The sequence below is a fragment of the Oncorhynchus mykiss genome, chromosome 21 (assembly GCF_013265735.2).
Source record: "Oncorhynchus mykiss isolate Arlee chromosome 21, USDA_OmykA_1.1, whole genome shotgun sequence".
NCBI lineage: Eukaryota > Metazoa > Chordata > Actinopteri > Salmoniformes > Salmonidae > Oncorhynchus > Oncorhynchus mykiss.
The window spans coordinates 5,605,451-5,665,617 of record NC_048585.1 but is presented as its reverse complement, the minus strand read 5'-3'; the positions used below and the strand labels follow the sequence as shown (position 1 = coordinate 5,665,617).

General features: G+C 47.3%; 1 protein-coding gene across 5 annotated transcripts; it reads right to left on the bottom strand.

Moving 5' to 3' along the window:
- Positions 1-9,030: 9,030 nt before the first annotated feature.
- Positions 9,031-53,732, bottom strand: LOC110519381 (methionine-R-sulfoxide reductase B3, mitochondrial). Of its 5 annotated transcripts, XR_005038478.1 has the most exons (8): positions 53,356-53,496; positions 37,717-37,857; positions 28,047-28,155; positions 24,876-24,953; positions 23,756-23,784; positions 9,922-10,019; positions 9,268-9,655; positions 9,031-9,233 (listed from the first exon to the last, which is right to left on the bottom strand). XR_005038478.1 is itself a non-coding variant. In XM_036956682.1 (7 exons), the coding sequence occupies exons 2-7, from the start codon at positions 36,834-36,836 to the stop codon at positions 9,407-9,409; spliced, it is 639 nt and encodes a 212-aa protein (XP_036812577.1). In that variant the 5' UTR covers positions 36,837-36,962; positions 53,356-53,731; the 3' UTR covers positions 9,031-9,406. The 5 variants fall into 5 exon arrangements, 4 of the variants coding, with proteins under 4 accessions (XP_036812577.1, XP_036812575.1, XP_036812578.1 ...); XM_036956682.1 differs by lacking the exon at positions 37,717-37,857 and adding an exon at positions 36,761-36,962 and having other exon boundaries at positions 9,031-9,655; positions 53,356-53,731; XM_036956680.1 differs by having other exon boundaries at positions 9,031-9,655.
- Positions 53,733-60,167: the final 6,435 nt, after the last annotated feature.

Here is a 60,167-nt window from a genome sequence, read left to right as displayed (position 1 = left end):
GGGAGAGAGATGGGGAGAGGGAGAGGGGGAGGAGGGGAGGGAGAGGGGGAGGAGGGGAGAGGGATGGGGAGAGGGAAAGTTGGAGAGAGGGAGGAAGGGAGGGAGATGGGGAGAGAGGGGGAAGAGGGGAGAGGGAGAGGGGGAGAGAGGGGGAGGAAGGGAGCGAGATGGGGAGAGGGAGAGGGGGAGAGAGGGGGAGAAAGGGAGCGAGATGGGGAGAGGGGAGAGAGATAGGGAGAGGGGAGAGAGATGGGGAGAGGGGAGAGAGGGGGAGGAGGAGAGAGATGGGGAGAGGGGGAGGAGGGGAGAGAGATGGGGAGGAGGAGAGAGAGATGAGGAGAGGGAGAGAGGGGAGGAGGGGAGAGATGGGGAGAGGGAAAAGGGAGAGAGATAGGGAGAGGGAGAAGGGGGAGAGGGGGAGGAGCAGAGAGAGATGGGGAGAGGGAGAGATGGGGAGAGATGGGGAGAGAGAGAGGGGGAGAGGGGGGGAGGAGGGGAGAGAGATGGGGAGAGGGAGAGGTGGAGAGAGGGAGAAGAGGGGAGAGGGAGAGGTGGAGAGAGGGGGAAGAGGGGAGAGGGAGAGGGGGAGAGAGAGATGGGGAGAGGGGAGAGAGGGGGAGGAGGGGATAGAGGGAGAGAGATGGGGAGAGAGAGAGGGGAGAGGGAGGGAGGAGGGGAGAGAGGGGGAGGAGGGGATAGAGGGAGAGAGAAGGATATAAAGAGAGGTTTGTTTGGTCGATGGGCCCGGGATTAAAGGCCGTATCCGACAGGCATCCCACACTCACTCACAGAACCAGATACAGGGCCGTCAGAAAGTATTCATACCCCTTGACTAATTACACATTTTGTTACAACCTGAATTTAAAATGGATAAAATTGATTTTTGTTTGTTCCTCACTTATCTACACACAATCCCCCATAATTAAAGATTAAATATATCTTTAGTACATGTCTTTAGAAGTACAGAAATATATAATTGACATAAGTATTCACATTCCTCAGTCCATACTTTGCAGAAGCACCTTTGGCTTTAATTACATCTGTGAGTCTTTCTGGGTGAATCTCTAAGAGCTTTACACACCTGGATTGTGCAACATTTGACTTTGATTCAAATTGCTTGTGGATTGTTGGGCGGCAGGGTAGCTTAGTAGTTAGAGCGTTGGACTAGTAACTGAAAGGTTGCTGGATCGACTCCCCGAGCTGACAAGGTAAAAATCTGTCGTTCTGCCCCTGAACAAGGTAGTTAACCCACTGTTCCTAGACATCATTGAAAATAAGAATTTGTTCTTAACTGACTTGCCTGCCACTCAGGCACATTCACTAATGTTTACTGACTTCTTGGTAAGCAACTCTGGTGTAGATTTGTCCTTGTGTTTTAGGTTATTGTCCTGCTGAAAATGTGACTTCATCTCCCAGTGTCTGGTGGAAAGCAGACTGAAGCAGGTTGTCCTCCAGGTACAGGCTTCCTTCTTTTCACTCTGTCATTTAGGTTAGTATTGAGATAATAACTACAATGTTGTTGATCCATCCTCAGTTTTTTTCCTATCACAGCCATTAAACTCTGTAACTGTTTTAAAGTCATGGTGAAATCCCTGAGCAGTTTCCTTCCTCTTCGGCAACTGAGTTAAGAAGGAGGCCTGTATCTTTGTAGTAACTGGATGTATTGATACACCATCCAACGTGTAATTAATAACTTCACCATGCTCAAAGGGATATTCAATGTCTACTTTAAAAAAATTCAAAATAAAAACATCTACCAATAGGTGCCCTTCTTTGTGAGGCATTGGGAAACCTCCCTGGTCTTCGTGGTTGAATCTGTTTGAAATTCACTGCTCGGCTGAGGGACCTTACAGATAATTGTATGTGTGGGGTACAGAGGTGAGGTAGTCAATTATAATTCATGTTGAAACACTATTATTGCACACAGAGTGATGAGGCCATGCAACTTATTAGGTGACATATAATTACCATTTTTGTTCCTAAACTTATCTATTCTTGCCCCAACAAAGGGGTTGAATACATTTCAGCTTTTCAATTTTTATAAATGTATACATTTTTTGAAAAACATAATTCCACTTTGACAATATGGGGTATTGTGTGTAGGCTATTGACAAAAAGGTTCTCTAGACAGTCCACACCATCCCCAACCCTATCTAGACAGTCCACACCAACCCCAACCATCTCTAGACAGTCCACACCAACCCCAACCATCTCTAGACAATCCACACTAATGCCAAACCTCTCTAGACAGTCCACACCAACCCCAAACCTCTCTAGACAGTCCACACCAACCCCAACCCTCTCTAGACAGTCCACACCATCCCCAACCCTCTCTAGACAGTCCACACCAATGCCAAACCTCTCTAGACAGTCCACACCAACCCCAACCCTCTCTAGACAGTCCACACCAACCCCAACCCTCTCTAGACAGTCCACACCAACCCCAACCATCTCTAGACAATCCACACCAATGCCAAACCTCTCTAGACAGTCCACACCATCCCCAACCCTCTCTAGACAGTCCACACCAACCCCAACCCACTCTAGACAGTCCACACCATCCCCAACCCTCTCTAGACAGTCCACACCAATGCCAACCCTCTCTAGACAGTCCACACCATCCCCAACCCTCTCTAGACAGTCCACACCAATGCCAAACCTCTCTAGACAGTCCACACCATCCCCAACCCTCTCTAGACAGTCCACACCAATGCCAAACCTCTCTAGACAGTCCACACCATCCCCAACCCTCTCTAGACAGTCCACACCAATGCCAAACATCTCTAGACAGTCCACACCAATGCCAAACCTCTCTAGGCAGTCCACACCAACCCCAAACCTCTCTAGACAGTCCACACCAACCCCAACCCTCTCTAGACAGTCCACACCAACCCCAACCCTCTCTAGACAGTCCACACCAATGCCAAACCTCTCTAGGCAGTCCACACCAACCCCAACTCTCTCCAGACAGTCCACACCAATGCCAAACCTCTCTAGACAGTCCACACCATCCCCAACCCTCTCTAGACAGTCCACACCAATGCCAAACCTCTCTAGACAGTCCACACCGAAACCCAACCTCTCTTAGATTCCGACCCCAAACCTCTCTAGACAGTCCACACCAACCCCAACCCTCTCTAGACAGTCCACACCAACCCCAACCCTCTCTAGACAGTCCACACCGACCCCAAACCTCTCTAGACAGTCCACACCAATGCCAAACCTCTCTAGACAGTCCACACCAACCCCTACCCTCTCTAGACAGTCCACACCAATGCCAAACCTCTCTAGACAATCCACACCAATGTCAAACCTCTCTAGACAGTCTACACCGACCCCAAACCTCTCTTAGACAGTCCACTCCGACCCCAAACCTTCTAGACAGTCCACACCGACCCCAAACCTCTCTAGACAGTCCACACCAACCCCAATCCTCTCTAGACAGTCCACACCAGCCCCACTAACTCCACATCCTCCTATACCCCCCCCCCCCCCGACCATCCCACCAGTCTAAACACACCTGACTTGTAAATATTCTTTATTGCGTTCGTAACGTAAACTCTCTCAGCGCTGAGTCCGGCCCAGGACTTTCCCACACTCCTCTCTGTCGAGACCAGACCCTAACACTGAGCCCTGTCGCCCCAGTCACTAGCACTGTAAACAACTAAACTGGGACTGGGGGAGAGAGAGGGTAGGTGGGAGGGAGAGAGGGAGGGAGGGAGGGACTGGAGAGAGGGGGATATAAAGAGAGGTTTGTTTGGGAGATGGGCTCTGGATTAGAGGCCGTATCCGACTGCACCCACAGACCCAGATACAGGAGGGGAAGGGGGAGAAAGAGGGAGGGAGAGAGGGAGGGGAGAGAAGAGAGAGGGAGGGAGGGAAGAGAGAGGGAGGGAGGGACTGGAGAGAGGGAGAGAGAGGGATATAAAGAGAGGTTTGTTTGGTAGATGGGCTCTGGATTAGAGGCCGTATCCGACTGGCATCCCACAGAACCAGATACAGGAGGGGAAGGGGGAGAGAGGGCCGCCAAGAGAGGGCCGCCCACCACAACAAACCTGCCAAGAGAGGGCCGCCCACCACAACAAACCTGCCAAGAGAGGGCCCGCCCACCACAACAAACCTGCCAAGAGAGGGCCGCCCACCACAACAAACCTGCCAAGAGAGGGCCCGCCCACCACAACAAACCTACCAAGAGAGGGCCGCCCACCACAACAAACCTCCCAGGAGAGGGCCGCCCACCACAACAAACCTGCCAAGAGAGGGCCGCCCACCACAACAAACCTACCAAGAGAGGGCCCGCCCACCACAACAAACCTGCCAAGAGAGGGCCGCCCACCACAACAAACCTGCCAAGAGAGGGCCCGCCCACCACAACAAACCTACCAAGAGAGGGCCGCCCACCACAACAAACCTACCAAGAGAGGGCCGCCCACCACAACAAACCTCCCAAGAGAGGGCCCGCCCACCAAAACTCACGGACCAGACAAGGAGGCAACAAATCAGCGAGGCAACAAAGAGACCAAAGCTCCACAGATTGGAGTATCTGTCCATAGGACCACTTTACGCCGTACACTCCACAGAGCTGGGCTTTACGGAAGAGTGGCCAGAAAATAACGTTTGGTGTTCGCCAAAAGGCATGTGGGAGACTCCCCAAACATATGGAAGAAGGTACTCTGGTCAGACGAGACTAAAATTGGCCATCAAGGCGAACTCTATGTCTGGCGCAAACCCAAACACCTTTCATAACCCCGAGAACACCATCCCCACAGTGAAGCATGGTGGTGGCAGCATCATGCTGCGGGGATGTGTTCCCATCGGCAGGGAAACCGGCTTCACAGCAGAGACGGCAGCAAGATCCCTGTAGATCCAGACTGGTGTTTTGTTGTTACCTTATTTTACCAGGTAAATTGACTGAGAAAACACACTGTCATTTACAGCAATGACCTGGGAAATAGTTACAGGGGGAAGAGGAGAGGGGGGGGGGGGGGGGGGGGGGGGATGAATGAACCAATTGGAAGCTGGGGATGATTAGGTTGCCATGGTGCATCTAGCTTCAACACAGACAGACAAGGGGTTCCCAGGTACACACACACTCCCAGGTGTGTGATACTCTGACGGTAACTATTAATGACCTTATTTTAGCCATTTCCTCCTATGTAAAGACAAGAAACCCCTATACCAACAGCAGGTCTATGAATAGGACAAGCTCCGTTTATCATGGCAGACATGACAGATTTGCTGACCTGAAGATGACCTGTTATTTAACTGGGCCTCCTGACTTTTACAACGGGCTAGTTCGTGCTTCTACACCTGCATTGCTTGCTGTTTTGGGGGGTTTTAGGCTGGGGGGGTTTCTGTACAGCACTTTGAGATATCAGCTGATGTACGAAGGGCTTTATAAATACATTTGATTTGATTTCTACTCCCAAGTCGTAACACAGGAGATATGTTCCTTACAACAGGCAGGTTCTGTCCACTCCCCAGGTTACCTCCTTACAACAGGCAGGTTCTGTCCACCCCCCAGGTTACCTCCTTACAACAGGCAGGTTCTGTCCACTCCCCAGGTTACCTCCTCACAACAGGCAGGTTCTGTCCACTCCCAGGTTACCTCCTTACAACAGGCAGGTTCTGTCCACTCCCCAGGTTACCTCCTTACAACAGGCAGGTTCTGTCCACTCCCAGGTTACCTCCTTACAACAGGCAGGTTCTGTCCACTCCCCAGGTTACCTCCTTACAACAGGCAGGTTCTGTCCACTCCCCAGGTTACCTCATTACAACAGGCAGGTTCTGTCCACTCCCCAGGTTAATGTTCCTTACAGTGTACAGAGGTCCTCTGTTGGTGTGGCACCTCATTACAACAGGCAGGTTCTGTCCACTCCCCAGGTTAATGTTCCTTACAGTGTACATAGGTCCTCTGTTGGTGTGGCACCTCATTACAACAGGCAGGTTCTGTCCACTCCCCAGGTTAATGTTCCTTACAGTGTACAGAGGTCCTCTGTTGGTGTGGCACCTCATTACAACAGGCAGGTTCTGTCCACTCCCCAGGTTAATGTTCCTTACAGTGTACAGAGGTCCTCTGTTGGTGTGACACCTCATTACAACAGGCAGGTTCTGTCCACTCCCCAGGTTAATGTTCCTTACAGTGTACAGAGGTCCTCTGTTGGTGTGGCACCTCATTACAACAGGCAGGTTCTGCCCACTCCCCAGGTTAATGTTCCTTACAGTGTACAGAGGTCCTCTGTTGGTGTGACACCTCATTACAACAGGCAGGTTCTGTCCACTCCCCAGGTTAATGTTCCTTACAGTGTACAGAGGTCCTCTGTTGGTGTGGCACCTCATTACAACAGGCAGGTTCTGTCCACTCCCCAGGTTAATGTTCCTTACAGTGTACAGAGGTCCTCTGTTGGTGTGGCACCTCATTACAACAGGCAGGTTCTGTCCACTCCCCAGGTTAATGTTCCTTACAGTGTACAGAGGTCCTCTGTTGGTGTGACACCTCATTACAACAGGCAGGTTCTGTCCACTCCCCAGGTTAATGTTCCTTACAGTGTACAGAGGTCCTCTGTTGGTGTGGCACCTCATTACAACAGGCAGGTTCTGTCCACTCCCCAGGTTAATGTTCCTTACAGTGTACAGAGGTCCTCTGTTGGTGTGGCACCTCATTACAACAGGCAGGTTCTGTCCACTCCCCAGGTTAATGTTCCTTACAGTGTACAGAGGTCCTCTGTTGGTGTGGCACCTCATTACAACAGGCAGGTTCTGTCCACTCCCCAGGTTAATGTTCCTTACAGTGTACAGAGGTCCTCTGTTGGTGTGGCACCTCATTACAACAGGCAGGTTCTGTCCACTCCCCAGGTTAATGTTCCTTACAGTGTACAGAGGTCCTCTGTTGGTGTGGCACCTCATTACAACAGGCAGGTTCTGTCCACTCCCCAGGTTAATGTTCCTTACAGTGTACAGAGGTCCTCTGTTGGTGTGGCACCTCATTACAACAGGCAGGTTCTGTCCACTCCCCAGGTTAATGTTCCTTACAGTGTACAGAGGTCCTCTGTTGGTGTGGCACCTCATTACAACAGGCAGGTTCTGTCCACTCCCCAGGTTAATGTTCCTTACAGTGTACAGAGGTCCTCTGTTGGTGTGGCACCTCATTACAACAGGCAGGTTCTGTCCACTCCCCAGGTTAATGTTCCTTACAGTGTACAGAGGTCCTCTGTTGGTGTGGCACCTCATTACAACAGGCAGGTTCTGTCCACTCCCCAGGTTAATGTTCCTTACAGTGTACAGAGGTCCTCTGTTGGTGTGGCACCTCATTACAACAGGCAGGTTATGTCCACTCCCCAGGTTAATGTTCCTTACAGTGTACAGAGGTCCTCTGTTGGTGTGGCACCTCATTACAACAGGCAGGTTCTGTCCACTCCCCAGGTTAATGTTCCTTACAGTGTACAGAGGTCCTCTGTTGGTGTGGCACCTCATTACAACAGGCAGGTTCTGTCCACTCCCCAGGTTAATGTTCCTTACAGTGTACAGAGGTCCTCTGTTGGTGTGGCACCTCATTACAACAGGCAGGTTCTGTCCACTCCCCAGGTTAATGTTCCTTACAGTGTACAGAGGTCCTCTGTTGGTGTGGCATCTCATTCATTGTCTCCTTTTTTAATGTTCAAATATTTTGATCTGTTTGCTACAAATGTAAAAACTTAAGTCTTCAACTCTTCTCTCAAACAAATATGGCATTTTAAAACGAACATGGTCAACAACAAAAAACAACATCCAAATAACTCAAGTAAAAACGTCAACATTACTGTGTCAAGGTTTATTTTAATATAACTTTCTGTCAATACAAGTCTGGGATTCAAAAACGCAAGGAAAAACAAACATATTCAACTGGAGACGAGAATAGAAGGACCAACAGCAGGGAGTGGAAGGACAGCAGGAGGAGAAACATTTAGAAAGACAGGCTAGTGTTGTATTCACACTGAACACAATCTGGTCTGTCTTATTGGTGTGTGTGTGTGTGTGTGTCTGTCTTATTGTGGTGTGTGTGTGTGTGTGTGTAGTGTGTGTGTCTGTCTTATTGGTGTGTGGTGTGTGTGTGTGTAGTGTGTGTGTGTGTGTGTGTGTGTAGTGTGTGTGTGTGTCTTTCTTATTGGTGTGTATGTGTAGTGTGTGTGTGTTGTGTAGTGTGTGTGTGTGTGTGGTGTGGTGTGTAGTGTGTGTGGTGTGGTGTGGTGTGTGGTGTGTAGTGTGTGTGGTGTGTAGTGTGTGTGGTGTGTAGTGTGTGTAGTGTGTGTATGTGTGTGTGTGTGTGTGTGTGTGTGTGTGTAGTGTGTGTGTGTAGTGTGTGTGTGTAGTGTGTAGTGTGTGTGTAGTGTGTGTAGTGTGTGTAGTGTGTGTATGTGTGTGTGTGTAGTGTGTGTGTGTGTGTGTGTGTGTGTAGTGTGTGTATGTGTGTGTGTGTAGTGTGTGGGTGTAGTGTGTGTGTGTGTGTGTAGTGTGTGTAGTGTGTGTATGGTGTGTGTGTAGTGTGTGTGTGTGTGTGTGTAGTGTGTGGTGTGTAGTGTGTTTGTGTGTGTAGTGTGTGTGTAGTGTGTGTATGTGTGTGTGTAGTGTGTGTGTGTGTGTGTGTCTCTCCATATTGGACAGAATGCTTATTTATCCTCTTAGTGTTTATTTTACAGCTCATAGGAGCGTCGTCCTTAAACTATCAACCCCTCTGTATCAAATATCACTTTTTATTTATTTATTAAACAACACACATTGTTCTTCAAAGTCAAGTCCACACAATCATAATAATATATAATTCATTCACTTTTTCCCCCCAAAAAAATCATAAAGTTTTAAATATACTAGAAATAAAAATATATAACAGTTGATATATATACTTTAAAATATAATCTAAACTTGTAAACGGTATGAAAGCAATGATAGCAACGTGAAACTGCATCCAATATGTGCCTCCTCAGACAGTTGAATAGTACAGTAGAGACCTGGGACTTTATTAAGGCTGGTAGCCAGAGGTGGGCCAGCTTGGTACATGGCCACTGGGGTCATTTGACGGACTGTGTTTGACCGACTGTGTTTGGGTGTGTGTAACCTACATGAGCACAGAAGAGGCATCATGTTCCACATGTTTTCTAAGGGGTGACGATGGCCCCTTATTGAGCTGACTGTAGTTGTCTGACTGTTTTCGGGTTCTGTGTAACCTAGTTGTCTGACCGTTTTCGGATCTGTGTAACCTAGTTGGCTGAATGTTTCCGGGTTCTGTGTAACCTATATTCTCCAGCTGTTCTCTGTTCTGTTCGTAACATTTCGACCAGGACCTAGGCCACCAGTTTGGATAAGGAGTGAGTGACCGTGCCTGTACTTCCTGTATTCCTGAAATCTGTCCAAGACCAAGGAGACCTTTTACTCAGAGCTCAGTCTTGCCCCCAACCGCACCACCAGCCCCATCCCTAGCCCCTGTCCCAGCCCCAGCCCCTGTCCCAGCCCCAGCCCCTGTCCCAGCCCCAGCTCCTGTCCCAGCCCCAGCCCCATCTCCGTTGCTGGGTGGCCTAGAGGCTGAGGCGGACTGGAAGCCCAGAGAGGCAGAGTTGATGCAGTATCGTTTCCCTGTGGGTCTGGGGCCGTCATCAAACAGGTGTCCGAGGTGAGAACCACACTGAAACACACAGACTGATTACTCAGCAATATCCAATACAACATTTTGCTGTAATTGTAAATATGAAAACTAAAATCTGTGACTCCCCCACCCTCCAAGGAGAACCGATAATCTAGTCTCTACTTCCGCTTCACCAAAACAGATCTCCTATCTCTGCTAGTCTTTAACCTCTAGGTAGACCTCATATCTAACCAGGTCTTTGTTGTAACAGAGAATTGGTTATCAATGTCTTCAAATAAACGGTGACATAATGTGAACCAGTTTACCTGACTACAGCTGGTCTCAACTCTGTGCATCCCGTAGGCGAAATCGTCTGTTACAGTGACTGACTCCTCCTTTACCAGGTCATAGAAGGAAGGCCAACCTGGAACACAGAAACAACACATCCTCTTACTGGAACACAGAAACAACACATCCTACTACTAGAACACAGAAACAACACATCCTATTACTGGAACACAGAAACAACACACCCTACTACTGGAACACAGAAACAACACATCCTACTACTGGAACACAGAAACAACACATCCTACAACTGGAACACAGAAACAACACATCCTAATTCTGGAACACAGAAACAACACACCCTACTACTGGAACACAGAAACAACACATCCTACTACTGGAACACAGAAACAACACATCCTACTACTGGAACTGGAACACAGAAACAACACATCCTATTACTGGAACTGGAACACAGAAACAACACATCCTATTACTGGAACACAGAAACAACACATCCTATTACTGGAACACAGAAACAACACATCCTATTACTGGAACACAGAAACAACACATCCTACTACTGGAACACAGAAACAACACATCCTATTACTGGAACACAGAAACAACACACCCTACTATTGGAACACAGAAACAACACACCCTACTACTGGAACACAGAAACAACACACCCTACTACTGGAACACAGAAACAACACATCCTACTACTGGAACACAGAAACAACACATCCTACTACTGGAACACAGAAACAACACACCCTACTACTGGAACACAGAAACAACACATCCTACTACTGGAACTGGAACACAGAAACAACACATCCTACTACTGGAACTGGAACACAGAAACAACACACCCTATTACTGGAACACAGCAACAACACACCCTACTACTGGAACACAGCAACAACACATCCTACTACTGGAACACAGAAACAACACATCCTATTACTGGAACACAGAAACAACACATCCTATTACTGGAACACAGAAACAACACATCCTACTACTGGAACACAGAAACAACACATCCTACTACTGGAACACAGAAACAACACATCCTACTACTGGAACACAGAAACAACACATCCTACTACTGGAACTGGAACACAGAAACAACACATCCTACTACTGGAACTGGAACACAGAAACAACACATCCTACTACTGGAACACAGAAACAACACATCTTACTACTGGAACACAGAAACAACACATCCTACTACTGGAACACAGCAACAACACATCCTACTACTGGAACACAGCAACAACACATCCTACTACTGGAACACACAAACAACACACCCTACTACTGGAACACAGAAACAACACATCCTACTACTGGAACACAGAAACAACACATCCTACTACTGGAACTGGAACACAGAAACAACACATCCTACTACTGGAACACAGAAACAACACACCTGCTTACTGGAACACAGAAGAAACAACACATCCTACTACTGGAACACAGAAACAACACATCCTACTACTGGAACACAGAAACAACACATCCTACTACTGGAACTGGAACACAGAAACAACACATCCTACTACTGGAAGACAGAAACAACACACCCTCTTACTGGAACACAGAAACAACACACCCTCTTACTGGAAGACAGAAACAACACATCCTACTACTGGAACTGGAACACAGAAACAACACATCCTACTACTGGAACACAGAAACAACACATCCTATTACTGGAACACAGCAACAACACACCCTACTACTGGAACACAGAAACAACACATCCTACTACTGGAACACAGAAACAACACATCCTACTACTGGAAGTGTATCTACACTGCTGCCTTCGCTACAGGGCAGATATCCAATAGGAGGAAGGTCACCTTCCTAATATTGAGTTGCTTAGAAAATAAACAGCATGGAGGAACGGTGGGCCACAGGAGGTAGTCTGACATGTTAGAGCAGCGTAGAGAAGAGCAGAGTAGAGAAGAGCAGAGTAGAGAAGAGCAGAGTAGAGAAGAGCAGAGTAGAGAAGAGCAGAGTAGAGAAGAGCAGAGTAGAGAAGAGCAGAGAAGAGTAGAGAAGAGCAGAGTAGAGAAGAGCAGAGTAGAGAAGAGCAGCGTAGAGAAGAGCAGCGTAGAGAAGAGCAGAGTAGAGAAGAGCAGAGTAGAGAAGAGCAGAGTAGAGAAGCGCAGAGTAGAGAAGAGCAGCGTAGAGAAGAGCAGAGTAGAGAAGCGCAGAGTAGCGTAGAGAAGAGCAGAGTAGAGAAGAGCAGAGTAGAGAAGAGCAGAGTAGAGAAGAGCAGCGTAGAGAAGAGCAGAGTAGAGAAGCGCAGAGTAGAGAAGCGCAGAGTAGAGAAGAGCAGCGTAGAGAAGAGCAGAGTAGAGAAGCGCAGAGTAGCGTAGAGAAGAGCAGAGTAGAGAAGAGCAGAGTAGAGAAGAGCAGAGAAGAGCAGAGAAGAGCAGAGTAGAGAAGAGCAGAGTAGAGAAGAGCAGAGTAGAGAAGAGCAGTGTAGAGAAGAGCAGCGTAGAGAAGAGCAGCGTAGAGAAGAGCAGCGTAGAGAAGAGCAGAGTAGAGCAGAGTAGAGAAGAGCAGAGAAGAGTAGAGAAGAGCAGAGTAGAGAAAAGCAGAGTAGAGAAGAGCAGAGTAGAGAAGAGCAGCGTAGAGAAGAGCAGCGTAGAGAAGAGCAGCGTAGAGAAGAGCAGAGTAGAGAAGAGCAGAGTAGAGAAGAGCAGCGTAGAGAAGAGCAGCGTAGAGAAGAGCAGCGTAGAGAAGAGCAGTGTAGAGAAGAGCAGAGTAGAGAAGAGCAGCGTAGAGAAGAGCAGAGTAGAGCAGAGTAGAGAAGAGCAGAGAAGAGCAGCGTAGAGAAGAGCAGAGAAGAGAAGAGCAGAGAAGAGTAGAGAAGAGCAGTGTAGAGAAGAGCAGCGTAGAGAAGAGCAGCGTAGAGAAGAGCAGAGTAGAGTAGAGAAGAGTAGAGAAGAGCAGAGTAGAGATTAAATATTGTTACACAATGAATTTTTATAGTGTTTTCACACGGGTGCTCCCAAAATAAAAGTGCAGGTCGTACACAGCTGTGTGTATGTGTGGGCCTGCCAGCGTGCCTCCCTGCTTGCACTCGTGCAGGCCTGTGTGTATCTTCCCAGTCAACCAGAGGATTCCCCTTGGCTGGGCTCCCCTCTCCCTCCCGTTTCCCTCCTCCCTCCCTCCCATTCCCCATACTACCCCCTTGGCTGGGCTCCCCTCTTCCTCCTCCCTCCCATTCCCCATACTACCCCTTGGTTGGGCTTCCCTCTCCCTCCCCTCTCCCTCCTCCCTCCCTCCCATTCCCCATACTACCCCTTGGCTGGGCATCCCTCTCCCTCCCTCCCATTCCCCATACTACCCCTTGGCTGGGCTTCCCTCTCCCTCCTCTCTCCCTCCCATTCCCCATACTACCCCTTGGCTGGGCTCCCCTCTCCCTCCCCTCTCCCTCCCTCCCTCCCTCCCATTCCCCATACTACCCCTTGGCTGGACTCCCCTCTCCCTCCTCCCTCCCTCCCATTCCCCATACTACCCCTTGGCTGGGCTCCCCTCTCCCTCCTCCCTCCCATTCCCCATACTACCCCTTGGCTGGGCTCCCCTCTCCCTCCTCCCTCCCTCCCTCCCATTCCCCATACTACCCCTTGGCTGGGCTTCCCTCTCCCTCCTCCCTCCCTCCCCCCCATTCCCCATACTACCCCTTGGCTGGGCTCCCCTCTCCCTCCTCCCTCCCTCCCATTCCCCATACTACCCCTTGGTTGGGCTTCCCTCTCCCTCCTCCCTCCCTCCCATTCCCCATACTACCCCTTGGTTGGGCTTCCCTCTCCCTCCCCTCTCCCTCCTCCCTCCCTCCCATTCCCCATACTACCCCTTGGCTGGGCTCCCCTCTCCCTCCCCTCTCCCTCCCTCCCTCCCATTCCCCATACTACCCCTTGGCTGGACTCCCCTCTCCCTCCTCCCTCCCTCCCATTCCCCATACTACCCCTTGGCTGGACTCCCCTCTCCCTCCTCCCTCCCTCCCATTCCCCATACTACCCCTTGGCTGGGCATCCCTCTCCCTCCCTCCCATTCCCCATACTACCCCTTGGCTGGGCATCCCTCTCCCTCCCTCCCATTCCCCATACTACCCCTTGGCTGGGCTTCCCTCTCCCTCCTCTCTCCCTCCCATTCCCCATACTACCCCTTGGCTGGGCTCCCCTCTCCCTCCCCTCTCCCTCCCTCCCTCCCATTCCCCATACTACCCCTTGGCTGGACTCCCCTCTCCCTCCTCCCTCCCTCCCATTCCCCATACTACCCCTTGGCTGGGCTCCCCTCTCCCTACTCCCTCCCATTCCCCATACTACCCCTTGGCTGGGCTCCCCTCTCCCTCCTCCCTCCCTCCCTCCCATTCCCCATACTACCCCTTGGCTGGGCTTCCCTCTCCCTCCTCCCTCCCTCCCCCCCATTCCCCATACTACCCCTTGGCTGGGCTCCCCTCTCCCTCCTCCCTCCCTCCCATTCCCCATACTACCCCTTGGTTGGGCTTCCCTCTCCCTCCTCCCTCCCTCCCATTCCCCATACTACCCCTTGGCTGGGCATCCCTCTCCCTCCCTCCCATTCCCCATACTACCCCTTGGCTGTGCTTCCCTCTCCCTCCTCTCTCCCTCCCATTCCCCATACTACCCCTTGGCTGGGCTCCCCTCTCCCTCCCCTCTCCCTCCCTCCCTCCCATTCCCCATACTACCCCTTGGCTGGACTCCCCTCTCCCTCCTCCCTCCCTCCCATTCCCCATACTACCCCTTGGCTGGGCTCCCCTCTCCCTCCTCCCTCCCATTCCCCATACTACCCCTTGGCTGGGCTTCCCTCTCCCTCCTATTCCCCATACTACCCCTTGGCTGGGCTCCCCTCTTCCTCCTCCCTCCCATTCCCCATACTACCCCTTGGTTGGGCTTCCCTCTCCCTCCCCTCTCCCTCCTCCCTCCCTCCCATTCCCCATACTACCCCTTGGCTGGGCATCCCTCTCCCTCCCTCCCATTCCCCATACTACCCCTTGGCTGGGCTTCCCTCTCCCTCCTCTCTCCCTCCTCCCTCCCATTCCCCATACTACCCCTTGGTTGGGCTTCCCTCTCCCTCCCCTCTCCCTCCTCCCTCCCTCCCATTCCCCATACTACCCCTTGGCTGGGCTCCCCTCTCCCTCCCCTCTCCCTCCCTCCCTCCCTCCCATTCCCCATACTACCCCTTGGCTGGACTCCCCTCTCCCTCCTCCCTCCCTCCCATTCCCCATACTACCCCTTGGCTGGACTCCCCTCTCCCTCCTCCCTCCCTCCCATTCCCCATACTACCCCTTGGCTGGGCTCCCCTCTCCCTCCTCCCTCCCATTCCCCATACTACCCCTTGGCTGGGCTCCCCTCTCCCTCCTCCCTCCCTCCCTCCCATTCCCCATACTACCCCTTGGCTGGGCTTCCCTCTCCCTCCTCCCTCCCTCCCCCCCATTCCCCATACTACCCCTTGGCTGGGCTCCCCTCTCCCTCCTCCCTCCCTCCCATTCCCCATACTACCCCTTGGTTGGGCTTCCCTCTCCCTCCCCTCTCCCTCCTCCCTCCCTCCCATTCCCCATACTACCCCTTGGCTGGGCATCCCTCTCCCTCCCTCCCATTCCCCATACTACCCCTTGGCTGGGCTTCCCTCTCCCTCCTCTCTCCCTCCCATTCCCCATACTACCCCTTGGCTGGGCTCCCCTCTCCCTCCCCTCTCCCTCCCTCCCTCCCATTCCCCATACTACCCCTTGGCTGGACTCCCCTCTCCCTCCTCCCTCCCTCCCATTCCCCATACTACCCCTTGGCTGGGCTCCCCTCTCCCTCCTCCCTCCCATTCCCCATACTACCCCTTGGCTGGGCTCCCCTCTCCCTCCTCCCTCCCTCCCTCCCATTCCCCATACTACCCCTTGGCTGGGCTTCCCTCTCCCTCCTATTCCCCATACTACCCCTTGGCTGGGCTCCCCTCTTCCTCCTCCCTCCCATTCCCCATACTACCCCTTGGTTGGGCTTCCCTCTCCCTCCCCTCTCCCTCCTCCCTCCCTCCCATTCCCCATACTACCCCTTGGCTGGGCATCCCTCTCCCTCCCTCCCATTCCCCATACTACCCCTTGGCTGGGCTTCCCTCTCCCTCCTCTCTCCCTCCCATTCCCCATACTACCCCTTGGCTGGGCTCCCCTCTCCCTCCCCTCTCCCTCCCTCCCTCCCATTCCCCATACTACCCCTTGGCTGGACTCCCCTCTCCCTCCTCCCTCCCTCCCATTCCCCATACTACCCCTTGGCTGGGCTCCCCTCTCCCTCCTCCCTCCCATTCCCCATACTACCCCTTGGCTGGGCTCCCCTCTCCCTCCTCCCTCCCTCCCTCCCATTCCCCATACTACCCCTTGGCTGGGCTTCCCTCTCCCTCCTATTCCCCATACTACCCCTTGGCTGGGCTCCCCTCTTCCTCCTCCCTCCCATTCCCCATACTACCCCTTGGTTGGGCTTCCCTCTCCCTCCCCTCTCCCTCCTCCCTCCCTCCCATTCCCCATACTACCCCTTGGCTGGGCATCCCTCTCCCTCCCTCCCATTCCCCATACTACCCCTTGGCTGGGCTTCCCTCTCCCTCCTCTCTCCCTCCCATTCCCCATACTACCCCTTGGCTGGGCTCCCCTCTCCCTCCCCTCTCCCTCCCTCCCTCCCATTCCCCATACTACCCCTTGGCTGGACTCCCCTCTCCCTCCTCCCTCCCTCCCATTCCCCATACTACCCCTTGGCTGGACTCCCCTCTCCCTCCTCCCTCCCTCCCATTCCCCATACTACCCCTTGGCTGGACTCCCCTCTCCCTCCTCCCTCCCTCCCTCCCATTCCCCATACTACCCCTTGGCTGGACTCCCCTCTCCCTCCTCCCTCCCTCCCATTCCCCATACTACCCCTTGGCTGGGCTTCCCTCTCCCTCCTCCCTCCCTCCCCCCCATTCCCCATACTACCCCTTGGCTGGGCTCCCCTCTCCCTCCTCCCTCCCTCCCATTCCCCATACTACCCCTTGGTTGGGCTTCCCTCTCCCTTCTCCCTCCCTCCCATTCCCCATACTACCCCTTGGCTGGGCATCCCTCTCCCTCCCTCCCATTCCCCATACTACCCCTTGGCTGGGCTTCCCTCTCCCTCCTCTCTCCCTCCCATTCCCCATACTACCCCTTGGCTGGGCTCCCCTCTCCCTCCCTCCCTCCCATTCCCCATACTACCCCTTGGCTGGACTCCCCTCTCCCTCCTCCCTCCCTCCCATTCCCCATACTACCCCTTGGCTGGGCTCCCCTCTCCCTCCTCCCTCCCATTCCCCATACTACCCCTTGGCTGGGCTCCCCTCTCCCTCCTCCCTCCCTCCCTCCCATTCCCCATACTACCCCTTGGCTGGGCTTCCCTCTCCCTCCTCCCTCCCTCCCCCCCATTCCCCATACTACCCCTTGGCTGGGCTCCCCTCTCCCTCCTCCCTCCCTCCCATTCCCCATACTACCCCTTGGCTGGGCTTCCCTCTCCCTCCTCCCTCCCTCCCTCCCATTCCCCATACTACCCCTTGGTTGGGCTTCCCTGTCCCTCCCGTTTCCCTCCTCCCTCCCTCCCATTCCCCATACTACCCCTTGGTTGGGCTTCCCTGTCCCTCCCGTTTCCCTCCTCCCTCCCTCCCATTCCCCATACTACCCCTTTGGTTGGGCTTCCTTCTCCCTCCCGTTTCCCTCCCTCATACTACCCACCTTTCCCTTTCCCTCCTCCTCCTCTCTTCATCCCTCTCCTTTCCCTCCTCCTCCCTCCCTAAATAGGTTTGTTTCAGGTTGTTATGAGGAACAGAGGACGGTGTCCTCTAATGGAAGTGTTGATGACATCAGTCTGAAATTAGAACCTTTTTCCATCCACTTCCTAAATGTAGGGGATTAGATCACAATAGAACAGCGCTGAATTACCTTCCTAATCAAAATGTTCAGACAGACAGACAGACAGACAGAGACAGACAGACAGACAGACAGAGACAGAGACAGACAGAGACAGACAGAGACAGACAGACATAAATATTCTGTAGAAAGTAGAAATATTCTGAATCACCCTTTCTAAGACTGAGCAGTAGGCTTGATGCAGTTTCTGAACATCACGCTAATTAAAGGAAATGTCAAAGCATCTCTCTCTGCTTTTCCATGAGCAGTTGGTTTGTTCTGGAGGCTTGAGACGCTGCAGTGCTACAGGGCCATCCTGGGCTCCCTGGGTACCGTCTCAGTCTGTGACAGGAAGGGAGCTTTCACTCTGCCTGCCTGTTTCTCAGATCCAAGCCCAGTCCTGTTTATTGAGTTATCGGTTGAGTATTAGAGGGAGAGAGGAGGAGAGAGAGGGCAGGAAGGAGAAGGAGAGGGAGGGCAGGAGGGAGGAGGAGAGGGAGGGCAGGAAGGAGAAGGAGAGGGAGGGCAGGAAGGAGAAGGAGAAGGAGGGCAAGAGGGAGGAGGAGAGGAAGGGCAGGAGGGAGAAGGGGAGGGATGGCAGGAGGGATAAGAGGAGGGAGGGCAGGAGGGAGAAGGAGAGGGAGGGCAGGAGGGCGAAGGGAGGGGGAGGGAGGGCAGGAGGGAGAAGAGGAGGGAGGGCAGGAGAGAGAAGGGGAGGGAGGGCAGGAGGGAGAAGGGGAGGGAGGACGGAAGGGAGAAGGAGAGGGAGGGCAGAAGGGAGAAGGAGAGGGAGGGCAGAAGGGAGAAGGAGAGGGAGGGCAGAAGGGAGAAGGAGAGGGAGGGCAGAAGGGAGAAGGAGAGGGGGGGCAGGAGGGAGAAGGAGAGGGAGGGCAGGAGGGAGAAGGAGAGGGAGGGCCCTTCCTCTCCTCCTCCCTCCTGCCCTCCCTCTCCTTCTCGCCCTCCCTCTCCTCCTCCCTCCTCCCTGCAGCCGTCCACCACCCCGCTCCACCCTGGACCCCACAGAGCTCTCTGTAGTACAACAACCAGACTCTAAACACCCCCCCATCCATCCTCCACCGTGCTCCTCAAGCCCCTAACCATCTACCTCCTGGACCCACCAGCTCCCTTCCTACGACTCTCCCTCCTTCCTACGACTCTCCCTCCTTCCTACGACTCTCCCTCCTTCCTACGACTCTCCCTCCTTCCTACGACTCTCCCTCCTTCCTACAACTCTCCCTCATTCCATCTCCCTGTGGTAGGTCATCAACAACCAAACTCTCCTCCCCCATCCCTCCCTCCCTCTCCTTCCTACGACTCTCCCTCCTTCCTACGACTCTCCCTCATTCCATCTCCCTGTGGTAGGTCATCAACAACCAAACTCTCCTCCCCCATCCCTCCCTCCCTCCCTCTCTCTCCTTCCTACGACTCTCCCTCCTTCCTACGACTCTCCCTCATTCCATCTCCCTGTGGTAGGTCATCAACAACCAAACTCTCCTCCCCCATCCCTCCCTCTCCTTCCTACAACTCTCCCTCCATCTCCCTGTGGTAGGTCATCAACAACCAAACTCTCCTCCCCCATCCCTCCCTCCCTCCCTCTCCTTCCTACGACTCTCTCTCCTTCCTACAACTCTCCCTCCTTCCATCTCCCTGTGGCAGGTCATCAACAACCAGACTCTCCTCCATGTTTTTCCTCTTCAGGTCTTATCAGTCTACCCCTGGAGCCTCCAGCTCCCTGAAACAAGCACCATGCCCTGTCCATCACCCTGGAGCCTCCAGCTCCCTGAAACAAGCACCACCCCCCTGTCCATCACCCTGGAGCCTCCAGCTCCCTGAAACAAGCACCACCCCCCTGTCCATCACCCTGGACCACCAGCTACAGCTCCAACACCATGGTCTCCCTGCGGTAGGTCATCAACAACCACACTCCCCATCCCCCTCAAGCTGTAAACCGTCTACCCCTGAGGAGTTAGGGGAGGGGACGGCTTTGGCCAACGACTACAAAGCCATGAAATTCCACAGCAACACAGGAAACACACTGGGGAATAGAGGAATCTATGAGTCAGAAGAGGAGAATCCCTAACTCCAACTTCACACACTGGAGTGAGTGTGTGTGTGTGTGTGTGTGTGTGTGTGTGTGTGTGTGTGTGTGTGTGTGTGTGTGTGTGTGCTTTATTACCACTGGTTAGAGACTCAGTGAATAGAGCAGTGTAGCCTATTAAGGAAATAGGGTAGCATTTAGTACACAAGCCCTGGTTTGGACAACAGTGGTCCACTGTTAAGGGAATAGGGTAGCATTTAGTACACAAGCCCTGGTTTGGACAACAGCAGTCTAGGGGAACAGGGTAGCATTTAGTACACCGCCCTGGTTTGGACAACAGTGGTCCACTGTTAAGGGAATAGGGTAGCATTTAGTACACTATTAAGGGAATAGGGTAAAATTTAGTCCACTATTAAGGGACTAGGGTAGAATTTAGTCCACTATTAAGGGACTAGGGTAGCATTTAGTCCACTATTAAGGGAATAGGGTAGCATTTAGTACACTATTAAGGGAATAGGGTAGCATTTAGTACACTATTAAGGGAATAGGGTAGAATTTAGTCCACTATTAAGGGACTAGGGTAGCATTTAGTCCACTATTAAGGGAATAGGGTAGCATTTAGTCCACTATTAAGGGAATAGGGTAGCATTTAGTCCACTATTAAGGGAATAGGGTAGCATTTAGTCCACTATTAAGGGAATATGGTACCATTTAGTCCACTATTAAGGGAATAGGGTAGTATTTAGTCCACTATTAAGGGAATAGGGTAGCATTTAGTACACTATTAAGGGAATAGGGTAGAATTTAGTCCACTATTAAGGGACTAGGGTAGCATTTAGTCCACTATTAAGGGAATAGGGTAGCATTTAGTCCACTATTAAGGGAATAGGGTAGTATTTAGTCCACTATTAAGGGAATAGGGTAGCGAGCTGAGCAGCCTTTCTGTATTTCACCATCTGTTCAGTTGTTGAAGGAAACGTTGATTTGAGGGACTTAAACATTCTGTAGAAAATACGGCACATTGTTTTGGTGCTTGTGGACACACAACATGTCTCTCCATCTCCCAACCCCCACACACACCTCTCTGTCTCCCCCTATTGTTCATCTCAACTTCACCACTAGGCCACTGCTCCTCGGGACCTTGGTTAGCTGAAACAGGTGTCTTCTAGTAGGGCTGGAGCAAAAGCCTGCCCCACATAGCTTTCCAGAAGGAGGGTTGTTTCTGAGAATGTACATCATTCACTCATCCTCATTCAAAATTATTTCCCTGAAACCCTTCAGTTAAAGAATCGTAACATTCCCCACAGTTCCTCCCCGGTCTCCAGTGACACCGCGGCCGATCTCCCCTCTCAGGTATTTCCTAATTACAGCCTAAGACAAATCGCTGGTCAGAGAGAGACTGCAATTAAACCCAACAGGAATTCCTAAAGGATTAGCTATGACAGACTCCCAGATAGCTTTCATTTAAAAACACCTCTCTGGAAGTGTCTTAGAGGATACCATTTAGGATACAGCCTATGTAATGCACTGCTCTTACTTCTTGCCGGCAGTGAGATGCTCAGTGTTGTAGCTAGAGAATGAAGCTCCTCCCACTGTGATAACGACCTATCGGCAGTGAGATTCTAAGTGTTCTAGCTAGAGAATGAAGCTCCTCCCACTGTGATAACGACCTATCGGCAGTGAGATTCTCAGTGTTGTAGCTAGAGAATGAAGGTCCTCCCACTGTGATAACGACCTATCGGCAGTGAGATTCTCAGTGTTGTAGCTAGAGAATGAAGCTCCTCCCACTGTGATAACGACCTATCGGCAGTGAGATTCTAAGTGTTCTAGCTAGAGAATGAAGCTCCTCCCACTGTGATAACGACCTATCGGCAGTGAGATTCTCAGTGTTGTAGCTAGAGAATGAAGCTCCTCCCACTGTGATAACGACCTATCGGCAGTGAGATTCTCAGTGTTCTAGCTAGAGAATGAAGGTCCTCCCACTGTGATAACGACCTATCGGCAGTGAGATTCTCAATATTGTAGCTAGAGAATGAAGCTCCTCCCACTGTGATAACGACCTATCGGCAGTGAGATTCTCAGTGTTCTAGCTAGAGAATGAAGGTCCTCCCACTGTGATAACGACCTATCGGCAGTGAGATTCTCAGTGTTGTAGCTAGAGAATGAAGCTCCTCCCACTGTGATAACGACCTATCGGCAGTGAGATGCTCAGTGTTGTAGCTAGAGAATGAAGCTCCTCCCACTGTGATAACGACCTATCGGCAGTGAGATTCTCAGTGTTCTAGCTAGAGAATGAAGCTCCTCCCACTGTGATAACGACCTATCGGCAGTGAGATGCTCAGTGTTCTAGCTAGAGAATGAAGCTCCTCCCACTGTGATAACGACCTATCGGCAGTGAGATTCTCAGTGTTGTAGCTAGAGAATGAAGCTCCTCCCACTGTGATAACGACCTATCGGCAGTGAGATTCTCAGTGTTGTAGCTAGAGAATGAAGGTCCTCCCACTGTGATAACGACCTATCGGCAGTGAGATTCTCAGTGTTGTAGCTAGAGAATGAAGCTCCTCCCACTGTGATAACAACCTATCGGCAGTGAGATTCTCAGTGTTGTAGCTAGAGAATGAAGCTCCTCCCACTGTGATAACGACCTATCGGCAGTGAGATTCTCAGTGTTGTAGCTAGAGAATGAAGCTCCTCCCACTGTGATAACGACCTATCGGCAGTGAGATTCTCAGTGTTGTAGCTAGAGAATGAAGCTCCTCCCACTGTGATAACAACCTATCGGCAGTGAGATTCTCAGTGTTCTTGCTAGAGAATGAAGCTCCTCCCACTGTGATAACGACCTATCGGCAGTGAGATTCTCAGTGTTGTAGCTAGAGAATGAAGCTCCTCCCACTGTGATAACGACCTATCGGCAGTGAGATTCTCAGTGTTGTAGCTAGAGAATGAAGGTCCTCCCACTGTGATAACAACCTATCGGCAGTGAGATTCTCAGTGTTCTTGCTAGAGAATGAAGCTCCTCCCACTGTGATAACGACCTATCGGCAGTGAGATTCTCAGTGTTCTAGCTAGAGAAGGGCCTCCCACTATGATAACGACCTATCGGCAATGAGATTCTCAGTGTTCTAGCTAGAGAATGAAGGTCCTCCCACTGTGATAACAACCTATCGGCAGTGAGATTCTCAGTGTTCTAGCTAGAGAAGGGCCTCCCACTATGATAACGACCTATCGGCAATGAGATTCTCAGTGTTCTAGCTAGAGAAGGGCCTCCCACTATGATAACGACCTATCGGCAATGAGATTCTCAGTGTTCTAGCTAGAGCAGGAAGGGAAGGAAGTGTTGTTGTTTTTTAAAACTCAGAAATCTGAAGGAGTACACACACACACACACACCTAGACACACTGTCAGACTACACCTTTTCTTTACCAAGCATGTGACAAAACAGACACACACACACACACACACCTAGACACACACACACCTAGACACACACCACATTGCAAAGAAGGTGAAATTAGCCAGCAGGGTCAAGCTGTGGATCCACTGGTGTAAATAAGACCAGATAAAGAGAGAGAAATATGACTAGCTCAACTTCTCTAATGTGGGACTGCTGTTGATATGAGGCCTTGGGATGGCAGCTATACTTTATGTTGAGTGGAACATGGGGCGCATGCCAAATGGCACCCTATTCTCTAAGTAGTGCACTAAATAGGGAATAAGGTGCCATTTGGGACTCAAAACAAGGTATATTCTACCATGTATTTTGCCATGAAGCAAGTGAAGGGAAACAAGACAACGTGACTCGTCCTCGGCGTTGCCTTGACTTGTGAGGCGGTTGGTCGGTGCCAGATGAAGTCATGGGATAACGTGTGAGGGTTAAAATGTTTTCTGCATCAAACCTACCTGATCCAGAGTCAAACTTGGTCTCGGACCTGCAAAAAGGGAGACGGCGGATTTTAGACAAAGTCTCTTTTCTCTCAACTCAAAAAACAATACAAACAAGCAGCAGGCACTTCAAAAGTACAACAACAACAACAACAATAATACAATAAATAAAGATAAATAAAATGGTGTTTTCTCCTCTCCTTGATATTACATGGGATGTTCTTCCCAAACCGTCTCCAATGGGAACATAGGGTCTAAGCTACGAGGCTGTGTGTGTGTGTGTGTGTCCTATTTGCGCGGGTGTCTCTCTCTGTAAGACTACCCGAGCTGTAATTCCTGTCCGGTTGTCTTTGAAGCTCTGTGTGTTGCGGAGGGAAACAGGCGACCTGGTAACGAGGCTCGGTGGATGCTACAGTTAACCTTTAAAATGGGTCAGACAGGCCACTGCCGGGACAAGCCAGGGGCTCTTTAACCAATCAGAGAGAGACTAGGGACTAAGAGGAGGGACCAGTGGCTCTTTAACCAATCAGAGAGAGACAAGGGACTAAGAGGAGGGACCAGTGGCTCTTTAACCAATCAGAGAGAGACTAGGGACTAAGAGGAGGGACAGTGCCTCTTTAACCAATTAGAGAGAGACTAGGGACTAAGAGGAGGGACAGTGCCTCTTTAACCAATCAGAGAGAGACTAGGGACTAAGAGGAGGGACAGTGCCTCTTTAACCAATCAGAGAGAGACTAGGGACTAAGAGGAGCGACAGTGCCTCTTTAACCAATTAGAGAGAGACTAGGGACTAAGAGGAGGGACAGTGCCTCTTGAACCAATCAGAGAGAGACTAGGGACTAAGAGGAGGGACAGTGCCTCTTTAACCAATCAGAGAGAGACTAGGGACTAAGAGGAGCGACAGTGCCTCTTTAACCAATTAGAGAGAGACCAGGGACTAGGGACTAAGAGGAGGGACAGTGCCTCTTGAACCAATCAGAGAGAGACTAGGGACTAAGAGGGACAGTGCCTCTTTAACCAAATCAGAGAGAGACTAGAAGGGACTAAACTAGCTCTGAGGAGAGGAAGGTTAGACCAGTCAGAAGGAGATAAGAAGTGTGGATACAGTAATGATGTCACCGACATTCTAAGAACTTACTTGAACAGCGGGGAGCCACAGACGACACAGGTGTAGATGCCATCCTCTTTATATTCAGTGTATTCCCCTCTGAAGGCACTGTGAGGGGGGGGAGATGGATCAACGCACTAGTTACACTCGTACAGGCCAGGCAAGTCATTTTAGTCATTTATCCAGAGCAACGGTTAGTGCAGTCAACTTAAGACAACCGCATAATAACAGCCATAGGCCCAATGCGCCTCAATAAGAACATCATGGGTGGAGACTAGTGTCACTGAGTTTCTTCTTTGTGTCCCAAATGGCACCCTATTCCCTATATAGAGCAGTGTTTTGGACCAGAGCCCAAATGGCCCCCTATTCCCTATATAAAGCAGTGTTTTTGACCAGAGCCCAAATGGCCCCCTATTCCCTATTTAAAGCAGTGTTTTGGACCAGAGCCCAAATGGCACCCTATTCCCTATATAGAACACTGTTTTTGACCGAGCCCATTGGGGAATATGGTCCCATTTTGAGAATTCCCCCTTATTTTACAGCAAACAACAGTTTTGCTGCCGACTGCCTAGACACGCTGCAGCCTCTAAAGACGGGTTAGTGTGGACCCAGCTAGGACCGTTAGGATACGCCAGCCAAGCTTTAATGTCGATGTGACACAGGAATGTTCTGGAACGTTGCGTTTGGGGAAAAATGACACACACAACATCAAAAAAAAAATCACGTATCTTAATTACTATAATTACGCAATAATTCTTACACATCTTTTCCCTTTCATTGGTGATTACAGAAATGCTTATTGTTGTACACTATATATACCCCCCTAAATGAATTGACTTGATTGACTTTCCTCCCTCTTCCAACTACTGGGGTCAGTGGACTGTATACTGTTGGCTTTTGGGGGGGGGCCCTTTACTGTACAGTGCATTTGGAAAGTATTCAGACCCCTTGACTTTTTGTTACGTTACAGCCTTATTCTAAAGTTGGATTCAAATAAAACAATTTCCTCATCAATCTACACACGACACCCCATAATGACATCACAATACCCCATAATGACGTGACAATACCCCATAATGACATCACAATACCCCATAATGACATCACAATACCCCATAATGACATCACAATACCCCATAATGACATCACAATAACCCATAATGACAAATCAAAAACAAGTTTTTAGAAATCTTTGCAAAAATATAACAGGAATAACTTATTTACATAAGCATTTACAGACCCTTTGCTATGAGACTCAAAAATGTAGCTCAGGTACATCCTGTTTCCATTGATCATCCTTCAGATGTTTCTACAACTTGATTGGAGTCCACCTGTGGTAAATTCTATTGATTAGACATGATTTAGAAAGGCAGGTCCCACAGTTGACAGTGCATGTCATGAGCAAAAACCAAGCCATGAAAGAGCTCAGAGACAGGATTGTGTCGAGGCACAGATCTGGGGAAGGGTACCAAAACATTTCTGCAGTACTGAAGGTCCCCAAGAACAGTGGCCTCCCTCGTTCTTAAATGAAAGAAGTTTGGAACCACCAAGACTCTTCCTAGAGCTGGCTTCCTGGCTAAACTGAGAAATCTGTGGAGAAGGGCCTTGGTCAGAGGAAGTGACCAAGAACCCGATGGTCACTCTGACAGAGCTTCAGGGCCCCTCTGTGGAGATGGTTGTCCTTCTGGACAGCACCTCAGGACAGCATCTCAGTAAAAGACACATGACAGCCCACTTGGAGTTTGCCAAAAGGCACCTAAAGACTCTGACCACGAGAAACAAGATTCTCTTGTCGGATGAAACCAAGATTGAACTGTTTGGCCTGAATGCCAAAAGCCACGTCTGGAGGAAACCTGGCAGCATCCCTATGGTGAAGCACGGTGGTGGCAGCATCCCTATGGTGAAGCACGGTGGTGGCAACATCCCTATGGTGAAGCACGGTGGTGGCACCATCCCTATGGTGAAGCACGGTGGTGGCACCATCCCTATGGTGAAACATGGTGGTGGCACCATCCCTATGGTGAAGCACGGTGGTGGCAGCATCCCTATGGTGAAGCACGGTGGTGGCAACATCCCTATGGTGAAGCACGGTGGTGGCACCATCCCTATGGTGAAGCATAGTGGTGGCACCATCCCTATGGTGAAGCACGGTGGTGGCACCATCCCTATGGTGAAGCACGGTGGTGGCAACATCCCTATGGTGAAGCACGGTGGTGGCACCATCCCTATGGTGAAGCATAGTGGTGGCACCATCCCTATGGTCAAGCATGGTGGTGGCAGCATCATGCTGGTGGGGATGTTTTTCCATCGACGGGGACTGGGAGATTAGTCAGGTTCGAGGGAAACATGAACAGAGCAAAGAACAGAGAGATTCTTGATGAAAACCTGCTCCAGAGCGCTCAGGAACTCTGGGAGGATCTGCAGAGAAAAATGGGAGAAATTCCAAAAATACAGGTGTGCCAAGCTTGTAGCGTCCTACCCCAGAAGACTTGAGGCTGTAATCGCTGCCAAAAGAGCTTCAACAAAGTGCTGATTAAAGGGTCTGAATACTTATGTAAATGTGATATCAGTATATTTTTTTTTTTTATACATTTGCAAACATTTCTACAAACCTGTTTTTGCTTAGTCATTGTGGGGTATTATGATGTCATTGTGGGGTATTGTGATGTCATTGTGGGGTATTGTGATGTCATTGTGGGGTATTGTGATGTCATTGTGGGGTATTGTGATGTCATTGTGGGGTATTGAGTGTAGATGGAGGGAAAACAACTATTTAACCCATTTTAGAATAAGGCTGTAACGTAACAAAATGTGGAAAATGTCAAGGGGTCTGAATACTTTCCAAATGCACTGTAGGCTGTAGACTTTTGGGGTCCCTATAGTGTAGGCTTTGGGGGTCCCTATACTGTAGGCTTTGGTGGTTTCTATACTGTAGGCTTTGGTGGTCTCTATACTGTAGGCTTTGGGGGTCCCTTTACTGTAGGCTTTGGGGGTCCCTATACTGTAGGCTTTGGGGGTCCCTATACTGTAGGCTTTTGGGGTCCCTATACTGTAGGCTTGTGGGGTCCCTATACTGTAGGCTTTGGGGGTTTCTATACTGTAGGCTTTGGGGGTCCCTATACTGTAGGCTTTGGGGGTCCCATACTGTAGGCTTTGGGCGTCCCATACTGTAGGCTTTGGAGAAGGGGGGGGGGGCTATACCTCTCTGTTCCTTTCTCCTGGGTGACATGGAACTGAATGGGGGAGAGACGTTTCTTCAGCTCCTCCTGAGAGAAGGACTTGGGCCATGTCTTCTTGGTCCGGCAGGTTCCTATAGGAGGAGAAGGGAAGAGTTAAGGTCTCAGAACCACTACTGTGGTCAGGGGGAGGGTCTCAGAACTACTACTGTGATCAGGAGGGAGGGAGGGGTGGTGAGGGATGATGCGTCTCCTCCGTTCTGTCTCCCCCCTGACCCCTTCTGCCTTTACTAGTCCCTCATCATTATTTATAAATCATCACCACTAGGGCCAGGAGTTTTCCCAGGTGAGGAGAAACTCAGGACCCTAGCTACTCATCACACTCCCTTGTCTAAACAAGATGCTCAGGCACTGCTCTCATATCACTCAGGTTCCAGGCAAGACGAGCACACGTTCATCACTTCATCAACATTAAACTAAATGTCATACAATTGTGTGTGAATGAAAACTTTGGTTTTTAGATTGTAATTACTTGACTCTTGCCTGGAACTGACCACTGTTTTTGCATTGATCATGACTTCTCTACAGTTAGTGTGTGTGTGTGTGTGTGGGGGGGGGGGGTGGTGCTACAGCCAAAGCATGTCCTGGAGCAGACCAGACTGATTCCACAAAGCTAACAACTCAAATATAGTCTAGGTAAAAATCTCTAGTGGACAGAGAATATGTAAAAGTCAAAGCTTGTGACCCCAAATGTACTCAAGGTTTCAGTTCTGGGTTAACCCGAGATGATGAGAGGCGGGACCGGGGACAGGGGAGCTAGATGAGAGGCGGGACAGGGGAGCTAGATGAGAGGCGGGACAGGGGAGCTAGATGAGAGGCGGGACAGGGGAGCTAGATGAGAGGCGGGACCAGGGAGCTAGATGAGAGGCGGGACAGGGGACAGGGGAGCTAGATGAGAGGCGGGACAGGGGACAGGGGAGCTAGATGAGAGGCGGGACAGGGGAGCTAGATGAGAGGGACAGGGGACAGGGGAGCTAGATGAGAGGCGGGACAGGGGAGCTAGATGAGAGGGACAGGGGATAGGGGAGCTAGATGAGAGGCGGGACAGGGGAGCTAGATGAGAAGCGGGACAGGGGAGCTAGATGAGAGGCGGGACAGGGGAGCTAGATGAGAGGCGGGACAGGGGAGCTAGATGAGAGGCGGGACAGGGGAGCTAGATGAGAGGCGGGACAGGGGAGCTAGATGAGAGGCGGAACAGGGAACAGGGGAGCTAGATGAGAGGCGGAACAGGGGACAGGGGACAGGGGAGCTAGATGAGAGGCGGGACAGGGGAGCTAGATGAGAGGCGGAACAGGGGACAGGGGAGCTAGATGAGAGGCGGCACAGGGAACAGGGGAGCTAGATGAGAGGCGGGACAGGGGACAGGGGAGCTAGATGAGAGGCGGAACAGGGGAGCTAGATGAGAGGCGGGACAGGGGACAGGGGAGCTAGATGAGAGGGGGGACAGGGGAGCTAGATGAGAGGCGGGACAGGGGAGCTAGATGATAGGCGGGACAGGGGAGCTAGATGAGAGGCGGGACAGGGGAGCTAGATGATAGGCGGGACAGGGGAGCTAGATGAGAGGCGGGACAGGGGACAGGGGAGCTAGATGAGAGGCGGGACAGGGGAGCTAGATGTCCATCAGTACGCCATTTTGTTAAGGAGACGTCGCTGACTGCAGGTTTATAATGACAGGCTGAAACTGGATGGTAATTTCCTAACATTGTATGATGCCTTCTCATTCCCCCTCCTTCATCTCCTCCATTGATCACCATCACCATCGTCACAGCCTTCTTCTGCAAGGAAATCACTGCTGAGTCCTTAGTAGGGTTGCATCTCAAAATGGCACCCTATTCCCTATTTAGTTCACAACTTTAGACCAGGGCCCTATTCCCCATATAGTTCACTACTTTAGACCAGAGCCCTATTCCCTACAAAGTGCACTACTTTAGACCAGAGTCTTAAGGCTCCTACATGCTTCGGTTCGGCTGGTGCCTTATCCAACCAAACAAGCGTGCTCGCCATAGTCCCTTAAAAAAAGACCTTTGCTTGAAAAATGAGAAAAAATAGACAATAGTACGGTTTTGTCCATCTTGACACGCCTTAGCCAGTATACACTTCCTCAACATAGTCACAATTATTCTAAGACACTTTTTTGTATAGTGTATGTGGACAACCCTTCAAATGAGTGGATTCAGCTATTTCAGCCACACTCGTTACTGACAGGTGTATAAAATCGAGCACACAGCCATGCAATCTCCATAGACAAACATTGGCAGTAGAACGTCCTTTCAACGTGGCACCGGCATAAGATGCCAACTTTCCAATAAGTCCGTCTGTCAGATTTCTGCCCTGCTAGAGCTGTTCCGGTCAACTGTAAGTGCTGTTATTGTGAAGTGGAAACGTCTAGGAGCAACAACGGCTCAGCCGTGAAGTGGTAGGCCACACAAGCTCACAGAACGGGACCGCCGAGTGCTGAAGCGCGTAAAAATAATCTGTCCTCGTTTACAACACTCACTACCGAGTTCCAAACTGCCTCTGGAAGCAACTTCAGCACAATAACTGTTCGTCGGGAGCTTCCTGAAAATGGGTTTCCACGGCCCGAGCAGCCGCACACAAGCCTAAGATCACCGTGCGCTACGCCGAGCGTCGGCTGGAGGGAGGTAAAAGTCAGTGGAAACATATTCTCCGGAGTGATGAGTCACGCTTCACCATCTGGCAGTCCGACGGACGAAACTGGGTTTGGCGGATGCCAGGAGAACACTACCAGCCCCAATGCATAGTGACAACTGGAAAGTTCGGTGGAGGAGGAATAACGGTCTGGGGCTGTTTTTCATGGTTCAGGCCCCTTAGTTCCAGTGAAGGGAAAATCTTAACGCTACAGCGTACAATGACATTCTAGACGATTCTGTGCTTCCAACTTTGTGGCAACAGTTTGGGGAGGGTTCTTTCCTGTTTTAGCATGAAGCGGAGGCCCATACAGAAATGATTTTTTCGAGATCAGTGTGGAAGAACTTGACTGGCCTGCACAGAACCCTGACCTCAACCTCACCGAACACCTTTGAGAAGAATTGGAACGCCGACTGTGAGCCAGTCCTAATCGCCCAACATCAGTGCCCAACCTCACTGTTATAGCAGCAATGTTCCAACATCTAGTGGAAAGCCTTCCCAGAAGAGTGGAGGCTGTTATAGCAGCAATGTTCCAACATCTAGTGGAAAGCCTTCCCAGAAGAGTGGAGGCTGTTATAGCAGCAATGTTCCAACATCTAGTGGAAAGCCTTCCCAGAAGAGTGGAGGCTGTTATAGCAGCAATGTTCCAACATCTAGTGGAAAGCCTTCCCAGAAGAGTGGAGGCTGTTATAGCAGCAATGTTCCAACATCTAGTGGAAAGCCTTCCCAGAAGAGTGGAGGCTGTTATAGCAGCAATGTTCCAACATCTAGTGGAAAGCCTTCCCAGAAGAGTGGAGGATGTTATAGCAGCAATGTTCCTACATCTAGTGGAAAGCCTTCCCAGAAGAGTGGAGGCTGTTATAGCAGCAATGTTTCAACATCTAGTGGAAAGCCTTCCCAGAAGAGTGGAGGCTGTTATAGCAGCAAAGGTGGTGGACCAACTCCATATTAATGCCCAAGATTTTGGAATGAGATGTTGCACGAGCAGGTGTCCACATACCGTTGGTCATGTTGAGTAACAAGAAATCTGTCATTAATTTTAACGAGGAGATCTTAGTCGCACAATTTTATATCTAAAACAGTTTGCTGCAGTATTTTCTCATGTGGAAAAAAAAATGAGCGTGAAAACAATTAGTCTATCGTTAAATGACAGTTAATTGAAGAATCCATTATGTTGACCAATGACATGACAGTTAATTGAAGAATCCATTCTGTTAACCAATGACATGACAGTTAATTGAATAATCCATTCTGTTAACCAATGACATGACAGTTAATTGAAGAATCCATTCTGTTGACCAATGACATGACAGTTCATTGAAGAATCCATTCTGTTGACCAATGACATGACAGTTAATTGAAGAATCCATTCTGTTGACCAATGACATGACAGTTAATTGAAGAATCCATTCTGTTGACCAACGACATGACAGTTCATTGAAGAATCCATTCTGTTGACCAATGACATGACAAAGGGATGTCGACTTCAGCTCCTGAACTTCCGACTTGCTTCGAGAGGGGAAAGAAGTGTGTACGAAACAGCCCTTGACGAAGCCCGATAACAACAAAAAAACGTCACGCAATCATTGTCATAACATGAGCACAAACATTTCACAACTTTTTTTTCGGAATGGGAAGCATGACGACGCCTTTATGGGCGCTGTACGGGGAACAGTAAATGGCGTTTTGAATGCAGCCGTAGTGTGCTGCCGGGGCGTCGGTAACCATTGTCGTTTCTTTAAAAGGAACTTTTAGGTAACTTTGTTTTTCCATTTCTGGAACGTTGGGATTTTCCCCGTGCGGAGCAGGAATCTGGCTGCCGGTGAGGTCGTTCCCGTTTCAGGTTTTGGGGAGGAGGTGTGTGTGTGTGTGGTTTGGGAGGGAGGGAGGGGTGGTTCTTCTCATGTGGACTATGTGGAGAATTCCTGCCTGTTAGATTGAAACCATATGAATGGAGAAAATACAAGGGGACGTTAAAGGCGGGGAAGTGAATGGACTCCATTGATGCCCACTTTTCTATGTCCTGTGGGGGGAAAGTTACTTTTTACGCACAAGGGGGTGAACTAGGAAGGGGGTTGGTGTGTGTGTGTGTGTGTGTGGAATGTTGGTTTAAACTGAAACAGGACTGCCTCCATGTTCTTCCACGACTGACTGACTGTGTGAGGTAAGGGGATGGTAGAGGGTACTCTCCTACTGACTGACTGTGAGGTAAGGGGATGGTAGAGGGTACTCACCTACTGACTGACTGACTGTGTGAGGTAAGGGGATGGTAGAGGGTACTCTCCTACTGACTGACTGTGAGGTAAGGGGATGGTAGAGGGTACTCACCTACTGACTGACTGACTGTGTGAGGTAAGGGGATGGTAGAGGGTACTCTCCTACTGACTGACTGTGTGAGGTAAGGGGATGGTAGAGGGTACTCTCCTACTGACTGACTGACTGTGTGAGGTAAGGGGATGGTAGAGGGTACTCTCCTACTGACTGACTGACTGTGTGTGAGGTAAGGGGATGGTAGAGGGTACTCTCCTACTGACTGACTGTGTGAGGTAAGGGGATGGTAGAGGGTGCCCTCCTACTGACTGACTGACTGAGTGGGGTAAGGGGGGATGGTGTACTCCCTCCCTCTGTTTTTTGGGAAGGGGTGTAGTGAATTAAAACATTTTACCTTCATTTAACTAGGCAAGTCAGTTAAGAACAAATTCTTATTTTCAATGACGGCCTGGGAACAGTGGGTTAACTGCCTGTTCAGGGGCAGAACGACAGATTTGTACGTTGTCAGCTCGGAGATTCGAGAGATCGGGGATTCGATCTAGCAACCTTTTGGTTACTGGCCCAATGCTCTAACCACTAAGCTACCTGCCGCCCCAAAGGACGAGGTCCTACCGAGATGAAAGTGAATGAGGGAAACGACCACTGTTTCCATGTGTCTTCTGAGAGCCAATAAAGAACTCGTCTTGGAATGTGGCCTCTAAGGGCACCATAGGGTGCCATAGGTTCTGGTCAAAAGTAGTGCACTATATAGGGAATAGGGTTCCATATGACTCTGGTCAATAGTAGTGCACTATATAGGGAATAGGGTTCCATAGGACTCGGGTCAATAGTAGTGCACTATATAGGGAATAGGGTTCCATAGGACTCTGGTCAATAGTAGTGCACTATATAGGGAATAGGGTGCCATAGGTTCTGGTCAAAAGTAGTGCACTATATAGGGAATAGGGTGCCATAGGACTCTGGTCAATAGTAGTGCACTATATAGGGAATAGGGTGCCATAGGTTCTGGTCAAAAGTAGTGCACTATATAGGGAATAGGGTGCCATTAGGGAGGACCCCTGGAATGCATCCCCTGTGACTGTAGCCTGGTCCCTGCTCTGATGTAGCTGGGGGTCAACCTTCCAAATTAGCACATTTCTCAGACTTCCTGGCTTTTCAACCTCAAGTGTAAATATTGTTTCCTAATTGTAAGCAAGGTTTGTTCTCTGCTATCCCGCTTGCTTATTTTAACTTGTCAAACTTATGGCTTCTCATTCCCTCGGCCTTCTTTTTTATCTCTCTCTCTCCCTCCCTCTCTCCCCCTCCTTTTCCACCATCTCTCTCTCTCCCTCCCTCCATCTCTCCCTCCCTCCCGCCTGTCTGTCTCTCCCTCCTTTTCCACCATCGGTCTCTCTCTCTCTCTCCTCCATCTCTCCCTCCCTCCCTCCGTCCACCTGTCTGTCTTTCCCTCCTTTTCCACCATCTCTCCCCCTCTCTCTCCCTCCATCTCTCCCTCCCTCCCTCCCTCCGTCCACCTGTCTGTCTCTCCCTCCTTTTCCACCATCTCTCTCCCTCTCTCTCCCCCCCTCCATCTCTCCCTCCTTCTAGGTGGTTCTCCCAACCCAAACAGTCTCTGTGTGGAGCCAGACCGAGCAGAGCGTCAGTGCGGTCTCTGTGGGAGCCAAACCGAGCAGAGCGTCAGTGTGGTCTCTGTGTGGAGCCAGACCAAGCAGAGCGTCAGTGTGGTCTCTGTGTGGAGCCAAACCGAGCAGAGCGTCAGTGTGGTCTCTGTGTGGAGCCAGACCGAGCAGAGCGTCAGTGTGGTCTCTGTGTGGAGCCAGACCGAGCAGAGCGTCAGTGTGGTCTCTGTGTGGAGCCAGACCGAGCAGAGCGTCAGTGTGGTCTCTGTGTGGAGCCAGACCGAGCAGAGCGTCAGTGTGGTCTCTGTGTGGAGCCAAACCGAGCAGAGCGTCAGTGTGGTCTCTGTGTGGAGCCAGACCGAGCAGAGCGTCAGTGCGGTCTCTGTGTGGAGCCAGACCGAGCAGAGCGTCAGTGCGGTCTCTGTGTGGAGCCAGACCGAGCAGAGCGTCAGTGTGGTCTCTGTGTGGAGCCAGACCGAGCAGAGCGTCAGTGCGGTCTCTGTGTGGAGCCAGACCGAGCAGAGCGTCAGTGCGGTCTCTGTGTGGAGCCAGACCGAGCAGAGCGTCAGTGCGGTCTCTGTGTGGAGCCAGACCGAGCAGAGCGTCAGTGCGGTCTCTGTGTGGAGCCAGACCGAGCAGAGCGTCAGTGTGGTCTCTGTGTGGAGCCAGACCGAGCAGAGCGTCAGTGTGGTCTCTGTGTGGAGCCAGACCGAGCAGAGCGTCAGTGTGGTCTCTGTGTGGAGCCAGACCGAGCAGAGCGTCAGTGTGGTCTCTGTGTGGAGCCAGACCGAGCAGAGCGTCAGTGTGGTCTCTGTGTGGAGCCAGACCGAGCAGAGCGTCAGTGTGGTCTCTGTGTGGAGCCAGACCGAGCAGAGCGTCAGTGTGGTCTCTGTGTGGAGCCAGACCGAGCAGAGCGTCAGTGTGGTCTCTGTGTGGAGCCAGACCGAGCAGAGCGTCAGTGTGGTCTCTGTGTGGAGCCAGACCGAGCAGAGCGTCAGTGCGGTCTCTGTGTGGAGCCAGACCGAGCAGAGCGTCAGTGCGGTCTCTGTGTGGAGCCAGACCGAGCAGAGCGTCAGTGCGGTCTCTGTGTGGAGCCAGACCGAGCAGAGCGTCAGTGTGGTCTCTGTGTGGAGCCAGACCGAGCAGAGCGTCAGTGTGGTCTCTGTGTGGAGCCAGACCGAGCAGAGCGTCAGTGCGGTCTCTGTGTGGAGCCAGACCGAGCAGAGCGTCAGTGTGGTCTCTGTGTGGAGCCAGACCGAGCAGAGCGTCAGTGTGGTATTTCATCGAGGACTGTGAGCAATCCTTTAAGGGTATTTGTAGCCACAAAACAGCGAATGAAATGAGACCATTCAACAACGTCAGGTCACAGAGGAATTAAACAGGTAAACAGGCTTCTGAAACCTGTCTAATGTATAAACAATAAACTAACAGAGCCATATTAAACCTCTGACATTAGACAAGTACATGTGTGTTTTCTAGCCGTCTAAAACCAAATCTCTCTGGATAAAAGAAGTTGACATTAGTCAAGCAGAAACAGCATTTAAAAAGAAAAACAACACAGTCTGTTAGACGCTAAAAGGAAGACAAGCAGTGAGTTATTCCATTAACCAACTGAAAAGGCAGAGAGGGGGTTGTAGCTGAGAAGAGCAGTGAGTTATTCCATTAACCAACTGAAAAGGCAGCGAGGGGTTTGTAGCTGAGAAGAGACGGATGAGCGGGGGAGGGGGGGGGGGGGGGGGGTTTGTAGCTGAGAAGAGACGGCTGAGCAGAATGTGAGAAGGGTTGTTATTGCCAAACTGCAGTAAAACACCACAATCACCAATCTTTCAAATAAATACCTTTTGTATCTCTATATTTTAATATTTACAATGTATTTATTATAGATGGTAAATAAACCTGCCGGCTGTAAACATCCTATGAAAAAGGACTTCAATGCTACAATAATGATCAAATATTAACTTCATAAATACTAATGTAGGTGGGGAGTGTTTTTTTCGGCAGGAGACAACAACAAAAAAATCATCACACACACCCTTCATAAAAACATCACACATCTCAAGGAGATTAAAAACCAGAAGAGGGCAGAGCAGAGCACAGCAGACAGGCACAGCACATCACATCACACAGCGCCCAGCTCAACCTGAAGGGAGCCCACATGGCTTCAGAGTAACAGGCTTGGCATTGGTGATCAGGTGTAGCAGATTGAACCCCGACATGGCTGCTTCTGATTGGCTGCTCCTGTTTGCTGATTGGAGGAGAGAGAGAGAGAGGACACGCCCGACTGACACACCTTGTCTAGGAGGGAGGGATGTAGGGAGGGATGGGGGGCTATGCTACTCAGGCTGAGAGAGAGGGGCAGGGACGGAGGGAGAGAGAGAAACAACAACACGTAGGTCAAAGGTCACATTTCAATCACTGTACACTGTTAGACGGAAAGACAGACGGGTCTGATCCATCCACCGACCGACGTCCCACCTTTTTCATGCAGGGCTGATGCTGAAGGACGATTGGTTAACAGGGCTGATGCTGAAGGACGATTGGTTAACAGGGCTGATGCTGTAAGACGATTGGTTAACAGACAAGAGGAGAATGGACAGACAGACACACAGAGCCTTGAAGGACAGAGGCCATGTTGAAGACATTGATCCAGAATGAAATATTCCCCTCCATTTGAAGTTGACCCAAGTTGACCCAGAGGTGAGGATGACAGTTATAGGACGACATTGATCCAGAATGTTAGGGTCCATTATTACTACAGGAATATACAGAAATGTCATTATTATTGGTAGATTATTTACATTAAGTACCACATAATGTGATGCATGTCTGTCTTTACCCTCTGGACACTACCTGGTTAAGTATCATATAATGTTTCAAAACAATTCATTTTTCAAAACAATTGGAACCTTTTTCCCTGTTTGACCGCTAGGTTTTCTGGGTATTATGACGGCTCCATTGTGGAGCTCTATTTGCGCTGGCTGTAGCACGGGGGGGGGGGGGGGACTGGGGTGTGATGAGACTGACATCATCTGATTCTACCCCCACCCAGTCCCTCTAACCGGGGGTTATGACATAGTCAAGGAGTGGTTACTCTACCTAGAAGAGTGGCTATGAGCAGGGCCTTCTGGGGGGTGGTCCTGGTCTGTCTCAGGGAGAACTGTAGAGCCACACGGCCCACACGCCTTAGCAGGACAGCCATGGCAGGGCAGGCACACAATCAGAGAAAGACAGACCAAGCTACAAGGAGAGAGAGAGAGAGAGAGGGGGGGAGGGGGTTGTAGCTGAGTAGGAGCGTGGTGTGTGTGATGTTGGACAGTGCCACATATTTCAGGACCTCACAGGTTACAAAGCAAGCTGTCGTGGCGATACAGAGAGATTGATAGCGTGTGTGTGTGAGGGCACAGTGAGTTAGTGTGTGGAGGGAGGGACATCTAGTGGTGAATCTGGAGATGTGATTATTAAGCAAGGCTTTACCTGCTGTGTGTGTGTTGTGTTGTGGTGGTGTATGGTGTGTGGTGTGGTGGTGTGTGGTGTGGTGTGTGGTGTGAGTGTGTGTGGTGTGTGAGTGTGTGTGGTGTATGGTGTGTGGTATGGTGTGTGTGTGTGGTGTGGTGGTGTGGTGTGTGGTGTGGTGTGTGGTGTGAGTGTGTGTGGTGTGTGAGTGTGTGTGGTGTGTGAGTGTGTGTGGTGTATGAGTGTGTGTGGGGTGTGTGTGTGTGTGGGGTGTCTGGTGTGTGTTTGTGTGTGTGTGTGTGTGTGTGTGGTGTCTGGTGTGTGTGTCCGAGAGAGATATGCATAGATGGTTAGAACAAACCAAGCAGCCTTGACATGTTCAGGTGAACTAGAGTTGTAGATCTGTTATTTTCAGAACACTTGTTGAATACTTCAGTATATTAGCCATGTCAATAAAAAGAGGGCTTGCTGGTTTACTTTGAATTGCTGTTGTTCGGATGAGGAGATAACATTCCTAGGATGAACTCAGCCGTCGAACCGCAGTACCAACATCTACCAGCGGGTGGCAGAAGTAGAGAAGGAAACGAGACAACCTTTCAAAACGGTTCACAGCATTATGTCGGAGGGCCAACCAAAAGGGCTAGCTGTCACTGGATCAAAACCTGAGCCTGAAACATTTATCTGATTGATTATTATTTAAAAAATAAAATAAAAATTACATTTTAAAAGCTGTCCTTAATTTATTTTTAAAACACATTTGCTATCTTTAAATGTTCTGATTTAGGTGAAGATACAGGGCCAGTGTTTCCCCACACTCTGTCCTCAGGGCCCCAAGGGGTGCACGTGTCGGTCCTCAGGGCCCCAAGGGGTGCACGTGTCGGTCCTCAGGGCCACAAGGGGTGCACGTTTCGGTCCTCAGGACCCCAAGGGGTGCACGTTTCTGTCCTCAGGGCCCCAAGGGGTGCACGTTTCTGTCCTCAGGAACCCAAGGGGTGCACGTTTCTGTCCTCAGGAACCCAAGGGGTGCACGTTTTGGTTTGTGCCCCAGCACGACACAGATTATTCAAATTATCAAAGCTTGATGATTTTAGTTGATGATTTGAAAATCAGCTGTGTAGTGCTGGAGCACAAACCGAAACGTGCACCCCTTGGGTTCCTGAGGACAGAAACGTGCACCCCTTGGGGTCCTGAGGACAGAAACGTGCACCCCTTGTGGCCCTGAGGACCGACACGTGCACCCCTTGGGGTCCTGAGGACAGAAACGTGCACCCCTTGGGGCCCTGAGGACCGAAACGTGCACCCCTTGGGACCATTTTGTTGTTGAGAAACTACCAAAACAAGCCGAAATACCAGTTCAAAGACCTGGCAGTAACGTAGCTGCAGACAAAACTGGATGAAGCTGAACGCCACAAAAATGTGTGAGGAGGTGGAACGTGATAAACAAAAGTTAGCCTAGCTAGCTGGCTTCTTCTGGAACTAATATAGAACTACTATGGCCTTATATAGAGCTGAGGCAGAGCTCTGTGGCTGGACTAAAGCTGAGTGCTCTCTCTCCCCCTAAAGAGACAGAAACAGTCCCAAGGGACCCAGAGAACCTTCAGCTCAGCGAACACTGTATTCTGCTCCCAGTACAGCAGCTCTCCTGGAACAACAGAAAGACAAGCCTACTGGTACTATTAAACTGATAGAATACTATTAGACTGATAGAATACTATTAGACTGATAGAATACTGTAGTCTACTATTAGACTGATATAATACTGTAGTCTACTATTAGACTGATATAATACTGTAGTCTACTATTAGACTGATAGACTCCAGTATTCTACTATTAGACTGATAGAATACTGTAGTCTACTATTAGACTGATAGAATACTGTAGTCTACTATTAGACTGATATAATACTGTAGTCTACTATTAGACTGATAGAATACTGTAGTCTACTATTAGACTGATATAATACTGTAGTCTACTATTAGACTGATAGAATACTGTAGTCTACTATTAGACTGATAGATTACTGTAGTCTACTATTAGACTGATAGAATACTGTAGTCTACTATTAGACTGATATAATACTGTAGTCTACTATTAGACTGATAGAATACTGTAGTCTACTATTAGACTGATAGATTACTGTAGTCTACTATTAGACTGATAGAATACTGTAGTCTACTATTAGACTGATAGATTACTGGAGTCTACTATTAGACTGATAGAATACTGTAGTCTACTATTAGACTGATAGAATACTGTAGTCTACTATTAGACTGATAGAATACTGTAGTCTACCATTAGACTGATAGAATACTGTAGTCTACTATTAGACTGATAGAATACTGTAGTCTACTATTACTGATAGAATACTGTAGTCTACTATTAGACTGATAGAACACTGTAGTCTACTATTAGAACGATAGAATACTGTAGTCTACTATTCTACTATTAGACTGATAGAATACTGTAGTCTACTATTAGAATGATAGAATACTGTAGTCTACTATTAGAATGATAGAATACTGTAGTATACTATTCTACTATTAGACTGATAGAATACTGTAGTCTACTATTAGAATGATAGAATACTGTAGTCTACTATTCTACTATTAGACTGATAGAATACTGTAGTCTACTATTAGACTGATAGAATACTGTAGTCTACTATTAGACTGATAGATTACTGTAGTCTACTATTAGACTGATATATTACTGTAGTCTACTATTAGACTGATAGAACACTGTAGTCTACTATTAGAATGATAGAATACTGTAGTCTACTATTCTACTATTAGACTGATAGAATACTGTAGTCTACTATTAGAATGATAGAATACTGTAGTCTACTATTAGAATGATAGAATACTGTAGTATACTATTCTACTATTAGACTGATAGAATACTGTAGTCTACTATTAGAATGATAGAATACTGTAGTCTACTATTCTACTATTAGACTGATAGAATACTGTAGTCTACTATTAGACTGATAGAATACTGTAGTCTACTATTAGACTGATAGATTACTGTAGTCTACTATTAGACTGATATATTACTGTAGTCTACTATTAGACTGATAGAATACTGTAGTCTACTATTAGACTGATAGAATACTGTAGTCTACTATTAGACTGATAGAATACTGTAGTCTACTATTAGACTGATAGAATACTGTAGTCTACTATTAGACTGATAGAATACTGTAGTCTACCATTAGACTGATAGAATACTGTAGTCTACTATTAGACTGATATAATACTGTAGTCTACTATTAGACTGATAGAATACTGTAGTCTACTATTAGACTGATAGAATACTGTAGTCTACTATTAGACTGATAGAATACTGTAGTCTACTATTAGACTGATAGAATACTGTAGTCTACTATTAGACTGATAGAATACTGTAGTCTACTATTAGACTGATAGAATACTGTAGTCTACTATTAGACTGATAGAATACTGTAGTCTACTATTAGACTGATAGAATACTGTAGTCTACTATTAGACTGATAGAATACTGTAGTCTACTATTAGACTGATAGAATACTGTAGTCTACTATTAGACTGATAGAATACTGTAGTCTACTATTAGACTGATATAATACTGTAGTCTACTATTAGACTGATATAATACTGTAGTCTACTATTAGACTGATATAATACTGTAGTCTACTATTAGACTGATAGAATACTGTAGTCTACTATTCTACTGATTGAATACTATAGTCTACTATTCCACTATTAGACTGATAGAATACTGTAGTCTACTATTAGACTGATAGAATACTGTAGTCTACTATTAGACTGATAGAATACTGTAGTCTACTATTAGACTGATAGAATACTGTAGTCTACTATTAGACTGATAGAATACTATAGTCTACTATTAGACTGATAGAATACTGTAGTCTACTATTAGACTGATAGAATACTGTAGTCTACTATTAGACTGATAGAATACTGTAGTCTACTATTAGACTGATAGAATACTGTAGTCTACTATTCTACTATTAGACTGATAGAATACTGTAGTCTACTATTAGAATGATATAATACTGTAGTCTACTATTAGACTGATAGAATACTGTAGTCTACTATTCTACTATTAGACTGATAGAATACTGTAGTCTACTATTAGACTGATAGAATACTGTAGTCTACTATTCTACTATTAGACTGATAGAATAATGTAGTCTACTATTAGACTGATAGAATACTGTAGTCTACTATTCTACTATTAGACTGATAGAATACTGTAGTCTACTATTAGACTGACAGAATACTGTAGTCTACTATTCTACTATTAGACTGATAGAATACTGTAGTCTACTATTAGACTGATAGAATACTGTAGTCTACTATTAGACTGATATAATACTGTAGTCTACTATTAGACTGATATAATACTGTAGTCTACTATTAGACTGATATAATACTGTAGTCTACTATTAGACTGATAGAATACTGTAGTCTACTATTAGACTGATAGAATACTGTAGTCTACTATTAGACTGATATAATACTGTAGTCTACTATTAGACTGATATAATACTGTAGTCTACTATTAGACTGATATAATACTGTAGTCTACTATTAGACTGATAGAATACTGTAGTCTACTATTCTACTGATTGAATACTATAGTCTACTATTCCACTATTAGACTGAGAATACTGTAGTCTACTATTAGACTGATAGAATACTGTAGTCTACTATTAGACTGATAGAATACTGTAGTCTACTATTAGACTGATAGAATACTGTAGTCTACTATTAGACTGATAGAATACTGTAGTCTACTATTCTACTATTAGACTGATAGAATACTGTAGTCTACTATTAGAATGATATAATACTGTAGTCTACTATTAGACTGATAGAATACTGTAGTCTAGTATTAGACTGATAGAATACTGTAGTCTACTATTCTACTATTAGACTGATAGAATAATGTAGTCTACTATTAGACTGATAGAATACTGTAGTCTACTATTCTACTATTAGACTGATATAATACTGTAGTCTACCATTAGACTGATAGAATACTGTAGTCTACTATTAGACTGACAGAATACTGTAGTCTACTATTCTACTATTAGACTGATAGAATACTGTAGTCTACCATTAGACTGATAGAATACTGTAGTCTACTATTAGACTGATATAATACTGTAGTCTACTATTAGACTGATAGAATACTGTAGTCTACTATTCTACTATTAGACTGATAGAATACTGTAGTCTACCATTAGACTGATAGACTACTGTAGTCTACTATTCTACTATTAGACTGATAGAATACTGTAGTCTACTATTAGACTGACAGAATACTGTAGTCTACTATTCTACTATTAGACTGACAGAATACTGTAGTCTACCATTAGACTGATAGAATACTGTAGTCTACTATTAGACTGATAGAATACTGTAGTCTACTATTAGACTGATAGAATACTGTAGTCTACTATTCTACTATTAGACTGATAGAATACTGTAGTCTACTATTAGACTGATAGAATACTGTAGTCTACTATTAGACTGATAGAATACTGTAGTCTACTATTAGACTGATAGAACTCTGTAGTCTACTATTAGAATGATAGAATACTGTAGTCTACTATTCTACTATTAGACTGATAGAATACTGTAGTCTACTATTAGAATGATAGAATACTGTAGTCTACTATTAGACTGATAGAATACTGTAGTCTACTATTAGACTGACAGAATACTGTAGTCTACTATTCTACCATTAGACTGATAGAATACTGTAGTCTACTATTAGACTGATAGAATACTGTAGTCTACTATTAGACTGATAGAACTCTGTAGTCTACTATTAGAATGATAGAATACTGTAGTCTACTATTAGAATGATAGAATACTGTAGTCTACTATTAGAATGATAGAATACTGTAGTCTACTATTCTACTATTAGACTGATAGAATACTGTAGTCTACTATTAGAATGATAGAATACTGTAGTCTACTATTAGAATGATAGAATACTGTAGTATACTATTCTACTATTAGACTGATAGAATACTGTAGTCTACTATTAGACTGATAGAATACTGTAGTCTACCATTAGACTGATAGAATACTGTAGTCTACTATTAGACTGATAGAATACTGTAGTCTACTATTACTGATAGAATACTGTAGTCTACTATTAGACTGATAGAACACTGTAGTCTACTATTAGAATGATAGAATACTGTAGTCTACTATTCTACTATTAGACTGATAGAATACTGTAGTCTACTATTAGAATGATAGAATACTGTAGTCTACTATTAGAATGATAGAATACTGTAGTATACTATTCTACTATTAGACTGATAGAATACTGTAGTCTACTATTAGAATGATAGAATACTGTAGTATACTATTCTACTATTAGACTGATAGAATACTGTAGTCTACTATTAGACTGATAGAATACTGTAGTCTACTATTAGACTGATAGATTACTGTAGTCTACTATTAGACTGATATATTACTGTAGTCTACTATTAGACTGATAGAACACTGTAGTCTACTATTAGAATGATAGAATACTGTAGTCTACTATTCTACTATTAGACTGATAGAATACTGTAGTCTACTATTAGAATGATAGAATACTGTAGTCTACTATTAGAATGATAGAATACTGTAGTATACTATTCTACTATTAGACTGATAGAATACTGTAGTCTACTATTAGAATGATAGAATACTGTAGTCTACTATTCTACTATTAGACTGATAGAATACTGTAGTCTACTATTAGACTGATAGAATACTGTAGTCTACTATTAGACTGATAGATTACTGTAGTCTACTATTAGACTGATATATTACTGTAGTCTACTATTAGACTGATAGAATACTGTAGTCTACTATTAGACTGATAGAATACTGTAGTCTACTATTAGACTGATAGAATACTGTAGTCTACTATTAGACTGATAGAATACTGTAGTCTACTATTAGACTGATAGAATACTGTAGTCTACTATTAGACTGATAGAATACTGTAGTCTACCATTAGACTGATAGAATACTGTAGTCTACTATTAGACTGATATAATACTGTAGTCTACTATTAGACTGATAGAATACTGTAGTCTACTATTAGACTGATAGAATACTGTAGTCTACTATTAGACTGATAGAATACTGTAGTCTACTATTAGACTGATAGAATACTGTAGTCTACTATTAGACTGATAGAATACTGTAGTCTACTATTAGACTGATAGAATACTGTAGTCTACTATTAGACTGATAGAATACTGTAGTCTACTATTAGACTGATAGAATACTGTAGTCTACTATTCCACTATTAGACTGATAGAATACTGTAGTCTACTATTAGACTGATAGAATACTGTAGTCTACTATTAGACTGATAGAATACTGTAGTCTACTATTAGACTGATAGAATACTGTAGTCTACTATTAGACTGATATAATACTGTAGTCTACTATTAGACTGATATAATACTGTAGTCTACTATTAGACTGATAGAATACTGTAGTCTACTATTCTACTGATTGAATACTATAGTCTACTATTCCACTATTAGACTGACAATACTGTAGTCTACTATTAGACTGATAGAATACTGTAGTCTACTATTAGACTGATAGAATACTGTAGTCTACTATTAGACTGATAGAATACTGTAGTCTACTATTAGACTGATAGAATACTATAGTCTACTATTAGACTGATAGAATACTGTAGTCTACTATTAGACTGATAGAATACTGTAGTCTACTATTAGACTGATAGAATACTGTAGTCTACTACTAGACTGATAGAATACTGTAGTCTACTATTCTACTATTAGACTGATAGAATACTGTAGTCTACTATTAGAATGATATAATACTGTAGTCTACTATTAGACTGATAGAATACTGTAGTCTACTATTCTACTATTAGACTGATAGAATAATGTAGTCTACTATTAGACTGATAGAATACTGTAGTCTACTATTCTACTATTAGACTGATAGAATACTGTAGTCTACTATTAGACTGACAGAATACTGTAGTCTACTATTCTACTATTAGACTGATAGAATACTGTAGTCTACTATTAGACTGATAGAATACTGTAGTCTACTATTAGACTGATATAATACTGTAGTCTACTATTAGACTGATATAATACTGTAGTCTACTATTAGACTGATAGAATACTGTAGTCTACTATTAGACTGATAGAATACTGTAGTCTACTATTAGACTGATAGAATACTGTAGTCTACTATTAGACTGATAGAATACTGTAGTCTACTATTAGACTGATATAATACTGTAGTCTACTATTAGACTGATATAATACTGTAGTCTACTATTAGACTGATATAATACTGTAGTCTACTATTAGACTGATAGAATACTGTAGTCTACTATTCTACTGATTGAATACTATAGTCTACTATTCCACTATTAGACTGAGAATACTGTAGTCTACTATTAGACTGATAGAATACTGTAGTCTACTATTAGACTGATAGAATACTGTAGTCTACTATTAGACTGATAGAATACTGTAGTCTACTATTAGACTGATAGAATACTGTAGTCTACTATTCTACTATTAGACTGATAGAATACTGTAGTCTACTATTAGAATGATATAATACTGTAGTCTACTATTAGACTGATAGAATACTGTAGTCTACTATTAGACTGATAGAATACTGTAGTCTACTATTCTACTATTAGACTGATAGAATAATGTAGTCTACTATTAGACTGATAGAATACTGTAGTCTACTATTCTACTATTAGACTGATATAATACTGTAGTCTACCATTAGACTGATAGAATACTGTAGTCTACTATTAGACTGACAGAATACTGTAGTCTACTATTCTACTATTAGACTGATAGAATACTGTAGTCTACCATTAGACTGATAGAATACTGTAGTCTACTATTAGACTGATAGAATACTGTAGTCTACTATTAGACTGATAGAATACTGTAGTCTACTATTCTACTATTAGACTGATAGAATACTGTAGTCTACCATTAGACTGATAGACTACTGTAGTCTACTATTCTACTATTAGACTGATAGAATACTGTAGTCTACTATTCTACTATTAGACTGATAGAATACTGTAGTCTACCATTAGACTGATAGAATACTGTAGTCTACTATTAGACTGATAGAATACTGTAGTCTACTATTAGACTGATAGAATACTGTAGTCTACTATTCTACTATTAGACTGATAGAATACTGTAGTCTACTATTAGACTGATAGAATACTGTAGTCTACTATTAGACTGATAGAATACTGTAGTCTACTATTAGACTGATAGAACTCTGTAGTCTACTATTAGAATGATAGAATACTGTAGTCTACTATTCTACTATTAGACTGATAGAATACTGTAGTCTACTATTAGAATGATAGAATACTGTAGTCTACTATTAGACTGATAGAATACTGTAGTCTACTATTAGACTGACAGAATACTGTAGTCTACTATTCTACTATTAGACTGATAGAATACTGTAGTCTACCATTAGACTGATAGAATACTGTAGTCTACTATTAGACTGATAGAACTCTGTAGTCTACTATTAGAATGATAGAATACTGTAGTCTACTATTCTACTATTAGACTGATAGAATACTGTAGTCTACTATTAGAATGATAGAATACTGTAGTCTACTATTCTACTATTAGACTGATAGAATACTGTAGTCTACTATTAGAATGATAGAATACTGTAGTCTACTATTAGACTGATAGAATACTGTAGTCTACTATTCTACTATTAGACTTATAGAATACTGTAGTCTACCATTAGACTGATAGAATACTGTAGTCTACCATTAGACTGATAGAATACTGTAGTCTACTATTAGACTGACAGAATACTGTAGTCTACTATTCTACTATTAGACTGATAGAATACTGTAGTCTACCATTAGACTGATAGAATACTGTAGTCTACCATTAGACTGATAGAATATGGTAGTCTACTATTCTACTATTAGACTGATAGAATACTGTAGTCTACTATTAGAATGATAGAATACTGTAGTATACTATTCTACTATTAGACTGATAGAATACTGTAGTCTACTATTAGACTGATAGAATACTGTAGTCTACTATTCTACTATTAGACTGATAGAATACTGTAGTCTACTATTAGAATGATAGAATACTGTAGTATACTATTCTACTATTAGACTGATAGAATACTGTAGTCTACTATTAGAATGATAGAATACTGTAGTATACTATTCTACTATTAGACTGATAGAATACTGTAGTCTACTATTAGACTGATAGAATACTGTAGTCTACTATTCTACTATTAGACTGATAGAATACTGTAGTCTACTATTAGACTGATAGAATACTGTAGTCTACTATTCTACTATTAGACTGATAGAATACAGTAGTCTACTATTAGACTGATAGAATACTGTAGTCTAACAATCCAAACCCTCTTTATAAAGGAGGCCTGGGCTATCCAAGCTAACAATCCAACCCCTCTTTATTAAAGAGGCCTGGGCTATCCAAGCTAACAATCCAAACCCTCTTAATTAAGGAGGCCTGGGCTATCCAAGCTAACAATCCAAACCCTCTTTATTAAAGAGGCCTGGGCTATCCAAGCTAACAATCCAAACCCTCTTTATTAAAGAGGCCTGGGCTATCCAAGCTAACAATCCAAACCCTCTTTATAAAGGAGGCCTGGGCTATCCAAGCTAACAATCCAAACCCTCTTTATAAAGGAGGCCTGGGCTATCCAAGCTAACAATCCAAACCCTCTTTATTAAAGAGGCCTGGGATATCCAAGCTAACAATCCAAACCCTATTTATTAAAGAGGCCTGGGCCAAACCCTCTTAATTAAGAAGGCCTTGGATATTCAAGCTAACAGTCCAAACCCTTTTAATTAAGAAGGCCTGGGCTATCCAAGCTAACAATCCAAACCCTCTTTATTAAGGAGGCCTGGGCTATCCAAGCTAACAGTCCAAACCCTCTTAATTAAGAAGGCCTGGGCTATCCAAGCTAACAATCCAAACCCTCTTTATTAAGGAGGCCTGGGCTATCCAAGCTAACAATCCAAACCCTCTTAATTAAGAAGGCCTTGGATATTCAAGCTAACAGTCCAAACCCTCTTAATTAAGAAGGCCTGGGCTATCCAAGCTAACAGTCCAAACCCTCTTAATTAAGGAGGCCTGGGCTATCCAAGCTAACAATCCAAACCCTCTTAATTAAAGAGGCCTGGGCTATTCAAGCTAACAATCCAAACCCTCTTAATTAAGGAGGTCTGGGCTATCCAAGCTAACAATCCAAACCCTCTTTATAAAGGAGGCCTGGGCTATCCAAGCTAACAATCCAAACCCTCTTAATTAAGAAGGCCTTGGCTATCCAAGCTAACAATCCAAACCCTCTTTATTAAAGAGGCCTAGGCTATCCAAGCTAACAATCCAAACCCTCTTTATAAAGGAGGCCTGGGCTATCCAAGCTAACAATCCAAACCCTCTTTATTAAGGAGGCCTGGGCTATCCAAGCTAACAGTCCAAACCCTCTTAATTAAGAAGGCCTGGGCTATCCAAGCTAACAATCCAAACCCTCTTTATTAAGGAGGCCTGGGCTATCCAAGCTAACAATCCAAACCCTCTTAATTAAGAAGGCCTTTGATATTCAAGCTAACAGTCCAAACCCTCTTAATTAAGAAGGCCTGAGCTATCCAAGCTAACAGTCCAAACCCTCTTAATTAAGAAGGCCTGGGCTATCCAAGCTAACAGTCCAAACCCTCTTTAGAAGGCCTGGTTTGGCGCCCCCCCCTTGGGTTGTGCCGTGGCAGAGATCTTTGTGGGCTACACTTGGCCTTGTCTCAGGATGGTAAGTTGGTAGTTGAAGATATCACTCGTTGTGTGGGGGCTGTGCTCTTGCAAAGTGGGTGGGGTTATATCCTTCCTGTTTGGCCCTGTCCGGGGGTGTCGTCGGATGGGGCCACAGTGTCTCCTGACCACTCCTGTCTCAGCCTGCAGTATTTATGCTTCAGTAGTTTGTGTGTCGGGGGGCTAGGGTCAGTTTGTTATATCTGGAGTACTTCTCCTGTCCTATCTGGTGTCCTGTGTGAATTTAAGTATGCTCTCTCTAATTCTTTCTTTCTCTCGGAGGAGGACCTGAGCCCTAGGACCATGCCTCAGGACTACCTGACATGATGACTCCTTGCTGTCCCCAGTCCACCTGGCCGTGCTGCTGCTCCAGTCTCAACTGTTCTGCCTGTGATTATTATTATTTGACCATGCTGGTCATTTATGAACATTTGAACATCTTGGCCATGTTCTGTTATAATCTCCACCCGGCACAGCCAGAAGAGGACTGGCCACCCCACATAGCCTGGTTCCTCTCTAGGTTTCTTCCTAGGTTTTGGCCTTTCTAGGGAGTTTTTCCTAGCCACCGTGCTTCTACACCTGCATTGCTTGCTGTTTGGGGTTTTAGGCTGGGTTTCTGTACAGCACTTTGAGATATCAGCTGATGTACGAAGGGCTATATAATAATTAGATTTGAAGGCCTGGGCTATCCAAGCTAACAATCCAAACCCTCTTAAGAAGGCCTGGGCTATCCAAGCTAACGATCCAAACCCTCTTAAGAAGGACTGGGCTATCCAAGCCCTCTAATGGGTAGGATCTGCTGCCAAATAATGACAGAGACGACAGACCACAGCCAAAGCCAACCAAACAGCAACCTTGTGTCAGTGGTGAATGATGCTGCACATTTTGCTAGTTGATTAGCGGTGATTTTAATGATGTTTTAATGGCTTTGTTACTACCATATTAATGTAAATGAGTGACATTCCAGACCGGTTAGAACTGGGTTGGCGTAACCTGGTAACTGGGTGGGTAGGTAACTGTGTATTCCATTCATGGACTCCAACTGCTTAAGTACCTATTGTTATTTTACCAGGTAAGTTGACTGAGAACACGTTCTCATTTACAGCAGCGACCTGGGGAATAGTTACAGGGGAGAGGAGGAATGATTAGACAACGACCTGGGGTTATAGTTACAGGGGAGAGGAGGGGGAGGAATGAGCCAATTGTAAACTGGGGACGATTAGGTGACCATGATGGTATGAAGGTCAGATTGGGAATTTAGTCAGGACACCGGGGTGAACACCCCTACTCTTACGATAAGTGCCACGGGATCTTTAGTGACCATAGAGAGTCAGGACATTCGTTTTAACGTCCCATCCGAAAGACAGCACCCTACACAGGGCAGTGTCCCCAATCACTGCCCTGGGGCATTGGGATATTTTTTAGACCAGAGGAAAGAGTGCCCTTACTGGCCCTCCAACACCACTTCCAGCAGCATCTAGTCTCCCAACCAGAAGATACTATCGTCAGTCCCTGGTTGGGGGATTTTTTTAACGAGCCCCGACGCTCATTCTGAACTCAGTCAAAGACACTGCATCTTAGTGCAAGAGGCATTGCTACAGTCCCTGGTTCGAATCCAGGCCGCATCACATCCGGCCGTGATTGGGAGTCCCCATAGGGCAGCGCACAATTGGCCCAGCGTTGTCCGGGTTTGGCCGGGGTACGCCGTCATTGTAAATGAGAATTTATTCTTAACTGATTTGCCTAGTTAATAAATAAAGGTTCAATAAAACTTGCGGTACAGTTTTGTAAACTGAGAGAAATCTTTTTTTTTAAAACAATGGTTAAATTACAACACACTTTTATAGGGTTACGGTCAGTGTTCCCACACGGCCATATATATATATATATATATATATATATATATATATATATATATATATATATATATATATCCATGTTACTGCGCTTGTTTCGGGAAGACAGAGGTGGCCACCTGGGATAACTAGAATGCTTTAAACACCTGTGCGTAAACTAACTGAGGTGGAAGTGCAGTCATCTGGAGACAGCATATGGATCTGGGGCTAAACTGCCACAGTAAGTAGATTTTTCGCTGTTATGAAAGATAAGGGGTATATCAGCATGTGATTGGAAAAACGTTTCACAAGCAATATTTACTGACGTTTCTAAATGTTAAAACACAGCGTGGAAATGGTCGTTCCCACGCAGCTAACCGTGGGCGAAGCTAACCTCTGAAAACCCTACGGATAAGAATGTTTTCCAGACCTAGTAACTGTGTAGGTCGGTAAGGTCGATCCTTATAACACCTCCTGGATGGTCTGACCACAGAATAATTCTCATTCTAGAATTTCTGTGTAACTGTGTAGGTCGGTAAGGTCGATCCTTATAACATCTCCTGGATGGTCTGACCACAGAATTATTCTCATTGTAGAATTTCTGTGTAACTGTGTAGGTCGGTAAGGTCGATCCTTATAACATCTCCTGGATGGTCTGACCACAGAATTATTCTCATTCTAGAATTTCTGTGTAACTGTGTAGGTCGGTAAGGTCGATCCTTATAACACCTCCTGGATGGTCTGACCACAGAATTATTCTCATTCTAGAATTTCTGTGCATATTTATTATGGGTTTGACTGGCATCCAACTCAAGGTGAAACACCACTTCTTACACATGAAGAATTAACTCTCAGCCAGTCAATAATAAGAATATAATACAGTAGGCGTGTGTTCTAGATTCCGTTCTATTATGTTCTAAATACTCATGCCGTGGTTTATTACCAACTATGCTTATAACGGAGGCTGTAATGAATGAACTGACATTAAACTTGGTTTCGAGCTATTTCTAGTACCGTTTTGCCTTCATAAGCAAAGGCTGACAAGTGCGCCACATTAAAACTGCCATAGACTACAGTCAGTATAGACTACAGTCAAGTGGTCAGCTCTTCTGTAACGTCTGGTCTATTAACTTACTGTAACATAACTAGCTATGTTTCTAATGTATCCGATTACACTGACGCTGGATACAACACTTGTTTACCCTTTTTAATATAATGTATTCACCAAGAACTGTTGTCACGTTCAAACGTCAAATGTCTTTACAGCAAAGGCAACATTTTAGCCTACAAGTGCATGACTATTAAAACTGAATAGGCTATTTCAGCAACTGGTGTCCCACTCAAAACGAGCCCGTATTGTTATCTAGGCTATCAAATGACAAGGACATTGTTTGTTATATGGACAGTGGGACGGTCAACAAGCGCCACTTTCCCCGAGCAGAAAACTCTGGAAACAAAATGACATTTAAAAACAACACGACAATCTTTACACAGACTCCAATATTTATCATGCCATTGCAACAGTTAGTAAATCAACTACGAATCGAAATGTCGTTCACATACCTGTAAAAAGTAGCAGGGACAACAAAGTAACGCAGATGGTCAACCCACTGGCAGACGGGCGGTCCGGTCCGTGTCCGTGCATTAGCTGTGAACACAACTCAGTGAGACGAGAGAAACGGACAACACACCGCTGGCCTGTCTGAGGGGTTGTCACTATATGGCCAAGCTGCAAAACCCGGAAGTTCTACAATTTATCTTCTTTAAAAATCGGATTTCAAAACCGACGCTTAACATTAACCATACTCCTAAACGTGTGTCTGACCTACTCTTAAATGAAGAGCAAAAAGCGAATTGACGTCTTCATACATTTTCACGATTTGTGCCAATTTCGACTTTGCAGCTTGGCACTATAGTGGGAAATGTCTACTGTGGACTTCTTAGTTAGGTCATGACTGGTGCATTGTGGGATAGATTCCAGCGCCACAGGCACATATCTCCAAATATGAACAAGAGCTAAATCAGATTACGCGAAGTTGAGTCCATACAGTAGGATCAAGCCAAACTAGCAGTCTATTTAAAGCCAAATTAGCAGTCTATTTAAAGCCAAACTAGCAGTCTATTTAAAGCCAAACTAGCAGTCTATTTAAAGCCAAACTAGCAGACTATTTAAATTAGTTATCTTACTACTGGCTCTCGTGCCTGGAAACATGGACTATTATAATGGATTGTTACTACAGTAGATTGGAAAGCGAGTCCAATGAGAGAAATAGACTGGAATATAATAGCATAGCACTGTTAGAATAGTGAGTTAGAATAGCACTGTTAGAATAGCACGGTTAGAATAGCACTGTTAGAATAGATTAGCACTGTTAGAATAGCAGAGCACTGTTAGAATAGTGAGTTAGAATAGCACGGTTAGAATAGTGAGTTAGAATAGCATAGCACTGTTAGAATAGCACTGTTAGAATAGCACGGTTAGAATAGCACTGTTAGAATAGATTAGCACTGTTAGAATAGCAGAGCACTGTTAGAATAGTGAGTTAGAATAGCACGGTTAGAATAGTGAGTTAGAATAGCATAGCACGGTTAGAATAGTGAGTTAGAATAGCACGGTTAGAATAGTGAGTTAGAATAGTGAGTTAGAATAGCATAGCACTGTTAGGATAGTGAGTTAGAATAGCACGGTTAGAATAGTGAGTTAGAATAGCATAGCACGGTTAGAATAGTGAGTTAGAATAGCATAGCACTGTTAGAATAGTGAGTTAGAATAGCACGGTTAGAATAGTGAGTTAGAATAGCATAGCACGGTTAGAATAGTGAGTTAGAATAGCACGGTTAGAATAGTGAGTTAGAATAGTGAGTTAGAATAGCATAGCACTGTTAGGATAGTGAGTTAGAATAGCACGGTTAGAATAGTGAGTTAGAATAGCATAGCACGGTTAGAATAGTGAGTTAGAATAGCATAGCACTGTTAGAATAGTGAGTTAGAATAGCACGGTTAGAATAGTGAGTTAGAATAGCATAGCACGGTTAGAATAGTGAGTTAGAATAGCATAGCACGGTTAGAATAGTGAGTTAGAATAGCACTGTTAGAATAGTGAGTTAGAAAAGCATAGCACGGTTAGAATAGAGTTAGAATAGAATAGGCCCAAATCCAATGACAATAGATGATCAATGTGTTCACCCCACTCCTTGAATGACTGAAATAAGACCGCTTACTGCTGTAAACTCATGTTGGACAGCCTGGTTCCTTCCCTGGTTCCAGCATTGTCCATGCGTTTCCACTCTTTAGAGCAGTGGTTCCCAGACTGTGGGTCTGGACCCCCTATGGTTTCCACTCTTTAAAGCGGTGGTTCCCAGACTGTGGGTCTGGACCCCCTATGGTTTCCACCCTTTAGAGCGGTGGTTCCCAGACTGTGGGTCTGGACCCCCTATGGTTTCCACTCTTTAGAGCGGTGGTTCCCAGACTGTGGGTCCGGACCCCCTATGGTTTCCACTCTTTAGAGCAGTGGTTCCCAGACTGTGGGTCTGGACCCCCTATGGTTTCCACTCTTTAGAGCGGTGGTTCCCAGACTGTGGGTCTGGACCCCCTATGGTTTCCACCCTTTAGAGCGGTGGTTCCCAGACTGTGGGTCTGGACCCCCTATGGTTTCCACCCTTTAGAGCGGTGGTTCCCAGACTGTGGGTCTGGACCCCCTATGGTTTCCACCCTTTAGAGCGGTGGTTCCCAGACTGTGGGTCTGGACCCCCTATGGTGTCCACCCTTTAGAGCGGTGGTTCAAAGACTGTGGGTCTGGACCCCCTATGGTTTCCACCCTTTAGAGCGGTGGTTCCCAGACTGTGGGTCTGGACCCCCTATGGTTTCCACCCTTTAGAGCGGTGGTTCCCAGACTGTGGGTCTGGACCCCCTATGGTTTCCACCCTTTAGAGCGGTGGTTCCCAGACTGTGGGTCTGGACCCCCTATGGTTTCCACCCTTTAGAGCGGTGGTTCCCAGACTGTGGGTCTGGACCCCCCTATGGTTTCCACCCTTTAGAGCGGTGGTTCCCAGACTGTGGGTCTGGACCCCCCTATGGTTTCCACTCTTTAGAGCAGTGGTTCCCAGACTGTGGGTCTGGACCCCCTATGGTTTCCACTCTTTAGAGCAGTGGTTCCCAGACTGTGGGTCTGGACCCCCTATGGTTTCCACTCTTTAGAGCGGTGGTTCCCAGACTGTGGGTCCGGACCCCCTATGGTTTCCACTCTTTAGAGCAGTGGTTCCCAGACTGTGGGTCTGGACCCCCTATGGTTTCCACTCTTTAGAGCGGTGGTTCCCAGACTGTGGGTCTGGACCCCCTATGGTTTCCACCCTTTAGAGCGGTGGTTCCCAGACTGTGGGTCTGGACCCCCTATGGTTTCCACCCTTTAGAGCGGTGGTTCCCAGACTGTGGGTCTGGACCCCCTATGGTTTCCACCCTTTAGAGCGGTGGTTCCCAGACTGTGGGTCTGGACCCCCTATGGTGTCCACCCTTTAGAGCGGTGGTTCAAAGACTGTGGGTCTGGACCCCCTATGGTTTCCACCCTTTAGAGCGGTGGTTCCCAGACTGTGGGTCTGGACCCCCTATGGTTTCCACCCTTTAGAGCGGTGGTTCCCAGACTGTGGGTCTGGACCCCCTATGGTTTCCACCCTTTAGAGCGGTGGTTCCCAGACTGTGGGTCTGGACCCCCTATGGTTTCCACCCTTTAGAGCGGTGGTTCCCAGACTGTGGGTCTGGACCCCCCTATGGTTTCCACCCTTTAGAGCGGTGGTTCCCAGACTGTGGGTCTGGACCCCCCTATGGTTTCCACCCTTTAGAGCGGTGGTTCCCAGACTGTGGGTCTGGACCCCCTATGGTTTCCACCCTTTAGAGCGGTGGTTCCCAGACTGTGGGTCTGGACCCCCTATGGTTTCCACCCTTTAGAGCGGTGGTTCCCAGACTGTGGGTCTGGACCCCCTATGGTTTCCACCCTTTAGAGCGGTGGTTCCCAGACTGTGGGTCTGGACCCCCCTATGGTTTCCACCCTTTAGAGCGGTGGTTCCCAGACTGTGGGTCTGGACCCCCCTATGGTTTCCACCCTTTAGAGCGGTGGTTCCCAGACTGTGGGTCTGGACCCCCTATGGTTTCCACCCTTTAGAGCGGTGGTTCCCAGACTGTGGGTCTGGACCCCCTATGGTTTCCACCCTTTAGAGCGGTGGTTCCCAGACTGTGGGTCTGGACCCCTATGGTTTCCACCCTTTAGAGCAGTGGTTCCCAGACTGTGGGTCTGGACCCCCTATGGTTTCCACTCTTTAGAGCAGTGGTTCCCAGACTGTGGGTCTGGACCCCCTATGGTTTCCACTCTTTAGAGAGGTGGTTCCCAGACTGTGGGTCTGGACCCCCTATGGTTTCCACTCTTTAGAGCGGTGGTTCCCAGACTGTGGGTCTGGACCCCCTATGGTTTCCACTCTTTAGAGCGGTGGTTCCCAGACTGTGGGTCCGGACCCCCTATGGTTTCCACTCTTTAGAGCGGTCGTTCCCAGACTGTGGGTCTGGACCCCCTATGGTTTCCACTCTTTAGAGCGGTGGTTCCCAGACTGTGGGTCTGGACCCCCTATGGTTTCCACCCTTTAGAGCGGTGGTTCCCAGACTGTGGGTCTGGACCCCCTATGGTTTCCACCCTTTAGAGCGGTGGTTCCCAGACTGTGGGTCTGGACCCCCTATGGTTTCCACCCTTTAGAGCGGTGGTTCCCAGACTGTGGGTCTGGACCCCCTATGGTTTCCACCCTTTAGAGCGGTGGTTCCCAGACTGTGGGTCTGGACCCCCTATGGTTTCCACCCTTTAGAGCGGTGGTTCAAAGACTGTGGGTCTGGACCCCCTATGGTTTCCACCCTTTAGAGCGGTGGTTCCCAGACTGTGGGTCTGGACCCCCTATGGTTTCCACCCTATAGAACGGTGGTTCCCAGACTGTGGGTCTGGACCCCCTATGGTTTCCACCCTTTAGAGCGGTGGTTACCAGACTGTGGGTCTGGACCCCCTATGGTTTCCACCCTTTAGAGCAGTGGTTCCCAGACTGTGGGTCTGGACCCCCTATGGTTTCCACTCTTTAGAGCAGTGGTTCCCAGACTGTGGGTCTGGACCCCCCTATGGTTTCCACTCTTTAGAGCAGTGGTTCCCAGACTGTGGGTCTGGACCCCCTATGGTTTCCACTCTTTAGAGCAGTGGTTCCCAGACTGTGGGTCTGGACCCCCTATGGTTTCCACTCTTTAGAGCGGTGGTTCCCAGACTGTGGGTCCGGACCCCCTATGGTTTCCACTCTTTAGAGCAGTGGTTCCCAGACTGTGGGTCTGGACCCCCTATGGTTTCCACTCGTTAGAGCAGTGGTTCCCAGACTGTGGGTCTGGACCCCCTATGGTTTCCACCCTTTAGAGCGGTGGTTCCCAGACTGTGGGTCTGGACCCCCTATGGTTTCCACCCTTTAGAGCGGTGGTTCAAAGACTGTGGGTCTGGACCCCCTATGGTTTCCACCCTTTAGAGCGGTGGTTCCCAGACTGTGGGTCTGGACCCCCTATGGTTTCCACCCTTTAGAGCGGTGGTTCCCAGACTGTGGGTCTGGACCCCCTATGGTTTCCACCCTTTAGAGCAGTGGTTCCCAGACTGTGGGTCTGGACCCCTATGGTTTCCACTCTTTAGAGCAGTGGATCCGGACCCCCTATGGTTTCCACTCTTTAGAGCAGTGGTTCCCAGACTGTGGGTCTGGACCCCCTATGGTTTCCACCCTTTAGAGCGGTGGTTCCCAGACTGTGGGTCTGGACCCCCTATGGTTTCCACCCTTTAGAGCGGTGGTTCCCAGACTGTGGGTCTGGACCCCCTATGGTTTCCACCCTTTAGAGCGGTGGTTCCCAGACTGTGGGTCTGGACCCCCTATGGTTTCCACCCTTTAGAGCGGTGGTTCAAAGACTGTGGGTCTGGACCCCCTATGGTTTCCACCCTTTAGAGCGGTGGTTCCCAGACTGTGGGTCTGGACCCCCTATGGTTTCCACCCTTTAGAGCGGTGGTTCCCAGACTGTGGGTCTGGACCCCCTATGGTTTCCACCCTTTAGAGCGGTGGTTCCCAGACTGTGGGTCTGGACCCCCTATGGTTTCCACCCTTTAGAGCGGTGGTTCCCAGACTGTGGGTCTGGACCCCCCTATGGTTTCCACCCTTTAGAGCGGTGGTTCCCAGACTGTGGGTCTGGACCCCCTATGGTTTCCACCCTTTAGAGCGGTGGTTCCCAGACTGTGGGTCTGGACCCCCTATGGTTTCCACCCTTTAGAGCGGTGGTTCCCAGACTGTGGGTCTGGACCCCCTATGGTTTCCACTCTTTAGAGCAGTGGTTCCCAGACTGTGGGTCTGGACCCCCCTATGGTTTCCACTCTTTAGAGCAGTGGTTCCCAGACTGTGGGTCTGGACCCCCCTATGGTTTCCACTCTTTAGAGCAGTGGTTCCCAGACTGTGGGTCTGGACCCCCCTATGGTTTCCACTCTTTAGAGCAGTGGTTCCCAGACTGTGGGTCTGGACCCCCTATGGTTTCCACTCTTTAGAGCAGTGGTTCCCAGACTGTGGGTCTGGACCCCCTATGGTTTCCACTCTTAGAGCAGTGGTTCCCAGACTGTGGGTCTGGACCCCCTATGGTTTCCACTCTTTAGAGCAGTGGTTCCCAGACTGTGGGTCTGGACCCCCCTATGGTTTCCACTCTTTAGAGCAGTGGTTCCCAGACTGTGGGTCTGGACCCCCCTATGGTTTCCACTCTTTAGAGCGGTGGTTCCAAGACTGTGGGTCTGGACCCCCCTATGGTTTCCACTCTTTAGAGCAGTGGTTCCCAGACTGTGGGTCTGGACCCCCCTATGGTTTCCACTCTTTAGAGCAGTGGTTCCCAGACTGTGGGTCTGCACCCCCTATGGTTTCCACTCTTAGAGCAGTGGTTCCCAGACTGTGGGTCTGGACCCCCCTATGGTTTCCACTCTTTAGAGCAGTGGTTCCCAGACTGTGGGTCTGGACCCCCTATGGTTTCCACTCTTTAGAGCAGTGGTTCCCAGACTGTGGGTCTGGACCCCCCTATGGTTTCCACTCTTTAGAGCAGTGGTTCCCAGACTGTGGGTCTGGACCCCCCAATGGTTTCCACTCTTTAGAGCAGTGGTTCCGACTGTGGGTCTGGACCCCCTATGGTTTCCACTCTTTAGAGCAGTGGTTCCGGACCCCCTATGGTTTCCACTCTTTAGAGCAGTGGTTCCCAGACTGTGGGTCTGGACCCCCCTATGGTTTCCACTCTTTAGAGCAGTGGTTCCCAGACTGTGGGTCTGGACCCCCTATGGTTTCCACTCTTTAGAGCAGTG

What these genes read in the sequence shown, in the direction of transcription:
- LOC110519381 (XM_036956680.1), bottom strand. Translation starts at nt 37,819, where the DNA reads ATGGCTGTCCTGCTAAGGCGTGTGGGCCGTGTGGCTCTACAGTTCTCC. An exon ending in CAGGAGAAAGGAACAGAGAG is followed by an intron (nt 24,954 to 28,046) that starts GTATAGCCCCCC and finishes CCCCCCTCACAG; the next exon opens with TGCCTTCAGAGGGGAATACA. An exon ending in TGTGGCTCCCCGCTGTTCAA is followed by an intron (nt 23,785 to 24,875) that starts GTAAGTTCTTAG and finishes CCCTTTTTGCAG; the next exon opens with GTCCGAGACCAAGTTTGACT.